We start from the raw sequence: 72,089 nt of genomic DNA, 5'->3' as shown, positions 1-72,089 counted from the left end.
GCAAAAATATTTTTTTCATAAGACATACAGTACCTTTTGGAGTTAGCATCGATACTGATAAGCCAAATTTAAAATATCATGTAGGAACCTTCAAAGCTCACAAATTTTATATTTAAACGTAACAATTAATAAATCTTTACAAAAAAAAAAACAACAGATTAATTGATAACCTCTGTGAAGAGAACATGGTTTTTAAAACAAAAAGCAACAAGCTACAATTAAATAAAAAAGTGACATTCAGAACGTCACGTAACTACGTGGTGTTAAAATACAAGTATAATAGATATTTTAATATGTATATCACTTACTTATGTTATATAATATTATACAGTATCTACCTAGCTTTTCTATTCTAAATACATTTGGTCTTTGGCTGAGCATGTCACATTATGGCGTGTGTCATTGTCTGTAACTTTAAAAAATATAAGTGCACTTTCGAATTTAGTACTTGATTATTTCCACACTAGACTAGATCTGCAACAGAAGTTCCTCACGCGATCTAGCCTCAGAAACTCCGATAGACGATTGAAAAAAATCACAGAACTCTTTATAAACAAATCCATCACAAACGAACAAGAAAAACAATTTGAGAAACACTGTTCCGAAAGTAATAGCTAGTGACAATGGTGAAAACTTATAATTGGTTAAAAAATAACTTAACTTACTATGTTCTTATTTTTTTTTCTTTCATGACACTCATGAAGTTTTTTTTTGAATTTCAGGTACCTAAAGGGACAAGATTACTTTGTATAACTACTAATCAATGAAAAGTTAAAATTAGAATGTTCATTTAGGATTTAGTACCTAATTAATATGTGATTTCTCCATAGATAAGATATAAGTTCATGAAGGGGGAGTTAAATTAATGATAGGTAAGAGAAACATAATTATTACCTAACTTCTAGTAAAAGTTTTATCACAAGTGGTTGTGAGTCTGACTCACAAAACATTTTGGCCGGCTTTTAAGGCCTTCAGGATAACTAGCGAACAACTAAATTACTGAGCCTGATAGGCTAGGACTATATGACGTTGGATAAAAACTGATTCTTCGTTAATAGGTCACAGTAGACTACTAGTTGAATCCTTTTTATTACTTTGTATGCAATGCAGTAACGTCATATAGTAATCCAATTACTATATAACAAATTTTCGATTAAATAACAAAAACCAATGAATAGATAGTCCAATTTCCACGTAATAAATCGTCTGTATAAAAATAAATTTATATTGAAAAGTAGCATAAAACCTGCTTACTAAAATGAAACACCTTAAAAAATGAAATGCAGTTCATCCACGTGTTTTTAAAGTTTCTTTCATCTAAATTAATGCGTTTAAAATAAACTATTATTAAATGAAAAAATATGAGGTTGTACATACTTAGATAATGACTTATGTTTGGCATTCATAACTTACAGTAAATTGTGATGAATGGATCTTGCTTGACACGCCCCCTTTCAAACTAGTATGTGATGTAGCTGAACGTGTCATTCATTTAAATATATTCTATCATCATCATGGGGATTACTTTTGTATTCCTTAACATGTAAAAGATTATGCCTTGCTTTTTATTTTGTGTGATATCAATAATTACCTATCTATCACCCTTATTTCTCCTAATAAAGCAGAACGTAGCAGCCTATACGCCGTACCGAACTAAGGTATACATATATAGTTTTTCCATATAAATAAAATCTATGATCTACTTTATAAAAACTACAATTAAAAGTGTACAATTATATTAATCTTTATGCGTACTGTAAAAGTAGATCTATATATAAATATTATCTGATTATAAAGTAAATAATTTTTGGAATATCTTTTTTAAGGCTAGTGGTGTTGGTATGTTATACCTTGGAAGCGTGCTCGCCGGCGGCGGCCATGATGTTTTCCACGATGGACGTGTCTTCTATTTTGGACGTGTTGGCCGCCACTTCGGCTAACGTCGCCAGTGCCAGCAAGTCTACGCTGCCGTGAGATTGTTGTTTACAAATTGCCATATTCTGTACGACGCTGCAAGGTGCTTCCGTGGCAATCTTAAATTCCGGGCTTATATTATGTGATTCTTTCAGTTCTACGCTTGAAATCAAGCTGTTGATTTCGAGCCTCGTGATGCTGATTTTTCTTGGTTTCCTCTTTTGACTGCCAATCACTGTTTCCCGCCAGTTCTCGGCCATTCCCCGGCGTTCGCTCAGGTACGTGGGCGTGGGAACCGGGTTCACTATGTGAGAGCTCTCGAACGATTTTGGTTTCAGATTTATCGTTTTCTTCTTGCGTTTATTCTCCCGTTTCTTTTGTTGGAATTTTTCTAGGCTAAGAGAGGGCAATGCCTTTATTTTCGCATCTAAGTCAAAGTCGGCAGCCTTGAAAGTTTTGTTTGAGTTATTGTCTGGTTTGGGACCATCGATTGCATCAGATTTAAATTCGTTTTCAGTTGGTTCGTTTGGTATGAATATTTGTTTCGACTCATCATAAGCGACGGCATCGTCGTTGCGCGCGTTGCCAGAGTCCCAGCTACACGAAGCGTTATAATCTTCGTCTGACATCTTGTCTGAGTAATCTCTTTTCTGCCTTTTATTAACTATCAGTCCTCCTACAGCCATGAACTCTTGGTATCTCTTTCCTTTACACGACCGCCCAGATTTCATATTCTTTTCATCATCCGACCACTGTCGCTGATAGCTGAACTCGTCATCTCTCGAGTATCGTTTGTCAACTATCTGATCTATCACATCTTGATTAGTAAATTGGTCAGTGGAGCCACCGTATTGATAAATACGGTCTTTCTGTTCGTCAAAATCTTCTTCAAAAATTTTTGTAGTTTCTGATAGAGCATTCTGGAGTTCTCGTATGCTCTCTTCACGCGTGTAACCTTTCATGTTCACTCTGTCTAATATATTATGAGATCTATCACCGCTTGAGATCGCGTTTACTTTATAAGAAGGAGGGGAGTAGTACGGGTTCGGCGTTTTGATTTCAGTCTTTGTAGATAGGAGGCTACTGAGTCCCCCCATTTGGGCTTCGTCTGCTAGTTTTCCGGGAGTAAACATGGACAAAGCCTTTTGTTCTCCGTCAAAGACATTGTCGTTAGGCTTCTTGTTGAAGTCAACTTTAGTCGAGTTGTTGTTTGTTTTTTCTAATTCCGCTTCATGGTACTCTATTTCGGGGGACTGATTCGCCTTTTCATTCGATTCTCTGGGTCGGGACGTATGTGTTCGGAGCGGAGGGGCGGGCAACTTGTACCATTTGAAATCAGGATTGGCGCTGAAGAATGCGTCTTTATACTGTAACAAATCATTAATATATAATTATTTAGTGTAAATGAGAAAGTGTAAAATCACATACATACGTTAATGCAATTTTTAAGTTCAGAAAATTACCTGTTTAGCAAGACCTGTGTAGCAGGCTTTCTCCTCCTTGTCCAAATTTGCCCACCACTCTCCGAGAATCTTCGTTATGGATCTGCAATTAGAAATTTCAATGTTATTATTATTAATAATGTTTCCATTAATTTTAGAATCCGTTGCGATTGTGACCAACAAACAAAAAATATTATTCAAGCCTTATCGCCAAATCTCAATGTCATGTTAACGAAGTACTAAAGGTCTGTGGTTTAGTTTCTAATGACTGCGGTTAGGCATGTAATGTACATTTTCGTGCTTAACTATTCAAAGTGCATTCAAACCACTTGAATTCTGACCCAAAATGGAACCTTTGAGATTAAATGTAGCAGTAAAAATATGTCTATTGCCAGGCATGTTACAAGAAAAATGATGAATTCGTATGACTGTATATCTCCGGAGTGAACTACTTGGACAACGCGCTTAGAAGACAATTCCAATGGCATTGAAAGTATTCAGATTTATAATCGGACAAGGTTTCAAGATAAAAGCTTACCTATTCTCAAGATTAGGATATTTATCTCGCACGACACTCCGGTGACGCTTGCAGAAAATGAGGAAAGCGTTCATCGGCCGACGCGCGTGGTGCGCCGGCTCGTTGTCTCCGTCCTGCTCGATCATGGTATCACTATCTGCGACAAAACATAAATACTTAGTTGAACATCTAAACATCATTTTCCATCGACATTACGAAACTTCCAGTAATAAAATAATACCAAGTTCCAATAAAAATTAATTGTTTGCAAAAATAGTTATGTATGAAAACTGGTAACCATTGTACAAACCGATACATTTCATATTGATTAAGCCATGGATTTCTGATAATACCCAGCTACATGCGGCTACTGACTTAAGATACGTATATTTACATGTGCTATCACCTCTATCTATAAACATGATAACGTATATTCCTTTGCCAAGTGCAGTATATTTCGTCACGTGATAAGCAACACTATCAAGGGTCGATGACATACGATGTTTTGCATTGTCCCCGTTACTTTGTGCGTTTGCTGGTTAAAAGCCGCGAAATTGTGCAATATTATACATTTGGTATAACAGTTCAACGGGGAAATAGCACCCGTTGGTAAACTATAAGATATTGTGTAGGCATATGTTGTATTGGAGCATACAAGCTGGCTCTAGATGGCCTCTGATTACACAGAGGCGTTTTCAGAGACCCAAAATAAGTGTAAGACATTAAATGAAGCACAAACAATTCGTAAACTTCTTTTTAAGAAGTACGTCTACCACACCACGTACGGAAATTCATCTAATTTATTTAAACCCTACTTAAGCTACGTACCGCATTTCCTGAGAAAACAGAGAATAATGATTTTGGCGCACACGTATTTTTTGACAACAAATACAAGTGGTCACGAGTTTAATGAACTAACAATCAACAATGTTTATCAGTTAAACATCAGCCTATCTATCTACGGATTCATTCAAAACAAAATGATAAACAAATTTTTTGGCAAAAGGTCGGCAACTAGGTTAACACACTAATGGCGGGCGTCGCCACGATAACAAGTCAAGAATGTGTGTTATAATTTTAATTATGCCTAAACTAGACTACAAAGTGCAATATGTCGAAAACTATACCAATCCAATGTCTACCTTGACACCAAGTAATTGAGTTTACGGTAAAATTTGATAATATTCTGATTTAATTCAGTTTCAATTTTTTTTAACTAATTTGAATTCTATAAGGAACAGCGCCACAATAAGGAAATGGTATTTTTAAATTGAACTAGGCTAAAGAGATGAAGGATCATAAGTGTATATCCACATGTTTACCTAATTTGGAAACTCTTAACCGTATGTACTAAATATATGTATACTTTTTGTTACTTGCTTTACCCCAGGTTGCTTTACAGTTTTGTGAAAACATCAGTTATTTTATTTTTTGTAACTTTTGAACGTGTGCAAATTGGTTTCATTTTAAAGGACAGAAAAAAGAATTAACTTTGAACGTGCTCTGATAACGCTAACTTTCCTTTAAAATGAAAATAAGTTCTGACAGCATGTCACTTCCAGGTTTAACCAGAGATATTGAAAGGTAAACTTACTTTACATGGATAGTTTGCAGAACATGATGGAAATAAGTGTAAGTATAAAATTTCTCACATCGTACTCAAATTAGATAATGAGCTTTTAGATAAGATCCGCAAATATAATTAGGAATTCAACTTGTCGTCGATGACTTGCGATGTTAGCTGAATAGACAACTGTTGTTGATACGCAGTAGTGTTGATACGAGATAATCTCTGGCGAAAGACGAAGAGAGTAACCTAAACACAAGAACAACTATTAATTACTTTTATTATTACTAATTTATAAATGCCGTCAGGTCACGTATATGTATAAGTATACGGAATAGGCTTGCTGTAACATTATGCTGAGTGTGACCCACTTTATACTATTCGATGTTATTTTTTTTAACTGACTTCAAAAAAAAGAGGTTATCGATTCGGTTGTATTTTTTTTGTTTGTTACCTCAGAACTCCGTCATTTGTGAACCGATTTGTTTTTTTTTCGTTCGTATAGGAATACCTTCGGGATGATTGGATCCTAAGGAAATTGAGGGAACTTAAATTATTGTAGGGACACCTATGGTAATTTGGATATAATTAGTAGTAACTCGTACATTTGCTTTTAAAAGTCATCATTTGGTGAAGTGGAACTGATGATGAAGCTAGACCACATAGTTGACCATCGGAGTTACTAAGAGTAGTCAATAACAAGTATTTCACGGGTTGAATTTCAATTACTTTAACACAGTTGCTAAGCAATTTATGCTCATCATAATGCATATGGTGAAATGGAACGGGTGGTGAAGCACCAGGACTCCTCAATAAAGAACGTCTCTGCATCGGGAAAAACAATCTTTCGTAAAAGGTGACCAGCAGTTGACATTAAACTATTGTATCTTAGATTATTTACACTGAAAAGCGTGAAAAAAAATTATATCAAAAAATTTAACCGACTACAAAAAACCATGAATATAATTTTCTACCAGTCTGAAGTCAGTGCCTCAGCACGAGCCAGCAGGAGTGATTGAAACCTAACCTAGGTATATATTGACCTAGTTATAGTATGTAGGTGAGGTAGACGACTATAAGTCCACTCCTGCTGGCTTGTGCTGAGGCACCGAATTCACTGGTAGAAATTTATTTTCATGATTTTTTGTAGACGGTTAAATTTTTTGTTATATAAGTTTTATATTCTTTCCATCTAATGTATTTTTATGTGTATCGAATATTTGTAAATAAACGTTTCTCTCTCTCTCTCTCTCTCTCTCTCTCTATACCTAACTATTATGTCATTTTTTATTATTATGACCACCGGATAGCCAAGTGGCTAACCACGATCCTGACTATGAAGTTTCATAATGTTCAATCGTCTGTCGGGGCAGATATTTTTTAGTCTGAAAACTTGCTTGATTACCGCGGGATAGCGACGCAGGATTTCTTCGCAGATGGAATCGCGGACAAAAGCTACCAAGATTATTAATCACCATGGTTCAAAAGTAAATTCTACTATAACCGCCATAAAATGCCGTTACAACTGTTACAAGACTTAATAAAGAAATCACCGGCATCTATTATGAATCTACAAACGTTTTTCAGACATCTCGGAATCACGTTTCGTGCTACATAACTTACTACAACCACATTCTTGCGGGTTGACCTTAAAATAGTGCTGCGCTCTTCCAGTTGATCATTTTACCGGTTTTTCGGAATCTGACACTTTAATGTTATTCTAATACCTTTAAACGAGCAATATATATATATATATATTTCGGGGATCTCGGAAACGTCTCCAACGATTTCGATCAAATTTGGTATGTGGGGGTTTTCGGGGATGACAAATCGATCTAGCTTAGTCTTATCTCTGGAAAAACGCTTATTATATAGTTTTAGCCCGAGCTCGCCCTGGTAGTTCAATTTTAAAATAGCAAAACCAGCAAGGACTTTCGATAAACATCGACTGTCGGTATGATAACATACGGTAAATCATCAAAAATTATGATGAAATAGTACTATATGTTACAATTAGACGTCTAGGCGAAAAATGACGAAAACAACATGCAAATTATCGGTCGGGGCAGATATTTGTGTGAAAAATACGAATGTTTGTTCTTGAGTCTTGGGTGTTTTGAATTAAATGAAGTAAGTATGTATCTATCTATTTAAGTATGTTTATCTGTTGTCTAGTTCTGCTTACTTTGGGACTAGGTCAATTTGTGTCAAGTGTCCCGTGATATTTATTATTTATTTATTTAAATTGACCTAAATTTTGGGGTTAAGCATTTTTATGCAAATCTAAAAAATCACAATGACAATAAGAGATGTAGTTTTTTATGAGTATCGCAGTTACACCTGTCATTTCACCAAAAGTTTCCCATAAACACCCATGGCCGGACCTTGACCCAGAGCCGAAGAGCGTCGAAGTGTGCCGAGGCTGTCCCAGGGGCGTCGGCCTATGAAAGTGAAAACGGCGCGCGCGCCGAGCTTTCGACGTCCGCCCCGTCCCGTTGGTAATTGGGTTATGTAAATATTATGCGCATCCTTTTTAACAGGTGTGCGACGTTTTTTAACGGGACAAGTGTACGAAGTCTTGCGAATATTTTTTTCGTTTGAATCTTCTTATTTAGAGCTTTAGGAAGATTTTGAATTGCATAACGATTTCTGAGCTTCATCAATGTAGTGATATGTTAATTCATCAGTGCTGGAGTTCATTTTACTCGTTTCAAAAGTAAACGAAGATCAAAAGTTACCATTTAAAGAGATTTGTCTTAAAATTTTCAACATTAAACAAATGTATTAAATATTTATCAAGTGTCACAGGAATAAAATAATGTTAAGGTATACTGTCCGGCTGACTAGACCTTCACAGTTCACTCTACCTACACCTTCTACGTCTTCACAATATACAGATAGATACATTGTGAAGACCTAAAGAAACTTCTCTGCACAGTTGTAATCATAAATCAAATCACAAATTTCAGTCATCTCTTTTTGCAATAACATGTAATGATTAAAGGCGTTTATATAACGTCTTGTTGCGCTTTGTGGTTCAAATTAGTAGAAGCCGCCAACACTTATCCCGTACAAAAAACCCCTTAACCATTATGTTTAGCTACCGTTGGTGCTTGGTAAAGCCCGTATGAAATCATCTATACCTATAGTGACATTGACGACAACGCAGTCGTAGCGTAGCACAAGGATGGAGATAGAAAACATATTTCTCTAACAATACACAATAAAACCAACGCAATCACTTTTCGTTGGGTAGAAAGACTTCAGAGATAATTTTTCTTCAAATTAAAATGAGATAAAATTTAAAGTTATCTAGTCATCAGTTTGAGGACCTCCTCATTTTGCTTTCATCGGTTTATCGTCTAATGCTGTAATTGCTGGTTTTTCAATATTTGATCTAAAACACCTTTTCGCCTACTTCTACCACCAACTGCCTTTAATTCGGCGTGTTTGTTGGTAGAAATATAAACTCGTCTTTTTAAATATTTTATTTTTCAATTTCAAGTATTCATTACTATGATTTAGCTGTCTTTGAACTTAACATTCATAACACAACGGTACTAGGCTTGTTAGCTTTCAGCTGGCCGTGACGACATAGAATCGATAAATACTCGTAGGTATCATGGTTCTAACGAACATATTATAAGTAGGTAGACTTTTTATTCACAGGACAGAAAGTGGAACGATCTAGCTGCTATCCCTATAGCAGCACGGAAAAAATACACAGATCATTATTACTTCCCTAAGTAATAATAGAAAAAAAAAAACTATAATGCGAAGGCAAAGAAAAAGTAAGCTAGGTAAAATAAGACCTTAAAAGTTTCCAAAAATAAAAGCTCTGTGTATTTTCCCGTTTCGATAACACAAAACTTGTGCCAAATTCTTCATTGCGTCAAGGCATTTAGTTACTTTGCTGAAATAAAACAGCGTATATCCAGCAAAATTTCGAAGACATGTCTCTTTTCAGTATTGCAATGTGACCACGTTTTATACATTTAATTAAAACGTGTTATTGCTCCGAAACATGCAAAATAATAATGGATTACAAAATAAACGTAATATTTTGTATACATGCCGCGCTAGATAGATCCATTCCATCCAACGTCAAGTCAGGATCAATAACAGGCATCCCAAAAATATAGCTGCTGCCTGATACGATGCTCCGTCTGTCAAATCTGTCAAAATTAGTAATCCTCACAAGGTCAAGGACAAGGTCAACCCTGGAGGCCGTATGTACGTTTGCTGTTAGCGTGCGAAATCGAGACGAGAAGGTCATATTTCAGTAAGTAAATCATAAGAGCGTACCTGTTGCGGTTTAGATTCATAATAGATAATTAAGGGTACTAACGGTTTTGTAATGATAAATTAAAAGCAATAAGAGTAAGGAGTTGCGTGTACACTGTTTTTTGGGCATATTTCAAGAGTTATTGAGTATGACATGAACTGTATTAATTGACTAACGACGCTTGCAATTTCTTCTTTCTTTAACGGATGTCGTAACTTTCTCATGTCTCCTACGATTCTTAGCTTTTAAAATATATATTTATTTGTACTTTTTTTCTCTTATGTATTTTATTATCTAATTCCACAGACTCATAAATAACTTGCTAAGCTTATTATTATGATATGACTCACTTTGTTTGTACCTTAGTAGTCGTAAACACGTGTAGACATGTTAGTCTTGATTACAAGTTAAAGCAAAAACTTATAATCATGACACATCACTATTTACGGGCCAGACTACGACTATGCGCGACCGCTCGCGCGACGAGATTTCTGTTCGCTGCGTGCACTGCCAGGTAACCATTGTGCAGGGCAGCCGCGCAATGGACAAAGAAATCGTTCGCTGCGGCGCGGCCACCCCGTTGCCAGCTGGCGTCCAATTCGCGGCCTGACTGTCCATTGTGTGTGCTGCCAGATAACTACTGTGCTGCGCGCATACCGGCTGCGCAATCAACAGAGTATATGCTTGTTGTGCCACCGGTCCCGCGAAGTCGTAAGCGTTCAATATCTTAGTGAATAAATGCAATGTGATTTATAATCAGGTAGACATCTACAATGACAAGACAAATATTTAGAATGATAATTGGGAAATAGGTAACAGATGTAGATGTGGTATTTTTTATGACAAAGGACATATAAATGAGTTAGAAGTAGTTAAAAAAATGTAGTTTATAAATGCCTGACTGCTATATCATCAATCCCGGACATTTAAGTTTCAGTGCCTAGCTCACAGCTCCATCGTCAGATCAACTCGATGGTGCCATTATACTGTATTGTCATCAGAACAACGCAAATTGCCAATTTCGTTGTTAATACGGTAATAATAAGTGATGGAGAAAATGAAGCTGAAAAGATTCCGTCGCATAGATTCAATTATAATAAGTGAAGCTAAATATATTAAGCGTGTCAAAAAGTCCAACATCACTTCTAAAATAGAAGTTTGTTTCGAACAATTGTTTACAAACTTTTAGCAGGCGTTACTTTCGCACAACAAACATTGAGCTGACGTCACAACCCGTCATTATACCCATCAATCACTAACACATTGCCAGTTTCTACCTAAGTGTCAAAAGAAAAAATATGAAACGTGCGAATATAAACTATAATACCATTCAAAAAGGTTCAATTACTTCAGGAGAAAATCTTGGACGTATGTATTTTTTTTTCCAGGAACTTCATTTTTGTAATTTTGTTTTAAAATGTGCCTGGTCACCTTGGGTTGATGTTTGTCAATTTGCACACACATATTAAACAAAGAGTATATTTTATACACTAGGCAAGGTTAAAAAAAAGATCACATTTCGTAAAAACCTGTCTTTATAAATAGATATTGTGGGGGTTTGTAGGGTCAGATATGTTCAAGCACATTTAAATTAATATTATTTTTTGAATTTTAAACAGGAATTTCTGAGTAATAATGACATCAAAATCAATTACTGCTTTTCATGTTAGTAATCAATTAGCCTGTCCTCGATACAAAGACCAATATAACTAATTAACGACGTTTGAAATAAACACGTCAGATTATAACAGCAGCACTGCAGCAATGCCAATATTAGTTGACGATTGAAACAAATGTTAACACTTGCTATCCTTCTTCCGGTTTGTGGTTATCTGCTACAGGAAACCTGTTCGTAATCGAAAACAGTGAGCAGCACTGTAATATTTACCTAGAATTTAAATTTCTATGAAGTTACAGTTTTAATACAAAGTTCATGTATGTATACATGGAAATCCTCCACTAAAAACGAAATTTAAATGAAAAGGTTATTTTCAGAGCGTCTTGGAATCAAGATTTCAGAAAACCTTTAAGCGGCAATAAAAGAGCGTAAAGGGGCTCCTAGACGGGCCATATTTTCACTGCAATATGTGGCCGGCACCTATTGGTGTCCCTGTCTAACATTTGAGTAAGAGAGGGACACCAATAGTTGCCGGCCACAAATTGCAATGAAAATATGGCCCGTCTAGAAGCCGCTTAATACAATAACTGTAGTATGTAGTTAAGAATGCATGCAACCCTCATTGCGGTTCTTGACCTAACTGAATTTTCGACAATATTGAGACCAAATTCACAGTCAGTTGACATCAAAAGCCTGGCACATATTCGGTTTGCATTGGGTACATACAACTATACAACGTCTCTATGCTGTCCAGATTTACCTTTGGGAATGGTACGGTTAATTCCGTGAAATACAGCTCTAGGAGCAACTATTCACAAGTCAGTCGGAATAGTGAATTATTTCATAAGCCATCAGATTTATAAATTCTTCAGTAAGTACTTGTTTTTATATTAATATGACTACACTTTTTTAGATGGCCTTCTGCGTTTCAACATTTCCAAAGACTTTGATTTCAAGCTAAGTATATGTACTTACTTTGATTTGGCTTGGTCGCCTTTAGCTCGGAAGATAAAATCAGAACAAACGTGAGATAAATGGACGCAATAAAAATATTATCACCGTCTTGATACGAGTCCTCAAATAGCAAAAAATATCTGAGCCTCTTGCTTGTTAGCATTATTGACGTATTTGTGTACAAGACGGCCAATCTGCACTAGAGCTAACATAGAATGCACCCGAAAAAAGTAATTTTAATCTTCATTTTTAAAGTAATTAGGTAGTAGTTCGTAATAGGTATTCCCATTAACAGAACATCGACATTAAAAGTTTTGTATTATAGAAAGTTTATTCCACTTTAAAGGAAAAGGAAGGACTATATTGCCGAATGACAAAATGGAAGATGTTATGATGGATGAAAATATATTTAAGGTACCTAAATAGAGTATGAAGGTGATATGTATGCATAATACTTATTACGAGAGAGGAAGTTAGGTCACTCATGGTATGCGAAATGTGAAAAATATACCAAGCCGAGCCGATGAATCACATACGATACTTATCTATCATAAGAATAATAGTTTAAAAATGTACTTAATAAATTCAAAACACAATCACGAATACAGAAATTTATTGGCTACCGATACCAACATAGAAATGTTGATAACAGTTGCTCATTAGTGAGGTGTGATTATTTTATTTCAAAACTAAATTCTCCAAATCTCGACATTATTTATGGATTGGTACCTAGTGGTATGATGAACTAAACTAAAACGATTTTTAACCCTTGCATCGCATATGGTCAAAAAATATATTCTACTTATATTGCTGTTGTTGCGAACTTTTACGATTTGACAAGTAAATCCTTTAACAAACGCGTTCGAAAGCGTAAACAAATTAATTAGCACAGTTACAGACATATCCGGCTATTTATAAGCAAGTTGTTTGTAAGTTTTGTTGTTTCACTCAAGCTAAACTAAATTAATCCGATGTTATCTAAACAAGACTTACATTTTTTCAAACTTTCTAGTGTCGTGGAAACAAGCTTGGAACCTTCTTCAATCCAGACTTCAATACCGGACTGAAGCATTCTTTGGAGTGCAATCTCATTTTGTTGAGGATCTTTTCAATGGTCATTTTATTCTAGCTAAAGTTCAACTCAGTAAGAAGTTTAAATCGGTACTCTTGAGCTATTTTTATAAGTTTGGGAGAACCAGGGACAATGATCCTGGCGGTCCAGGCCTTTGCTAACATGCCATCAACTGACTATCACGAACTTCAGATTTGTTTTGTTTACGTCAAGACAAGAAATGCCGAACATAATGATAAATGTTGAAGGATTTTTCCTATGTTGTTTTGTAACGACTGTTCTGATCATGATTAAGAGTAGGATGATGGCTTTTATGACCTAAATTCTGATTTCTTATCTTTGTATTCTCAGCTTGATCTAATACTTATTTGTTATTGTAGTACTTTATCTGCGAAGAATTCATTAATCACGCGGCCTGGGAACAATTTTTAATTAAAGGTATCCTATTTTTTATTATGGTCTAATAATAATATGATGGATGCAAAAATTCTTGGCAATCGGTTCAACAGTTAAGGCATGAAAGTGGATCAAATAAACAAACAAGCAAACTCATTTTCGCATATATATTATTAGTAAGGATATTCAGGCAGTCATAATTGTCATGCATACAGACTTTCGTGAAGTTGAAATGAGGCTTGTCATTGCTTGTTTGCATCTTGTTAAATATTTATGTACCACGAAAGACTTGTGTTCGAAGTGCTCTTTCAACCACGCAATCTTTTCACGTTCATAAACATATTTTTATGCATACATAATGATGTAGAGTTATTAAAAAATGTACTTAAGATACAACACATGGCTACAATTAAAGAGTTCAAAACAAATTCTTTTATTTAATTTAACTATAGTCCAAAACCATTGTTAACTACTATTATATTATCCAATGTTTGTTCACATGTTTGAGCTACAGCTATAGTTATTATTATTAACGGCTATTAACGACAGTTTGGGAAACCTGGCAACGTTGTACGCCGACTCATTATTGCATATTGATATTGATGATTCAGAGAATGAAAATTTACTTACTGGATAATTGTATATACACGTAACCCACACACCCACACGTAAATAAATTACAACCCCTGCAAAGGTCATAGAAACAGGTTTGTTTTTAGTTATAAGTATATTATTTCACATTTTACTGATGTAGTTATGGCATTCATGACTTAAGTATGACATAATATTTAAAGAGGCAGATAGAGCACCTAATCGATAATGATTAAAGTTCCACAGCATATGGGGTCAATATCTAGGTCAGCCATGCATTACTGGAGGTGGGGGAGGCCTGCACTTCTGTCATTTCGTATTTACACCAGCTGTTGCCTCATCTGTCAATGAATCTACTGTTGCAAAATTGCAATGCAACGGACTACATACACCAGGTGTTTTTTTTTATGACAGTGAAAATGAACGCAATTTTTTTATGATGTGATAGACGTCACCTTACTTATCCTAGCAGACAGATAATAACATTAGTAGTTGGTACTAGGCTGGCTGAAAGGTCTGTATTTTATTTAGTAAGAAAATACAGATCCATTTATGCTTTGTTTTAATTTTAAAGATGAGTAAACAAATAATAACAGCGCCGTACGTATCCCATTTTTTTTGTTAAATCCTGTAACTTTAAATCATAATATGTACCTACATATCTACTTACTTAATGTGCAGTGGGCACACAATATGATTGGTTTAGTTGGCCTAATTAACTACTAATTGTAATACTATATTTAATATACTAGATCTAAATGTAACACAATTATCAACTATAAGTACGCCATTTTACGTTTCCATTGAAATGAAACATTACGTGACTCAAGTATCGTGTCAAATTCAATAAAAACGATGCCATGTTGATGCGTAAGGCAAAGGTACAACAACTATTTAATTTTTGGAGTGAAACAATTCAAACAGTATCGTTATAATTATAATTGATGCCGTAAAAATCTGAATTGAACGAGGTAAACTATTAAAAACTATTGATTGAAGAAGCAGGTTCACAACATAACAAAAACTTCGGCATTGAATCAACCGAGCTCATTTCTTGTGCGTCTGAGCATTATTTACGCAGTAGACTTTAATTATTAAAATCAAATAGATGGGGCTAAAGAGACAACGAATAGACGAAGTGAAAAATCGCCATCGAAAAACCGGTAATTTTGCGCATTGCACATCACTATTTCCAAAGTCAACTTGAATTTAGTAGTCACGTACCTACTTTGCCTACCAAAATAAATTACTTACTGAAGTACAGAAACCAGTGTTCTCAAGTGTGTTTTGATTCAATTTGGTGGGTAGGTAGTTAGCTATCTGTAAATAACGAGTTTCCTCACGTAAAATTATTATTGGTCCCTAATTATGTAGCAGGCAGTTAAACTAACTAGTAATTAAATAAGTACACCCATTAAATAAAGATGCCAATGTTATAAAAGTATTATAGGTCGCTCCAAAGTATATACATGAGCGATATGTATATATGTCGCTAGATTGGTAAATATACTTATGTGGGGAAGTACCCACACATAAGTGAACAATTGACGAGTCGATTACGCACGCCCACTAATGCAAATCATTAGCATACTGCTATTTAGCGATCATGTATTGTCATAAGATCATAAAAACGTCGAAAATATCACAGATACTTCGCTGGTTACAAAAAAATTGGAAAGTTTAATGTAGGTAGGTAGGTAGTTAAATTACCAATAACTCTTTTTGTGACAAAAGAACTTTCGTAATAAGGTATAATACCTAATAGCACACAATATCGAGGTTGATATGGAGTGTATTTTTAGCATAGTGCTGTACCTATATAGAGTTATTTAATGTTTCATACAAAACAATACTTTCTATATCGCCGTTCCATTTTTAGTGAAGAGCGAACATTTCTGTTGCCAACCGTTTGTATGAAGCTATAAGTAATTGCGGCTATGTACTCTATTACACGTAGCTACATGAATGGAACAGAAAGTGAGATCCTCTGCCCGCGATCGCCTCAAGAACGTGATTTTAGCTGCATTATTTTTCAAGGGCACTGCAAATTGCCAACAGCCCAAAACGTCGCGTATGGAAAACTCTCGGGGCACACAATAACTCTCGTTTCCCACTCGAATCATGAATGAAACTAGCAACCGCGAACACTTTCCAATAACTACTAATGAAAAATAATCTAATAATATCAACAAGGAAATAAAAGAAAATACTTACAAACTCGACAGCCACGATACGTGTTTAATAATCACATACATGACGTCATTTGACGCAACACAAAACCCGAAATATTGAGCAAAATGTATAATAACCGCGTCGAAAACAACACCAACTTGAACTAAACACAATACTTCACTAAATACGAAGGTAATGTTATGTCATTACGAGCGATTTAGGACATTTTATAATATTTATTTGTCTCCGACTCCAGTTTTGACAAGATGGTCGCGCACCGACTCGACTGTGTTTTGCTTTGCTTGTCAGCTGATACGCTGTACTTCATAGGCTGAGACACATTTTTTTACTCACTCCAACGCACAAACTCATCGGGCTTGTGCGAGTGAGACAAGTAGCATTACACGGCAAAAGACTTGAAACAGAACCGTAATGTCACTTTTCTTGGTGCATTTTAATTGCAAAATGTAAGGCGAATGAAAAGTTGTAAATAAATTGTTTGAGACTTTTGTGATGAATAAGAATGATTGATGAAACAGGCGAACTGTCTTTTCTATTTCACAATAACATGTAATCGTTTATCAGTTCACTAATATTTGGGCGTGACATAAAGCGATGTTTTTGTACCTACTCGCGCCATCTGTGGAGGAGTAGCTGAACTACTTGGGATACTGCGAGGCAAGTTGTTTTCTGCTTTGGTGAGGCACGATTTTAGTGAGTAATTATTTATGCTAATTAAAATTAGTTTCACCTTTACCAATTATAATTAATTTGCATTCTTTTATTTCACGATAATTAATTAATGCAAGTTAATAACAAATAAATAAGTTTCTAGGTTGATCTCTAGATGGCTCTAATAGTAATCAAATACTTTTAAATTTTGAAGCGTTGCAAAAAAAATAGAATTTAGGATTGAGAAAGATTATGTCTTTATAATTTTGTTATAATAACCATTTGTTTCAAGTATACTATATACGATTACAACGTTAATAAAAGTATACTATTATAACGTGCTATGGAAATGGCTATGCTCGGAGTTTCTCTGAAAGTTCGAATTCGTAACGAAGTGATCCGACAGAGAACCAAAGTTATCGACATAGCCCACTGCATTAGCACGCTGAAGTGGCAATGGGCCGGCCATATAACCCGAAGAACGTTGGGGTATAGACGAGTTCATGTGTGGAGACCACGGATCGGCAAACGTAGCGTAGGACGTCAGACTCGGTGGAGCGATGATCTTCGCAGGGCGGCTGGCAAGAGCTGGATGAGTGGCCGAGGATCGTGCTCAGTGGCGTGCCATGGGAGAGGCCTATGTCCAGCAGTGGACGAACTCATACTATATTCTATGGCTCATAGCATAGTTCATTATACCTATAACATAACTGAACCGAAAATAGACCTACTTAGGTACTTTGAGGACCAATTTTCGAAATCGCATCACTTGATAATACTCGTACTTTATCAATCAAAAGCGCTAAAAAATTTGCTAAATTTTATGAATTACGACTACCTAGAGTAATGTACTACACTACACCTAGTACTACAGTACCTACCTACCAGCAGGGCTACTACGAAACTCGAAACTCGAAGTTCGTATCGTACCGTCCCTCTCGCTCTCGTATTAATAGTATAAGTGTCAGAGGGACCGCACGGCATGAACTTCGAGTTTCGAGTTTCGTAGTAGCCCTGCTGTTTTAATAAAAATCAAACAGACCATGATTACCTATTACCCACACCCCACTACACTAAAGGAGGTGTTCGGATGATATTTTAACTCCACCGTGGACACGCAACCTTAATCATTAAGGTGGCTTGTCTATCAGAAATGTAGCGACTCCTAGCGCCATCTAGTGATCAACAATAGAAACTCCGACCATGTTCTACATCGCGCTATCGAAGTTTCTCAACGCGGTCGCATATATACAAGTTCCGACGCTCTTCCTTCGGACTTCGGTCCCCAGGCATAACACCTGCCTGGAGAGAGTTCTCTCTATTGGAGCTCCCCCCACAAGTAACAGGCGTGACATAGTCACGTTGAAATAACAGTGTCTTAGTAGTCTGTCGAACTCTTGCAACTGATAATGATGGGCAAAGTGGCAGGCAAAAGAGCAGTGGGTCGTAGGAAGAAATCGTGGCTACGCAATATCCGGGAATGGACGGGAGTTAAGAGCGCCGCGGAGCTTTTTAGACTGGCAAAAGACCGAATTAGATATGCGGAGCTGACTGCCAACCTTCACTAGTTGGAGAGGCACTTGAAGAGAGAGAGAGTAGTCTGTGAACAGTGTGGGTCGTGACGTGTTACAAATATCATGCAGCGACACGAGTAACGGCGTGACAAAGTCATGATGACTTTTCGCTGTATTTTTTTGGAACTGGATCGTCAGTCACTGATATCAAAATGTAACGCTTTTCCCCATGTCTAGTTTCATTTATCTACCCACGCACAGCACCATCTCCAGTGAAAACAGCTGAGCGAAGCGAGGCTAGGCTAGGTAAATGAAGCGTTTCTATTGGTTCATGATAAACACATTCCTTAGGGTTATGGCCGGGACATCCGGTATTATCCCGGAATTACGTGTCTTGTCCCGTGTCCAGGAATTATACTTTAATTTTGAACATGAAATTACCGTGAGACTCACTCATATTAAATATAATGACCCGGATAACTCACGTCTTAAATCGAGTTTAGCTCGACATGTTTCGGGCTAATCCGTAGCCTTTCGTCTTCGTCTTTGAGCCGCTGAGTCGCGTTGCTCCGAAGACGAAGGGCTACGGATTAGCCCGAATCATGTCGAGCTAAACGCGATTTAAGACGTGAGTTATCCGGGTCATTATATTTAATATTATACTTTAATGTCCCGGATTTCGACTACTAACTGTAATACTAGTTTTTTTTTAATAAGTTACGAGAGCAGTATTTCCATCCATATTAAAAATTTAAGCTGCGGTTAATGACGGCCTGTTTTCAGAACTCACGTGCCTAAGAACTGTTTTTGAGGTCCTTACAAAAGACTTGCCAAAAGACAAAATCTGGGTCACTATTTTAAAACGAGGAATTCTAATGATTTTGTCAGTTTGAAGAAAATACTTGGTCTTGTGCTTTTACTTGTATTTAGGTACCTACCGACCCAATTCGTAACCCTCGAATTGTCCCGGAAATGAAATGCCTGTATCTGGCAACCCTAGTTGCAACGCAGCCTTATGAATCGACGTCATCGAGAGAAGAATCATTATTTTGTAAAATGAGACGAGCAATTGACAGTAATCTTAATTGTAACTACTTAATTAAATAAGTTACACTAAAAAGCGGGGAAAAATATGCGTGTGTCTGTCTGTGGCATCATAGCTCCCAAATGGATGGATTGATGCGGCTTAATCTTGTTTAATCACTTTACAGCTCTTAGCTAAGTTATATTAAATTGACAAAAATTTTTTTTTTAACACCTGTAAATTACTACAGGAATCGAAAGAGTTTTGCCTCCTGAACATGGGAAAATATTTATTATAATTGATTTCTCCATATTATCTGTAAAAAAAATGTAATAAATTAATTAATAGTTGTAGTGAAAGTTTAAAAATATCAGCGTGTTTCTCTTTCCAAACAGAATACAGAGAACGAATCAAATTATAGTCTTAGAAATATGAAATCTTGTCAATTGGTTCAGCCGTTTATAAGATATGAACTTTCGAATGACAGTGGTCGCGGTTGTTCAACGTTTCGAAATTATTCTGTATTATTTTTGAAGGTAAAACATTTCTTTGTATTATGTATGTCGGCGGCCGATCGTAAAATCCGCCAGATCACGAAATTCCTAGGCATATTACATCGCGTTCGTCGATATTCCTAGGCATTTCATGATCTGCCTAAACTGGCCAAATCATGAAACGGCGGCGCTTCATGATATGCCTAGGAATTTCATGATCTGCCTAAACGTCACTAGGCAAATCGTTAAACGGTGAGTTTTGAACGGTATGGCGGATGTCCCTTAGCCAATTCATGAAATGGCGCCATTTCACGATATGACTAGGAATTTCGTGATCTCGCGGATTTTACGATCGGCCTCCAACATATAAGTATAATAAGTTTACCCTAAAGGGTAATATTGGTAAACGTCAATACTAACAAAAATGTACCTACTATGTCCATGGAATAGCCTCACAGCTATATTATACGTAAGAAAGAGAGGGAGATATACCTATCAGCTTGAGGTGCACGAATTTGGGATTAACTTTAAATTCCAATTTACCAACTGAACCAATTTCGAGTTCGAATTAGGACAGGTAAAGCGTAAAAAAACCTGCATTTCGGACTGGGCCAATTGGTCCAATCAGGGACGGCGCTCGTTTGGCGCGTAACAATCAAAATTAAAACAGGGCATCCTGAGTTGCCTTTGCAGGAGTTCTAAATTCGAAATTGTTTCCGCGTTTGAGAAGAGCTGTAGCTCTACTTTTACGCGTTAGCAATTTTCCATTTTACTTTGCTTTATTTAATCGGCGTTGTTACGTAAAAAGGATCTAACCCGGCGAAACATTTTAAAAATAATAAGAATTTAATGCAGAAGATTTAATGCAATCTATACATTTACAGACCTACGAGTATTTGGTTGCTCTAGAATGCAAAACCGGAATTGACTTGTTTTTAGTTTGGGTCTATTATGCACAAATTTATAGTAAAAGGAAAAAAGCCTGACGTCATTGCTATTATATTCTGGCAGTAGGTACCGTCAAGGACTTTATCTACACCCATATAGTAAATCCTCAATTATGCGTTCAAAAACCATGGGATGACCAGCATTACGACATTGGAATCTATTATGAACATGGCTGTATCGTAATGGTCATTACGAAACAGAAATCTGTATCGTAATGAGATTTCATACATCATTACATCAATTGACAGTAATCTTAATTGTAACTAACTTAAATAAGTTACACTAAAAAGCGGGGGAAAATATACTTGTGTCTGTCTGTAGCATGATAGCTCCCAAAAGGATGGATTGACGCGGTTTAATCTTGTTAAGAATCACTTTACAGCTCTTAGCTAAGTTTTATTAAATCGGTTCAGCCGTTTATGAGTAAACCCACACTCGTGTTTTAAGGACCCCTATTACGATACAGTTTCATAAAATACTATTAATTCATGAGCCACCGTGAAACCTTTTCAAAGGAAAATCCATTTCATTTCGATTTTCCTTGTTAATTAATGCGATGTCACTATGACGTTTACTGTGAAATGGTTTCATGGTGGCCAATGAATTAAAGTCCTTAACCGTATGAGGGAGATCTATTATTGTCGTAGTTCAAAAGGAAGATGTATAGACCAGTAGATAAACGTTAAATACATAAAGAAAACAAAAAAGGGACCAGTTTTATTTCCATTTATTTCAACATCAATTTTACAACGTTCTCTAATATCTTTACAGGAATTTTTACACATCCAAGGTAGACTTATTAAATATGTTATTTACTTCTAAACATTAACAGCTAGTTCGATTTATGTACACCATAATGAATTATTTACCTACTTATTAAATATAATCTTTGGCATTGAATTTACAGCACAGTTCCAGTTGAGAAATGACTGATACATAATTAAATAATTAACATATTAATTGGCCATTTGCTGAAAAAAAAAATTAGTCTTAAGCTCAGTTTATTACTCTCAAAATGTATGGAACTATCACTCCTAAACCAGGTTTATGAACTAAATAAATAACTAATAAGCTGAATTTGTTTTTCCCGCAAGGGACCGTAAAATCTCTACCTATAACTTACCAATTTATTTACATTAAACTGACCAATATTTCCATAGCGGTAAATAAAATGACTAGAGCATTAACTTGAAACGGTTACAAAAAATATAAATAATAATAATAAAATTATATAATAAATATATTTTTTAAATAAAATTTCACGGTATCACCGTAAAACAAAACCTTAACATCTCAAAATTACGTACAAAACCTCCTCAACTTCTAATTATAATTAGTCTACGCCTTCATAATCCGCAACCCAAACGCGACGCGTAAACTTTGCGTTGCCGATTAACGCGTTAACTTTCTCATAAACAACGCGTTCTACATATTTACAAACCTTAAGTGCGAGGGCAAGGTTTCGCTTTGAAGAGTTTTCGCAAATTAAATATTGTTTAGAATGGACGCGCGTAATTGCAATGAAAGCTCTATTTAATTACCGCCCTGAGAGGAATATAAATTGCGTTTACGGAGTACTGAATAGGTAGCTTTTGCCCGCGACTCCATCTGCGTAAAATAGGTTTATCGATATCCCGCGGGAACCATGCATTTTCCGGGATAAAAACTACCCTGACCTTTTCAGGGTCCCAATCTCACTCGAAATTTCATTTCAATTCGTTCAGCTGGCAGTCAGATGCTTTTGCATTTAAAATACTTTGTAATGATTAAATAATTTTATATCTTTCATCTTTTTTTGGCCCACTGCTGGGCAATAGATAGTCTTTTACTCTACATCAGTTTCTAGCTGCTTATATATAATCCTTCTTATATCCCACTTCCTACTTTTATATTATAAATGCGACAGTATGTGTGTATATTCGTAACTCCTTCACGTCAAGACGGTTGGACGGATCTCGATGAAATTTGGTATATAGATAGCTGGACATCTGGAATAACACATAATATGCTACTTTTTATCCCGATATTCCCATGGGATAAGTATAATATCTTGAAATAACAACCGCTGGGCCTAGAGTCATGAAATTTGACATGGTTGTTTTTAATCAATCACACACCGTCGATCAAAATAATGATGTAGTTTTCGGAAATTGCCTCGAGATAAAGAACGTAGTAGGTATCTAATGATTAACACGTGCGAAGCCGCGGGTAAAGCACTTGTTATTAATATAATTTAACACTTACCCTTACTAATATCATAAATGCATAAGTAACTTTGTCTATCCGACTGACCCTTTTTAGTTTCGCCATGTCAGTCCGTCTGTCTGTCCGCGGGTAAGCTCAGAGACCGTTAGTACTAGAAAGCTGTAATTTGGCATGAATATACATATCAGTCACGCCGACAAAGTGGTACAATCAAAAATGTAAAAAAAAATTTTTTAGGGTACCTCCCATAGGCGTAGAGTGGGGGTGATTTTTTTTTCTCGACTAACCCTATATTGTGGGGTATCGTTGGATAGGTCTTTTAAAACCAGAACAAAAACAAAAACACTTTGGGAGGTTGCTAAGACAATTTTTCTATTCAGTGATCTGTTTGCGAAATATTCAACTTTAACCCCCCCTCCCCCTCTAAAATCTAAACTGTTGGGAGGAAAATTTAAAAAATCAGAATGTAGTAAATATATCAAATATACAATAAAAATTATAGCGGCTTATTAGTAGTTTAAGAGTAAATAGCAGCCTAAGGTATAAAATATACCTAAACTTGGAATATTCCGTACAAAATACGAAATCCTTAGAAAAATATTATTTGTTTTTTTCGTAATGTCTACGGAACCCTATCCTAGGCGTGTACGACAAGCTCTTGGCCGGTTTTTCACGCTTAAACCGCTGAAACTATTAAGATGAAATTTGATATGAAGATAGTTCGAGACCTTGAGACGAATTAAACATAGTTTATATCCGGAAAATTGCATAGTTCCCGAAGGATAGCTAAAATAGAATTCATCGCAGATAAAGTCACGGGTAAAAGCTAAAATTTGACCTATCGGTGGGGTATTGTTATTTAGGAACTTGTTGAGAAGATAAACACTGTTTTTTTATAAAGGAATGAAAGTCCACCAAAGCCAGCTTTTTTACGTACCTAGTAGTCGATGTGCGTCAATGCGCTTCATATAGGTACTTTTTTAGAATCTACGGCGCCGTCAACGCGTGCTTCGCGAACCGTGCGTCATCAGCGCGTAAAAGATACGCTGTGCATATGCTTTATAGTGTTTATCTACACCCATATAGTAAATCCTCAATTATGCGTTCAAAAACCATAGGTAATGACCAGCATTACGACATTGGATTCTATTATGAACATGGCTGTATCGTAATGAGCTTTCATACATCATTACAGCACGTGCAGCAGCAGGTCGTCGCGCGCGCAGCTTGTGGGGCAGACATACCTACCTAGTTCTCGTTAATGCAGGTAATTCTCAATGGTTCTTGAACACATGATAGAGGATTTAATATATGGATATAGGTAAAATACTGTATGCAACTGTACGTAATTAGGCCTTAAAACACTCATGTGACCCTATTATGAAACTCGGCTACGCCTCGTTTCATTCAAACCCACACTCGAGTTTTAAGGACCCCTATTACGATACAGTTGCATAAAATACTATTAGTTCACACTGACCATCCCTTGACATTTGTGTTTTAGTATTTAGTTCTAATTACGTATGTACAGAGTAGATACATTAATATTGCTTTACATTAATTCATAATTACATTTAAGGAGATTCACAACCACAGGGGAATGTAGAAGGTTAGTCTCAGTTCTACGAAAGTGTGTGTGACTAAAGTGGGCACACAGTTCAAGTACTTCAAATATTTTCAACGGCTGCGTGGCTGCGTTCTGTAATTTTCTACTTGGCTAGTATTTCAAATTCAACACTTTGTACAGTATTTCAAAAACCCCTGTCTGATAAATAGTCAACAATTATTGTTTTCGACCTCCGTCATTTCTTTTTACACTTTAAATTTGTAATAATGTAGGTATAAATAATTAGTTATTTTTACAAGCTTAGAATAAAGTGTTTTTATGGGTACTGAGGCCGTTTGAAACAATTACAAGCATGACAAATACACAGGTTTCAGTTTCGTGTTTTGTGTTTGTTCTTTCTTAGTACACCGGACAGATTTCATTAAATATAACTAAAACTAAAATTTAGATTTCTTTACAATGGACATTCTAATCTAATTTTCTCCATGCTAGTGTCATTGCTTGGATAGTGCTGGATAGAGACGCAGGGATCTGGCCCTAGACCACGAAGTGCAAAACTCGCCGTATGTTGCCGCCCCGCTGACGCTTATGTCATTTAATACGCGAGTGAAAGGGACGGTGCGATGCGAACTTCGAGTAGCCCATCTGATTCACGCTGCCGTCGAGATCCACCAATATCGTAAGATCGCAAGGTAAATCAAACATAGCTCCATATACAATCTTGTGAGATATCAGTAGCACATTATGTATTACTCCTTAATGCTTTATGGCAATCTTCTATTTACTTAATATCAAACGACCCGTCATTTATCTAAAATGACTAGTAAAGCTCAAGAATCTTACACAATTAGGGATTTGACCGATAAACGCCATCTAACGTTATACAAAAATTTCCACCGTAAAATTGTGCATTCTTCTATTCTGAAATTCGAAATACGAAGTTCGTGTTATACTTTCCTTATTACTTCCCTTATAAATTTCATTGTAACTAATAAGTGCTAAAAGTATGCGTAAGCAAAAAAACTATGAATATAATTTTCTAACCGTTCGAAGTCGGTGCCTTAGCACGATACGAGCCAGCAGGAGGGGACCTTACCTTACCTCCATACTCTCTATGAGGCTTCTATCACTCCTGCTGGCTCACACCTCGCCCAGATTTCTTTAGGAAACTGAACATCGTTACTTAGTTGGCATTTTTTTTTTTTTTTTTTATTCGACTGGATGGCAAACGAGCAAGTGGGTCTCCTGATGGTAAGAGATTACCACCGCCCATAGACAACTGCAACACCAGGGTATTGCAGATGCGTTGCCAACCTAGAGGCCTAAGTTGCAGTTATTTCACCGGCTGTCTTACTCTCCACGCCGAAACACAACAGTGCAAGCACTGCTGCTTCACGGCAGGATTAGCGAGCAAGATGGTGGTAGCAATCCGGGCGGACCTTGCACAAGGTCCTACCAACTGCATATTTTGTTTCTTAAAAAAAAAATTAGGTTACTCGTGTCCGTTACAGTATGCAGACATAATAACGAAATATCAGCCAAGTAAACTTTAGTGAGGGGTGGTAAAACCCTATAAGTTCAAAAAACCATCTCTGGCTGCCTCACACCTTGACCAGTTTTTTTAGGCAGCTGATCAAGTTGAAGTTGAAGTTGAGGCAGGAAGTTGATAAGTTTGGACGCAGATCGAAATGGATCCGTGGCACGTGACAGATCAGCAATGTCAGTTTTTGATAGGCGTGGATGGCGTTCAAAAAGTAAAAGGATCCTTAAAATAAGGCCGTATTAAGCGAGATGGTAGTGGTGTGCAGCTACTGGTACCCGCATCAGCAACAGACGTAGGCAGCTCTAGCGCTGCCACGAGAGTAGACAATAGACTGGGCTATGTTACCTTCATGACAGCGCAAGTATGCTTAGGTACACCTGTTCTGTCGCTGGCAGGGCCTTATTTCACGAACGCTGGCAGGTGCGACTACTACTTTCATATGGAGGCCCCTTATGACAATACGCGTATGTTAGTCACGAAAGACTACAATGTAACGCAAACCTGATACAGCTTTAATCTGATGTCAATATTTACCGTCAAATCTACAACTAAATGTCGACTAGAAAAAAAAAAATATGTTTCACATGATCATCATCATCATCATCACACAGACCTCCCCCATAGACCTCCAATCGCTTCGGTTAGCTGCGGCCTGCATCGACCGTGAACCCGCGGCTTTAACCAGGTCATCCGTCCATCTCGTTGGTGGACCTACGCTGCGCTTGCCAATCCGCGGTCTCTACTCGAGAACTTTTCGGCCGCAACGGCCATCTCTTCTCCGTGCTATATGGCCTCCATGTTTCACGGCATAATTTAGATACAAAGATACAAATTACTCGACATATGTCACTGACAATTGTCACGTTGGTGAAATAGGGCCCAGGATAAGGGTAACAAATTGTAGGCCTATAGTTCTGCTGTGTACAATATTCAGGGCAAAGAATTGATTCTATGAGCGGCGCCATGTATTTTAGTTGGTCAAGCATTTTCTAGTGAGCGATGATCTTCCACTGTTCACTAATATTTTTCTCATTTACTTAAAAGCAGGAATACAACGTCGATTATTGGTCGAATTTAATTTGTGAAATTTCACAACTTGGAGTCTTTATCCTCGAATAAACTTGAATATTATTATGATTGTTAGACAAAGCATTAATACAGGTAGATACCTACAAAAGAGCTGGCACGAATCGATTGAACGAAAGTAATGTCATTTAAAAAAATTGTACGTAAATGACTGGATGCATGTCATTTTCATATTTGTATGGAGTGTATCAAATAGGTAACACGTGACACAGATAATGTCATTTCGTGCCAGCTTTTGTGCTTCGACCTGTTTAGTCGTTATTTTGACATTTAAAACTTAACGGTAAAATTTGCACACGTTTTTAAATGCAACAACGAAACTATGTAAAATTGTGTGAACTTGTATTAAATAAAAACTGCTATTAAATGTACATGTAGGTATTTTTAATCCATTTGTGGTCAAAATACCGAGAAACGTGTTTACAATTTCACCGATAATTCAAACCTAAAGCCCAGTTTAGACAAGCAAGAAAAATCGTGAAAATTGAATTATACTTTGCGGCGCTCGATTGACCACTTCAAATTCGTTCGCTTTACGTCCTCGCAATGTATTGCAACTTGCACGATTTTTTTTGCTAGTCTAAACCCGGCTTTAAATTAAACGGAGTATAGGTGTATATTTACTTATTCTGGTTGTGCCAGTACAAACTATTCCATCCAAATATTGACGGAAACTTCACAAACTCCATGGATTCCATCGTCCAGCAATGGAGTCTTATTTAACCATTCATTCACTCGCCAACCACACAAGCGTTCTCGGTGCACTCTGGGATCCTACTTGTGGGAACCGGGTCTAATCATACACGACCAAGTAGTCTATGGGCTAGGTGCCGCAGTGGAGGATCTTGCGGAAGGCCTTTCTGAACTCAGGATTGAAGATGGTGTAGATGACGGGATTGAGGAAGGAGTTGATGTAGCCGAGCCACGTGGTCAGGATGAACACAGTGACTCCCGGGCCGTAGGGAAGCCCGAGCTTTGTGCAGAGTGCGTCCAGCACGGAACAGGTGAAGAATGGTGCCCAGCAGAAAAGGAAGACGCCTGGAATTAGAGATGTTAATGTTCAAACATGAAACTACCGTGAGACTCACTCATATTAAATATATTGACCCGGATAACTCACGTCCGCTGCTCCGAAGACGAAGGGCTACGGATTAGCCCGAAACATGTCGAGCTAAACTCGATTTAAGACGTGAGTTATCCGGGTCAGTATATGTATTTAATGTTGATCAGTTTGTTTGTCAGAAGCACCAAATCTGTTAAAAAACCTTCCGACTTAGGAGGCTATGAGTATCTCTCAACAAACCCTCACCAAGAACTATGGCCAATGTCTGCGTGGCCTTCTTCTCTTTTTTGGCGAAGCTCTTGGCCCGCAGCTTGCCAGCGCGGTTGGCGCGAAAGATGGTGAACCGGGCCGCTGATGCCGCAGACCTGAAGCGCCGTCGAGGAGTGGAGATCACGGAGCTGTTGCTTAGCCGGCTCAGCTTCTTCCTGGGAACGAATAAGGTACTTGACTATTTTTAGGCTTTCACTATCACTAGGTATATTTATATTTTGTGTCAATATGTATTTTTTTAACTGATTTGCGGTGTGCAATAAAGAATATTTTTAGCCCACCCCTTGTCACATGTATTGCTATGAAATTTGCAATTATTTTGTTCTTGTGTCACAAACCGCCGGACCCCTCCCCCCCTGATCTGTGACATACTTTATGGATGGCCCTTGGACGGCCTCTTAACAATTTTGCCTTATTTAAAGGCTATTTAGAATAAATCTATAATACTGGCCATTTTTCTGCCAGTTTTGTTTTTTCAAAAACGCTTCAAAAAAGTTCAATTGAAAAATACAAATTACAGGTAAAGTACCTAAATAAGTTTTTGATAAAAAAAATATTTTTAATACAAGCATTATTTGCTGACTGTACTTTTGTTGACTGTACGTGCATTGCCATTTAAACTACATTTCCGTACGAAATTTCAACTCGATGCCATTAATTGTTGAGGAGTTCCTTCCTGCGAAGACAATCCTGGCTAAACCACCAGGATATCACTACCAGATTATAGTGTTGCCATCAGACTTACATAAGTATGCCAAATTTTAACGCCAATTCAAAGGATTTTTTCACGATCGTACATACGTATACAACATACATACAAGGTACTGTGGGGACTGTAACTTGGTAAGAGATTAGATAATGGGGATCTACGCGCGTGACTTTAAACTCAGTTCAAAATAAAAACGGTTATTCTTCAATTACTTATTTAGATTATTGGTAGAACTTATCACTAATTTACATTATTTCATTATTTTACATTTGTCGGGAGCAATCTGTGCTCCGGCATTTATACCGCTGTCAATCGTTTTAAAGTCAAATTCTAGAAACATACAATATAAAAATACTACCATTATATGATATAATATAGTAAAATATATATTTTAAATAATAAAGTCAGTCTAGCCTGCCAGGTGGTCAGTTTTACCACCTGCCAGCGGTATACAGCCTAGTCCCTACAGTACATCATCCCAGCCTATATACGTCCCACTGCAGGGCACAGGCCTCCCCTCAGAATGAGAGGGCTTGGGCAGTAGTTCCCACGCGGGCCCGGTGCGGATTGGGAACTTCACACACGCCATTGAATTGCTTCGCAGGTTTGTGTAGGTTTCCTCACGATGTTTTCCTTCACCGTAAAGCTCGTGGTAAATTTCAAATGTAATTCCGCACATGAATTTCGAAAAACTCAGAGCTGCGAGCCGGGGTTTGAGCCCACGATCCTCTGCTTGAGAGGCCATAGGTCAAACCACTCGGCCACCACGGCTTCAGTACTTCCCTACAGTACACTGCAAGTTAAATAAAAGCTTGTAAAAATGACAGTTGGGGTGTCTGAGGTTTTAACTTAACGCCTTTAATTAATACTAGAGTTTACCCGCAGCATCCCACGCGTTAACTATTCGCTCTGGTAGTTACAATTGAAATTCAGGGATTTTACAACATGGGAAATCCTGGGAATCCTTAAATTTTATATCGTAGTCTTCATTGAGGTTGTGTTGAGAACAACTGTCCAAAATTTCAAGACTTTAAGCCCAGCGGTAGAAATTTCAAGATTTTATCCCCATCCCGTGGGAATATCGGGATAAAAAGTAGCCTATGTGTTATTCCAAACAGCTATCAACGTACCAAATGTCACCTAAATCCGTCCAGCCGTTTTAGCGTGAAGGAGTAACAAACACACACACACACACACACACACACACAAACTTTCGCAATTATAATATTAGTAGGATTATGTATTGACCAAAGTGGTTGATCTTGATGATGATAACAAACGTTCAATAATTATTGTTTGATTAAATTAACTCCGCGGCTACCTGGGCATTTTCGCGAGAAGAGATTCACTCAAATTTGGCCTGTCCCACACATTCAAAAAAAAAAATTTAAAAAAGAGGGCAAAATTTTGGAGTTATGTATGTGCAGTTTTGTTCCATTTTTCATATAATTTTATAAAAGAATAGATTAAAAGTAGAGCTTCTTAGGATTTTTTGTATAAATTTATATTTTTTGGTGCGGCTACCCCTAGTTTTCGACATGTCCTACCCTGATCAACGATATTTCGAACACCGTTTTAAGGTTGTTTCAACAACTTTATCCTCTTTATATTGTAATATAGAGGTGTGTTCCTTAATGAAGTATAAATTAAAATTGTATTGCATTAAATAATACTTTTCATATATATTAAAATAATACATTTTATCGCGTCCCATGATTTAAGGTGAAGTGGAAAATCCATTTTGTAACCATTATTTTTCAAAAAGTAAAACAAAAATCTCCCAAACTAGTTTAAAGCATTACATTCTGGCAACACTAGCATTAGACGCCATTAAAACTTCACAGGTCAGCCATTTTAAAATTTCTCTCAGTCGAGGTTCAAACGTGAAGAGAGTAACCACGCAAAAAACAAGTGTCTACTTTGTAACTGGTGATTTAAGAAGGCAAGTTTGTTTAGCTGTTAGATTTAATTTTTTTTTCAATATTTAATAGGTTGTTTATCGATTGCATTGTTCAGCGCAGAGAAAAAATTTTCACTGACAAACAATATTAAAAGTTTTAGATCGTGAACCATGGATGCGTTACTTCCACTTTGTTCGGTTACATATATATGGAACACTATAGTTACGAAGTGGAAGTATAAAGGCGGCTGCACCAGGTGATTTTGAGGCCGAATAAAAGTAATTTAATTTAGCATGATTTTAATAATATTGGTGTGATGTTGTGCCGAAATGTAAATTACAGCTATATAAATTAACAATTTAATGTTGTTCAAACAATTAATGATTATTACAGGTTAAAAGTTGACTTGGATTTTTTTTTCGTATTTGTGAATTTGCCTTTATGCTTTCCATTTTGTAATTGCAGCGTTCAGTTTTGTAACTGTCCTATTTTGATTTGATGCGAAATGTATTTTTTCTTAATTTTATATGTAGAATAATGATGCATAATAAAACTGATTTATATTTAATGACCTTTAACTTAAATAAATAAATTAAAATAACCATACAAATAACTACCCTAGATGAAAGACGCTAAAATTTTCTAACGAAAAGGACTAAAAAGTAACAAAGTGGAGATTTTTCCTTTGGAATAAATATAAAGGACATTATATTGGGATATTCTTCAGTTGTATGTATACCATAAAACTGTTCTTAAACGGAATACATAAACACAAATAACATACAAACACTGTATAATAAATAATTTTACTTTTAAAAAGTTACAAAGTGGAGTCCTGATCTGCAGAGTGGTCACCAATAAATATTTTTTTCTCATTTATATGTTGTTTTGTAGTATTTATTTTATGATATTATGCAAATATAGAGTCTAAGTAATTAATGTTTTGTTTGTTTTTATACGACTGAAAGGCAAACGAGCAAGTGGGTCTCCTGATGGTAAGAGGTCACCACCGCCATAAACATCTGCAACACCAGGGGTATTGCAAACACGTTGCCAACCTAGAGGCCTAATAAAATTAATATTTAAATAACTGATGAATAAAATCCTTTTGACTCCACTTGGTAACTGTGACTCTTCTCGCGAAAATGCCCACCTATCAGCGCGTTTCTGTCACCTCGACGATTTGTTGCCGCTATCTTTTAATTGAACGTCGAGTGTTTAATCACTTTCCGGTACCGTTCCGGTCTCGGAGGGTATCATATAGCAACAAGTTACACAGTTACAATCAGTGACGTACGTACAGTCGAACAAATTGATTGACTTCGGTTACACGCTTACCTACTTCAAATAGCGAATGTACTGTGTTAAAAACCTTTTTAAATGTTTAATGTTTATTTGGGCAAAAAACGGTACAATATACATAGAAAAAAACTTAAGAAAATAAGACTTAAACGAAACATAGACCAGCAATGCCACTATTAAATTATACAGTAGAGTACCTAACACGTACAAAGAATATAAATGACCTATTAATTAAACAGTAATTTAGTTATTAAACATATTTATTTGGTTATTTTTTAAAAACAAGCTTTTATTAGAAAAAAGAAATGAACTAAAAAGGAAAAATAAATTTAAGTTCAGGATAATCTCTTACGTGGATACCTACTCGTCATTATAAGGAAGTGTGTGTAGATAGTTAAGTTATAGAGACTGATAATTATGGATGTACTTTCAAAATGTAAAATATATATAATTTTAAAAGCTTGGAGCACCTATGTACACTATATGTGATTCAGTTTCGCAAACTCTAAAATAATATAATATTTCGGGATTTATTTCAGGGCCATCGTGTAGAACCCTTTAGGTTAGGTTAGGTTAGTTTTATAAAAATCCTGAAATATTTACAGTTTCAGAAATATTAAACAGTTGGGAAATGAAAAGTTGCGAAATGAAACAGGTTGCCAAACGTTATTCGCCGAAACATTAGTAAACCATATATACACTACATTTGTAACAACGTATATACACATAAAATCCACACACACACACACACACACAAAACCCTAGCAAGGTTGGTAGGTAGGCCTTCAGGACGTGGTAGCTTAATGATTTGACTTATGGTTACTCAAGCAGACGGCCAGTGGGTTTGAATCCAAAATTGCACCTTAGAGTTTTTAGGGTTAGTTTAGCCAAGTCTGTCCGTCTGCGGCTTAGCTTAGATGCTGCTAGTGTTAGAAAGATGAAATTTTTGCTTAAGTAATAAATACGAATATTATATGTATGTTAAGCACATTGAAAAAAAACCCGACTGCCTTAAAAAGTTTTTACTTTTTTTTTTTACTTCCTTTTGGAAGAAAATAAGTCTAGTGGTCTAGAACTCTGTTAAGTAGCTGATTTGAAGTTCAAAAGTCGGGACCCATTACTAAGAATTTTTGAGCTGGTCATGTTATGATTTAAGTAATTGGGTCCCGACTGTTAACTTTAAATTAGCTATTTAACAGAGTTCTAGACCACTCTAAAAGTCTATAAGACTTATTTTCTTCGTTTTTAAGGCAGTCGGGTATTTTGATTTTTTATTATTGTTTTTATTCCTTCCAATAGGCTAGTTCGGGTTGACTTGAGATTTGTCATACTTATGTAAATTGCGCGACAATACAATAATCTGATAGTGACATCCTGGTACTCCGGCCAGGATCGTCTCCGCAGGACGGAACTCTTCAACGGTTAATTTCATCGACTCGAAATTTGGTATACAAAAGTAGTATGGGTGACAATGCTAGTAAAATCGTCAAAAAAACACAGTCAGCAAAAAAGAAAATGAAATTATTTACCAAAAACTTCTTTTAGAAATAAGAACATTGAGTAATTGTCAAAGTTTATAACATTTCTAATTTCTTACTTGAGCTCAGGTTTCTTAGGCGCCCCGTTCTCCTCTTTCTTCTTGTCCTTAGGAGAGGCAGGGGGGCTGTGATCCTTGGTGTCTCCATCTATATTGGACGGCGCGTACCCAGAGTCGTTGTTGGTGTTTGGGTCCATCATGGGGATAGGGGACGCTAGGTTTGCCATGATCCTTTAAAAAAAATGTAACATTTTCCCCCTGTGATGCCGTCTTTGTTTGTTTTATTCGAATAGACGGAGACGGCATCACATTTATCCATCAAATAAAATTAATCAATGGGTGGTGAAACAGCCACTAAAGCCTACAGTCTATTCGCCGGTAGTTGGCAGGTAAAGCGGGGTTCTCACGAGGCGATTTTAGTTGATCAATTTAAATCGGTTCACGAATTGAATGACAATATATAATTTGTCATACTAATTGCTGTTTATTTGTATACTTATGCTATATATTTCTTTCTTCGCACTGTGCATATATTACTGTTCGCCTATCTTTGAGTTTTCCTTTCTAGTTTAGGTTAGCTTGAAAAGATCCCTTTTAGGGATAAGTTCACCTTTGTACGTAGTCTTTTGGTTTTGAGAGAGAGAAAGAGAGAGAGACATTTATTTACACATATTCGATACACAAAAAAACAAGTTAGGAAGAAATAATAATAAAAAAAACATCGGGTAGTATAAATTGGGGCCTACTCAGCATAATGATGCGGCAAGCCACAACGCTGTTTTCAGTGGGACCCTTAGGTTTCGTTGTTTTCTTTTTGTATTATTTTGTGTTTTATGGACAATAAAGTATTTACATACATACATACATACAATCGCTAATGAGAACATGTTTTCAACAAAAAGTTGATTCCCTCTCACCGAGCAAGCAACAACTTGGCGAACGTGAGAACGATCCATTCAATGTTAAAAACGATTTTTATCTGTGGTAGCAGTATTGTTTGCTACGGTATCCAGCAATGTCTTCGTTTGCTAGTTGTCTTAGAAGCGTTTGTGAGGCTCCTAATTGATTCCTTCTTGAGATCCAAGCCCTCACCTAAAATCTGCGTTTTTTGTTTTATATTTTGTTGGAAAAATAAGTCTCAGTTCGTCAATTATAATAATAAATGCGAGTTTTCTTGCGATGGTTCTTAGAGCTATATTTGATAAAAAATGGAGGTTTTAAATTTTTCTATGTTGGTTAGGTTATTTGAAAATTGTATCCGTGCGGAGCCGGGGCGGGGTGCTAGTAAAGATATAAGTATATATAATAATGAGAGCCAAGATATACCTACAGGCCAGTTTCCTCGACGACTGCAGCCAGCATGAATCGGGCGGATCTCGTGGTTGCCAGTTCGTCTGCGTACACGCCCATCTCCGTTCTGTCGAAGCTGCTTGAAAGGGACAAAAATATATTCGAACCGCGTCACACAGCGTGTATTTTTACATGCTTTTCTTTAGCTTGCCCTGTTTATTTATTTGTTTGTGTCAAATTTTGGAAGCTAAATTTGACCTACTTCCAGTGATCCGATTGACTTGAAATTTGGCATACTTATGTAAATCTGGTGACAATACAATAATTTGGTGGTGAAATCCTGGTAGACCAGCCAGGATTGTCTCCGCAGAACGGAACTCCTCAACGGTTAATGGCATCGACTTGAAATTTGCTACGGAGATATAGCTTGGACGACAATGCAAGTACAGTCAACAAAAAAGCTTGCATTAATAAATGCAATTTTTAACAAAAAAATTATGGTAACAACCACATTTAAAAGTAGTTAGTAAGGCTCCTAATAAATACATTTCGTATACTTACTCTTATGTTTTATTGAAAAAAAAACCGACTATATTTACTTCCTTATAAAATTATTTACTAATTGTATATGCAGTTAACACGACTCCATAAAATTCCTATGAGAATTTCGAGTTTTGGAGTGTAAAGTGGTTTTTTAACCCTTAATAAGGCCCCATTATTGGAGGATACTACCGCAGAATCAAAAGCAGCTATTGAATACATACCTGGCAAAGGATTTTTTTAAAAGTAGTAGTATTTCCAAAAATTACAATGAATATTCTAACTTATTACTAAAACAATAGGTTGAATGAGGGCTATCGCGTATGAATTCGCCGCTAGAGGCGCTAGTGTAGCGTAAGGTCTCCGAAATGTCAAATCTCATAGTTTTTGGGTGAGCTATGCGGGTTTATTTATAATTAGAATAATTTTGTGAATATTTTGCAATATCTGAAATTAATTATGGCAAATATGTATTCCGGGGCAATGAATGTCTGTGTTTTGATACAGTTTTGTCTTTCGGAAACTTTTGTCCTCCCTTTTTTTCCGAACAAAACCTCACGCAACAGTGCGCCATCTAGTGAGACAAAAAACGATAGCCCTCATTTCCAAATCAATGCATGTGGTCGCCAAATCGCCTCTACCTTATTAAGGGTTAAACTATTTCTATTTATTTGTTACGATTTTAGAGTACAAATAAAGGCTTTTTATCTAACTTATGCTTTTAATAATTTCCGAGCGAGTGAGCGCGACTCAGCGGGCTCTAGAGCGTTATCAAAGCGCAGAAAAGTTCTATGACAGAATATTGTTGGAACTTTCTCTGCAGGTTAAATAAAATGATAAATTAATGTCGCTTCACTGCTCGGTGTTGAGAATGTTTTATTGCTTCGTCTAGAGCAGCGTTACCCAAACTTTATGGTCTGACTTAAAAAATTAGGCAATAGGCTGGGGCAGGGGTCACCAAATGGTGGATCGCGGTCCGGATCCGGACCGCCGATTTATTTTATGCCGTACACGGTAACTTGTATTGTATTACTGAGACGTAGTTTAATAAAATATATCCTTAATAATTTTGACTTTGACTTTGACTTTGAACGGACGAGCGGACCGCGATGTCAATTTTATTTTTAACCCCCGACGCAAAAAGAGGGGTGTTATAAGTTTCACCGCTACGAGTGTCTGTCTGTCTGTCTGTGGGACCGTAGCTCTTAAACAGGTGGACCGATTTGAATGCGGTTTTTTTAAGCAAAGCTTTCTAGCGATGGCTCTTAGACACGTTTCATCAAAATCGGTTCAGCTCTTTTTGAGATATTGAACTTTGAAGTGACAAAGTCGGGGGTTTTCCAACTTTATAGTCAAAATACCATAAACGAGTAATATTTACCTCGACGTTTCGGCAACGTTACAGTTGCCGTGGTCACGAGTAGACTCAAAGAAAATAGCGTAAAAATAGCGTGATAAGTCCCGTTTACGGTATTTTGACTATGAGTGAGAATCACGAAAGTTTAAAACGTTTCCAACTTTATGTTGGTTAGGTTATAAAAACTGGATCCGTGAAGAAACTAATATGACCTCTTGGCTAGGGAAGAGTGGCGGAGGAAAAGGGAGACCTTTGCCCAGAAGTAGGACACATTGTCCAATTAGTGGACGGATCCGTGTAAAATCTCGATTGTATGGGAATTCCCCTGAATATTTTATCATTTCCCGGAAACTCAATTCAACTACTGGATCTTATAATATACATGTGCGAAGCTGCGGGTTAGCACTAGTGGATTGTTTTACCCAACTCCCTAATTAGATGGGAAATGAGTTGCTATGGCGCCAAAAACACACAAACTGAATGGGTTAACTCAGCGGTCAAAACGCTCAAACATTCACCCTGTTGTTGTTCTGTCATAATGACACGTAAAGAAAGAAAGAAAGAAGACGTTTATTCACGTCCACCTTTGTGTCTTTACATACGAATACAACAAAATAAAAAAAAACAATAACACTAAACAGCAAACCCAAAAAAAAAACAAAAATGAAAATACACGATCTTGTGTGGAGGGGGGGCCCCCCCCCCCCACACAAGTGAAACGATTGCTGACTCAGTATTATGCTATATATATATATATATATATATATGCGACATATGTAACTTATTCATATGTGAATAAAATTGAGGAATAAAAATAGATTTTATACTTACTTGTCGTCCTCCTCGTCCTCGTTGCTGCCAGAGGCGGAGGCAGTATTCGTCGGCTTCTCATCCTGCAGCCGCTGCGTCTGCGCAACGTTCTCGATCACCACCGCAGCGGTGCCGCTCGACGCTGCCGACGCTATGCCCGACGTCGTCGTCTTCGCGGATCGCTGTTTCTTAGCGCGCTGGCGGATCGCCTGCGTCAATAAAAGCTCAAAGTCAAAGTATCCTTCAGGCGCTTACAGCCACCAAATGTCTGAAACGGACTGTTGCATAGTGAAATAGATAGTGCCCGGCAGGAAGTAGGTATGCTTCCTGACGGTGACAGATTGAACATTGTTTTCTCGTAACTATGTGTAGTACATTTTTTGTTTAGTACATTGTTCGTACATTTTTTTGATGTGATTTTGAAATACACACCATGTCACCGCTTAGGGCTTAAGTAGCAGTAAGTAAGTAGTAGGTATAGGTACTTGTATCGGTGGTATCGGTATGTTACAAAACCTTTAAGCTACCATTTTCAAGGGATTGTAACGAAGGTGAGATCAGGAAAAGCTCAGTAACCCGTAGGCACCCTTTGGGTACGGAATCCTGAAAATGGGAAGGCATACGTCAAATAGTGGATGTCTTACTATACGACTGATATGATGATGATAGGAAGAGTTTTAAATAAAAAATAAGTAAAATAAGTTTTTGGTAAAAAAATATTTTTAATACAACCTTTTTTGCTGACTGTACTTTTTGTTGACTGTACTTGTATTGTCATCCAAACTACATTCGCATAGCTTCAAGTCGATGCCATTAACCGTTGAAGAGTTCCGTCCCGTGGAGACGATCCTGACCGGACTACCAGGATGTCACTACCAGATTATTACAATGTCACGCAATTTACATAAGTATACCAAATTTCAAATCAATCTAAATACTGGAAGTGAAGACAAAGTGTTGTGGCGCGCCATGGAAGAGGCCCTAAGTATGTCCAGCAGTGGACTGCTATAGTGAAGGCTGATGATGATGATGATGACTGGAAGTTGGTCGAATTTAACTTGCAAGATTTGATTACAGACAGACAGACAACGGGACAGGTGAAACTAAATAAAAGCTCGTACAAAAGTCATAACATAAACCCTGAAGGCGTGGTCGTCCTCTGCTGGACATACGCCTCCACATAAACCTCCAGTTGCTTCGGCTGGACGCGGCCTGCATCCACCGTGAACGTGGCTTCAACCAGTACCACGACCATTTTTTTTTATTCGACTGGGTGGAAAACGAGCAAGTGAGTCTCCTGATGGTAAGAGATCACCACCGCCCATAAACATCTGCGACACCAGGGGTATTGCAGATGCGTTGCCAACCTAGAGGCCTAAGATGGGATACCTCAAGTGCCAGTGAACAGTGTGAGTTAACAGTGACCGTACTCGATAGTTTTCGGTTACAAAATACGTCTCGATCGCGTTCGCGTTAAAATCTCAATTTGTATGGAAACACGAACAGCGCCTCTAGCGGAACGTTTGCGATGTTCGTGTTTCCATACAAATTGAGATTTTAACGCGAACGCGATCGAGACGTATTTTTGTAACCGAAAACTTACACTAAGGGTACTGTACAATTCTCCATACAAATAATTTACGCCGCCGCTATCGAGAACGGTCACTGTAAACCCATGGTATTGGTACAGATCATCTATCCATCTCATTCTCATTGGAGTCTATAACGACTGGGGGTGTCAAACTTTAGATATTACGTGTACCTAACGATATATTTAAACAAATAATGATTGGTTTTTTGGAGTCCTTTTGTTCAACTCCAAATTTGTTACTTTTACGGGTATCCCGTGAAACCATATCGAAAATACAAACTGAGACATGGATGCACAGAAAAACCAGCTGTGGTGTAGGGGTTATAGCACGCGGCACGGATTGCTGAGGACCTGGGTTCGATTCCCAGCGCTGGTCTCTTTTATTGGTTTTTCTGTGCATCCATGTCTCAGTTTGTATTGTCGTTAAACAAATAAAAAAAATCTTACATATTACCCAATATTTATAATTATTATCAACGCAAGTTTGTATGGATGGATGTTTGGACGTTTGTTACTCTTTCACGCAAAAACTACTGTACGGATTTGCATGAAATTTGGCATAAAGGTAAACCCTGAATATAGGTATAGGTATGCTACTTTTTACCGCGAAATAATTTATGGTTCCAGTGGGATCAAACAAGTTTTAAACGAGGTACATACTAATACTGCGCGAGCGGCAAAAGCTAGTTTTAAATATTGATAGCTACCATTCAATTTTATACTACGTTAGTTAAGTCTAAAGTGAAACGTTCGAGTATTAAATGTTAAAGGACGCTAAAGATTTAACAAGTCTTTTGTCATTTGATCTTCGGTTTTAAAGTTTGCGATGAGTTTACCTGGAAGTAGATACGTTTGATGTTGTTAGTTGTTAACCTCTTAATAGAGACTTCAGTTTATCTTTCACGGGAAAAATATAGCCCGTGCTCTGTCACTTCGTTTCCTATAGTAGGGTGTATATTGCTCGGTATGATAATTTAAAATATATTTTTGTTAGATATATAAAAACATTTTACATAATTTCCCAACTATCATCATCATCATCATCATCTTGCTCGCTAATCCTGCCGTGAAGCAGCAGTGCTTGCACTGTTGTGTTTCAAGGTGGAGAGTAAGACAGCCGGTGAAATTACTGGCACTTGAGGTATCCCATCTTAGGCCTTTAGGTTGGCAACGCATTTGCAATCCCCCTGGTATTGCAGGTGTCTATGGGCGGTGGTAATCTCTCACCATCAGGAGACCCACTTGCTCGTTTGCCATCCAGTCCAATAAAAAAAAATCATCATCCAAGTCTGTATACGTCCCACTGCTGGGCACAGGCCCTCCTATCAGAATGAGAGGGCTTGGGCCGTAGTTCCCACGCGGGCCCAGTGCGGATTGAGAACTTCATACACACTACAGAACTGCTTCGCAGATGTGTGCAGGTTTGCTCGCGATGTTTTCCTTCAACGTAAAGCTGGTGGAAAATTTCGAAAAACTCAGAGGTGCGAGCCGGGGTTTGAACACGATCCTCTGCTTGAGAGGCGGTAGATCAAACCACGATACTCAACGCCGTATTTAGATACCAAAAAAGTAACCAAAGATGGCCGAACGTCACTGTCACTAGTGTCATTGTGATTGTGACGTTCCAGATGTAACCAACCCAGGCACATTAATAAAAAAATAGTCTTATAATATTTTGCTTTTACTTAGACCTTAAATGGGTACGCCAGAAGCAACAGGGAACAAAAACTCAAGGACGAAATTTACCACGAGTATTGAAAGCATTCGATCAATCCAAACGTCAGGCCGTACTAATCTATGAAGTGCAAAATTCGAACTTCGTAATTTGCCATCCCGCTGAAGCTTATTTAATTATTTTAATATTTGAAACTTAGCGGTAAAATTTGTACACTTTTTTAAATGAAACAACGGAACTATTTTAAATTATGAGATTTTCTGTAATAAAAACATAATAAATAACGGTAATAAATGTACATGTAGGTATTTTTAGTCCATTTGTGTTCGAAATATCGAGAAAAGGTGTTACAATTTGACCGTTAATTCAAACCTTAAATTAAACGGAGAATAAGTTATTTAATACGAGAATCAGGGGGACAATACAATACAAACTTTGTGGTAGCCCCCCAGATGCCGAATGAAGTGACAATGAGGGCTATCGTTTTTTGTCTCACTAGATGGCGCACTGTTGCGTGAGGTTTTTCAGTATGGCTTTCAAAGTCTGTTATTACGGGCGTGAAACAAAATTTAGATTAAAATCATATTTAATACACCTTAAAACCGTACCATAAAATATCGAGCAACCACAGTGTTGCATAGTCCCCGTTTTGTTCGGAAAAAAAAGGAGGACAAAAGTTTCCGAAACACAAAACTATCTCAAAACACAGACATTTATTGCCCCGTAACGCATAATTGCCATAATTAATTTCAGATATTGCAAAATATTTACAAAATTATTGTAATTAGAAATAAACCCGCGTAGCTCACCCAAAAACTATGAGATTTGAATTTGACATTTCGGAGACCTCATGCTACACTAGCGCCTCTAGCGGCGAATTCATACGCGATAGCCCTCATTGGAGATGTCATGGTGGCCCTGGGGCCGCCATGTTTACCATAGTTTTCCATATTTTTATGTGCATATCAAAAATATTTTTAATAGTACCTACGAGTATATACGCAAATTATGAGATTAATAGTATCCAAATGTTGTTTTAAACTAAAGACAAGTATTACCACTGTAATATAAACTTTTCTTCTACAAAACAGTTTCATATTATTCAGTTTAATATTTACATTAAATAAATAAATAAATAATAAATATCATGGGACAATTCACACCAATTGACCTAGTCCCAAAGTAAGCTTAGCAAAGCTTGTGTTATGGGTACTAAGCAATGGATAAATATAATTATATAGATAGATACATACTTAAAAATAAATATTAAACACCCAAGACCCGAGAGCAAATATTCGTATTTTTCATACAAATATCTGCCCCGACACGAGAATCGAACCGGGACCTCAAGCTTTGTAGTCAGGTTCTCTAACCACTAGGCCAAACTGGTCGTCATACATTAAAGCATTAAAGTATTTATTTATGCATAGTTGCAATTAATTTTAGCTTTAGAATTATATATAAATAAATTACTTATGGACATTATTTAGAAAAGTTAAAACTTACCGATGCAAAACTTTCTCATTTTATTGGCAACACATGAGTAGTTTTTTTGGAATCCATCTATATACGGCGTTGAGTATAGGCTACCACGGCTTTTTTTCAACAACAAAATATATCATAATATCAAAAAAATATCAAAAATTATGTCATTTTAAATTATTCCATCTTATTTATTTATAAGTAAGTATACAAATTTATTTTCTATGTTGTACATATGTATGTATATAAAATAAACATATACTCGTTTATTGTACGTCCGCAATGGGCAGATTGTTGGTAATTAATTATAATGTACCATCAGCCAAATAAGTGATCTATCAATTTTTAAACAAGTTCCTATCAAATGAAAATGTCACTAAAGACGAAATATATCCAGTTGACACACAAGTCTATTGGCATTATTGTTTTATGACATGCAAACGTTTGTCAACTTTAGGGTGGAAGATAAATATAAATAATAAATAAATATTATTATGTTTATAAGCATACTAATAATAATAGGCTAATAATAACAATAGCCTAAGAGAGCGTTACGCTCGCTCCCTCTTCTAACCCAAGTGAAGCTGCGGGCGAAACCAAGAATAGCAATGAAGACGAATCACCTTCTCTATTTAGTATAGTTGAAGTTAACGTGGGAATAATGGCTGATGACGGTTTTCATCTCACGTAACCACAAATGCATGTCTTGCTGACGCGCCAATTCTGTTTGATAAGCGATTATGCCAGCGCAATTTAGGTCTTCTACCTATGGTGATAAGGTGGCCTAGCCTTCATAAGCCAAAAGGGGTATGGAAGTGTCGGTTAATACGTGCCTAGAAACACAACAGTGGCGCAGTTGTGATAATAAGCAGTAGCGCAATGAGAGTTTCTTTATAGGCGAAATGGCGGCTAGATGGCGTTGGTATCGAGAGCTCCGTTTGACTTTACAGTCTTGCTTGCGATTGGCTCATTTAGTTAGTCAACCAATCACAAACGTGACGCAAATTTCAAAGTTGTTATACAGACCTCGCGAGTGTCACGGAAACCCTCGTTGCACGGATGGCGAGTCTTTTGTTTGAAGACATTGTCGTAGAAACAAATGTAAAGTTTAGAAGTTAGCGGAGAGTTGATAAGTGTTATCAAATAGTGTTTTTTTTTTGGGGACGAGTCGCCTTAAGGGCCAGGTATAGTAGTTCCTTAGTTTTGTTTACTTGTTTATAGCTTAATTAAATTGTATCTAAAGTGCTTTATAGGTGACTAGCGAACGGGTGTAATTTTCTAGATAACCCTCCTTTAGACAGTAGGGTAAAAAGGTCTCTATGCCGGTAGCCCGTAGTTTGCACGGGCAACATTTTCAAAAAAGCCGGACAAGTGCCAGTTGGTTTCGCGCACGAAGGGTTCCGTACCATTATCTATACAACATTAGACATTAGGTCTGATTTTAGTCGGCATTTCTATCAACTTTTGAAATGTAAAAAAGTAGTTTATAGTGACATAACTACAATAGTTGCACTTATGGTACCGCGAAGTTTTTTGTAGATATTGATACATGTATTCTTTAATATCGTAGAATATTTTTTTTGTTTATAGTTTCCGCAGCGCATGCGATGAAAGACATTTTATGGCTATTTTTTACACCTTGGGTTACATTATTGAAGTTTTCATACTGATCCCTAACTTTTTCTGGTAATAAATATAGCCTATGGCACTTTGGAATAATGTAGCATTCTAATGCTTAAAAAAATGTTGAAATCGATCCAGTAGTTTTTGAGTTTATTCGTAACAAACATCCAAAAATTCAAATCTTTCCTCTTTATAATATTAGTATAGATATAGAAGTATAGATATAGATGGGGGCGTGAAGTCGGGGAACACCAATTATGGACGAATGGGAAGGGAAGACCCAGATAGTGACTCTCAATAGCTAAGAACCCGGCCGCACATCCCCAACTCCCTGGAGCTTATCGGGGAGATGATTGGAGGAGTTTCGTATCTACCCAGAGTCTTACTATAGCCATTTGCTGGAAAGTTTGGAGAGGAACATACTTTCTTCCGTTAACGGGCTATCCGAGGTTTTTATCGATTTTTGACAAATTTTGAATCGTATCTCCTACTTTTGCACTACAGATAGAATTATAAGTTATATCTATCTATCGCTATCGGTTCTCCAATCTTTTATCTCCATTTTTGTCTACCGGATTTTGAAAAAAAAAACATTTATTTATTTCGTATCTCTATTGACGTGAAAGATCTAACATATACGAAATCTACATATTTGGGTTCGTCTTCGACGTGTCTAAAAACTGGTCGAGGGTTTTTATTTGACACTAATTAACACAAAAGTTATGGCCAGAAAACCAGTTTTTTGGCCTAAACTTGCTCAACTTTGATTCCAATATTCATTGCTGTTTTTACGTATTTATTAAATAAAAAAACAATTTATTTACAAAGAACGACACACGCCGTGTTTGAGTGTCGAAGCAAGAGGGCATGCGAGAGTAGTGTTGCTACTTAATTAAGACAGCTCTAACATTGGGTCAGTCTTTGTTTTTGTTGACCCTTTGCTTTCCTTCTTGACCGACTCTGGCCGTTTTAATTACAATCCTTTATATTAAGCTCATGTGTGTAAATAAAGTAGCGCTACTACAACCAGCTATCCTGCGATGCTCACATGACGAGGGAGCCCGTCCGGTTCAGGTGCGAGAGGCAGGTTAATGTTTGAGGTATTAAATTGGAGCTCGGAAGTCGAGCGGAAAAATACTTAACGTATTACAGTATATTGAGATGGAATATTCATATCTAAAGTGTTCGAGCGAAGAACGACGGAAACAAGAGGTTCTAAAATTAACTCAAACAAAGAAGAAAGAAAGAAAGAAAATGTAATTTATTTGGTCACATTAAGACATACCAAAAACAAACAAAGCAAAAGCGGAAAGAGCAAAATGGACACAAAAAGTGAATCTGGCTCAGCACGATGTCACAAATTGCTTCGCAACGCTGATATTCTGCCAGAACCTTAACCTTAAGGGTTACTAAATCTAAACTTAACCTAAAAAACTTATCAACAATGCGGGACAGAAAGGGATCTGAATATAGAATTTAAACATATTTAAAATAAGTTTAAAACCGGTGACGATCAATTGACAGAAACACAACTAAGGATTATTAACTTAGGATTCATTTTGGTTCCATCAGTACCACTGCCTTCTAATCTCATCATCATGTCAGCCGAAAGACGCCCACTGCTGGACATAGGCCTCCCCCAAGGCTCTCCACTCAGGCCGATCTTGTGCTTTCCTCATCCACCGTGATCCTGCGATCTTAACTAGGTAGCCGCTCCATCTTGTTGGAGGTCTACCGACAGCTCGTCTCCGCGGACGCCATTCGAGAACCTTCCGACCCCATCGGCCATCAGTCCTGCGAGTAATGTGCCCCGCCCATTGCCACTTCATTTTCACAATTCTTCGGGCTATGTCGGTAACCTTAGTTCTACTGCGGATATCATCATTTCTAATTCTATTCCGCAGAGAAACCCCGAGCATAGCCCTCTCTGAGTGGCTTAATAATAAGACTGAAAGTAACAATATAAATACGGAATAAAAGGAATTTATTTCACGTTTATAAGCGACTCTATCTCCGTAACTTTAATTATCAGACACTTCCAATTTTAGTATTTCCCCAATTTTAGTGTCGACGCCATTTAGAAGTACCCAAAGTGTACCCTAGATGTACCCTGTCACTCCCGAGAGTTCGGACGATTCATATTGTTGAAAACCGTCCAGCCACTTAGGCTACCGAGAAGATCAACGAAATACACAAACATACATAAGTATGAAGGTTAGATACCTACATACCTACTAACAAATATTCATACATGCGAAAAACACAACCCACCTTCGTTCTGGTAGTAAGAGTGGTCCTAACATCAATAGAAAAAAATCTGTAGTTACTCGTAGTTTGAGATTTAAGCATTTTCTAGTGTTCTGGCCTATACGACAGATCAACAAGTAAACTTATGCTTAACATAATTTAAAGTCCCGTGGAACACCCTCCCCCCACCCCTTCGGGCTAAAGCATAATCAACATCACCAAATGTCAACCCCAACCTTATAAAATCTAGATGTTTAGTAGATATTCAGTCGATAAAGCTCTTTGTGTAAACATTATTTAAATAGGATACAACCTCGAACCTATTGAACCGGACTATAATTTAGGTGAGATTTAGTGCGTAGATAGTTCATTCTCAGGATTAACATAAAGGTGACTTTCAGACGGTAAATAATTTCCATTCTCCATGGAACTGAAACAAATGAGTTCTATACTTACTCTTTATTTAACTTTATTATAACTGCGGCAGTTGGTGTTTTGTTTCTCTTTCTCGCTAAAACAACTTAACCAGGATTAAATTTGCGTGAGCGTATGGCACGATACGAAAATTGGATTTGATCCTCCTAAAACAAGCGCCGCATCGGAAAAGCATTACTTTTGAAGATATTTTCTATTTTACAAGCTTTTATCCAGTTTCACCTGTCCCTGTCCCGTTGTCTGTCTGTCTGTAATCAAATCTTGCAAGTTGAATTCGACCAACTTCCAGTAGTTGGATGGATTGACTTTAAATTTAGTATACTTATGTAAATTAGTAGTCCGGCCAGGATCGTCTCCACAGGACTAAACTCTTAAACGGTTAATGGCATCGACTTGAAATTTGGTTTGCAAATATAGTTCGGATGACAATACAAGTACAGTTAACAAAAAGTACAGTCAGCAAAAAAACCTTGTACTAAAAATGATTTTTTAACAAAAACTTATTTTAATTGAACTTATATAACAATACGTGATAAAATGTTTCGCTTCTCCCATTTCAGACTGTGTAAAATATTGTGACAGCTTGCCCTGTTTTCAAATACTCGTTGCAAATATTTTTCCCGATCGAAGGAAATTTCATTCATGGATACACTTTATCAAACAGCAGAAACATTTTTCCGGAACTGATTGTACAGCATATAATTTGGAGTGTAGTAAAATATTCTGCGGTGTAAATTGTATCTCAAATTGTTACTTTTTATACTGAATAATACTTACGTATCTATGAATTTGATATTTCAAGTTAATCCAGCAATTAGAAGTGGGTTTTGTCTTCCAAGGTTTGATCCATACTAACACGGGTACATAGTAATTAATATTACGTAAGAACAACACGGTGTCTTACGCGTGGATTAGGCGCGTTTAAATATCGCAAGGTTCTATAATAGTGAGCTATAAGAAAAGAAATAAAGAAAATACATTTATTAACAACACAAGACACAACAATATTATTAAGTGAAGAAACCGGCCAAGTCCGAGCCGGCCTCGCGCACGAAGGACATTAGCAAAAAACTGCAAAAAATACACGTTTGTTGTATGGGAGCCCCCCTTAAATATTTATTTTATCCTGTTTTTAGTATTTGTTGTCATAGCGGCCACAGTTATACATAATCGATGAAAATTTCAACTGTCTAACTATCACGGTTCATGAGATACAGCCTGGTAACAGATGGACGGAGGGACGTACGGACAGCGAAGTCTTAGTACCTAATAGGGTTTCCGTTTGGGTACGCAACCCTAAAAAAAAAACAACACGAAGGGTAAAGAAGGAAACTTAAGAAGAAGGCTTACTTTGAATATGTTGTAATACAGGAACATCATGATGACACAGGGCAGGTAGAAAGAACCCAATGACGAGTAGATGACGTAGTCAGTGTTGTTGAAGAGACACTGGTCGGGGCGGCGGTCGGGGGAGTAGTTGAGGCCCAGGACCACGGGGCAGCCGATGCCGCTTGAGACGAGCCAGGCCAGGCAGATCATGCTCCACACGCGGGCATTGCTTTTGTGCTTCGCGTACTTGATTGGCTGTGTAACTGCTATGTATCTGCGGAAAAAGAAATTGAAGCTTTACATCATATCGATCGTACTCTTCGTCATTTTTTTTTATTTAAGAGCCTAAACTTCACTTCCTTTAAATCGATGGTGCATTTACACATTTTCTTTATCATTTTACAAACGTTTATTTAACGTTGACCTCGTAAATGTTATATATATTTTGTTTGTTTGCTTCAAATCTAGCAAATTTTAATCCACTTCCAGTGGTCAGATTGAGTTGAAATTTGGTATTGATATGGAACACATGGCAACTGCAGTCAACAAAACCGGTGAGCATGTTCGGTCATGCTCAGTGTAGGGCTCCGTAGTTCCCGACCTTGCCTTAACTTAACTTTGCCTTGGAAATATGTTTTTACAAAAACTTAAAAACAGCTCGACTGATAAAATTGAAAATAATTATCCTAGAAAGTGTTTATTAAGCTTAACTTCCGTGAGTTTTTTCATATTTTGCGGTAAACCCTTATTCATTTTCGAATGCTTATCCAACGATACCCCACAATAAAGGGTGGAAGTGAAAAAAAAAATCATCCCCAGTTTACGAGTATGGGAGGTACCTACCCTAAATTTTTTATTTTATTTTACCACTGTCGGCGTGACTGATATGTCTATTCATGCCAAATTACAGCTTTCTAATACTAACGGTCTCTGAGCTGCGGCGCGGACAGACAGAGACAGACAGACATGGCGAAACACTAAGGATTCCTAGTTGACTACGGAACCCTAAAATGTACAGCCAGCAAAAAACTCGTGCTAAAAGTTAAGTTTTTAATAAAAACTTATTTATTAGTAGAATGTTTGCTCAACGAAATATAAGCTTTTTAATTAAAACAGTTTTCGGGTGCACCGTACATGATTTAAACCCGCGTGTCTTGGCTATACGCGCCGAGTATGCTACCAATTACACTACGCCCCTAACCTAACCCAACCGAAAACATTAATCGTTTGCGGAAGAATAAAACTACGTTGAAATAGGAGCTCCGCCGAGCGGTGTTCCGCCAATTCGCGCACAGATTGATAAAGTCTCTTACAAAATCGAAAAATTTTGTTCAGTAAAAATTCGTATCTTTAATAGTAATACATGTAGGTATTAGGAAAATAAATAAAATAATGAAAGTATTTTCAATGCCGCTTAAAAATAGCGACTCTTCCTGGAAAATACCCTGCCACGGTAAAAATTGCTCAATAAAAACCATATAAACATTCCGAGCGTAGAAATCTCGGGTCAGCAAGAAAATAAAAATCCTTCGGAAATGGTCCGTTTTCCAAGTGAATGTTTATCGCTAGTGCTATGCATTTCAGCATTTTAGAGTTTAGTAATATTTTCTATTAGGTAAGTACTTTGCATATGCATGAGAATGAGAATCAGTGGAGCCAAAGAGCAGTGTTGAATTTTTTTCCCTAAAAATATATTGATTTTCCAACCCCCGACGCTAAAAGAGGGGTTTCATAAGTTTGATGCTAATATTTGTCTGCCTATCCGTCTATCTATGGCAACGTAGCTCTCAAACGGATGGACCGATTTCGATGCATTTTTTAGAGTGAAAGCGAGTTTCTTTGCAGTGTTGCTTAGCTATGTATTACATAATTTCCGTATTAAAATCGGTTTAGCCATTACAATACAAAACAATGATTCTTTATTATACACCACAAATAGTAAGCAATACAAAAAACAGGTAGGTACATATAGAGAAAATTACAAGGTAAGCAATAGTCGGCTTAGCGGCTTAGAACGATCTCTTCCAGGCAGGCCATTTTTGAGATAGCTATACCTACTGAATTTTGAAATGATTGTCGTGGGGAAGGGGATTGAACTTTTCTAAGTTGGTCAGATTTTACAATAATATACCTCCAATGCAGTGGCCGATGTGCCCCCATAACTAAGCGGGGAGACTGTTCCGACAGCTTGAATTTAAGGTTCAATTTTTACGCAGATCCAATAATTTACAGACTTTTAACAATAATAATAATAATAATAATAATAATATGTTTATTTCTTAGAATATGGCAACTTAACTTAACTTAACTTCGACTTGATACTAGTGGTTAAACATATGGCTTCTCAAGCAGTGTCGTGCATTCGAGTACATTTGAAACTAACCATGAGCTTTACGGCGAGGGAAAGCATTGTGGAGCAACCTGCACGCATATGCGAGGTACCGCTCAAGCTCTCTCATTCACTCACTCTCTCCCCAGCAGTGGGACGTATATAGGCCGAAATAATAATGATGATGATGATTCGTTCCTAAGAAAATGGGACTTGACTGTGTCCCCCCCCTCCCCACTTCTCTTAACAGTCAGTCTATTGTATAAAAGAAAATCATAAGCAAAGACAAATGTTTGCAGAAAATAATACTCATAAATAGTTTAAACATTATTTTGTTTAACATTCAAAACACTTGAACTCTACATAAAGTGCCCCCAGACGATACTAATCACCCTTTGCATACAAATGTGTATCGTCTGAAGCATCCTTATCGAATCAATACGCGAGGTCAACGTCCAAGTGCTTGACACTATGGCCCAATAGATGGCACCCTGCTGTCACTTCTATTGCTAATGACATAGAGTTAAATACAGTGACGAACACTCGTGACGAACGTTTGGAATCCTTTCATTTCGCCATTTTTTTTTACAAATGGTTCGTTTCGCAAATGTTTCATTTGGCCAAATGCATTTTACTCTGAAACAGTAAATTTCTCAGGATTTTTATAAAACTAACCTAACCATAGGTAAAATTCTACGCAATGTCTTGAAGTAAATTAGCGTTCCAGAGTACATTTACTTTTAATAATAGGATTTCACCTGTTCCATAGCGAAATAAGAATATAGTTAGCGTACTCTTTTGTATCGGTCCTAACGTTAGATTGTGCAAACCTAAGAAAGCTTGAAAAGAATAAAGGACGAAACACAAAATCGCCATATGATATTATAAGTCATAACATATTTTTCGGTGAAACCATTGTCGCAACGAACTTTTAAGATCCTGTAATGTACAGATTGATTTAGGTTAGGTTAGGCCTATTTTTAGACAATCCTGTAAAGTTATCAATTTCTGAGTTTTTTTTTTAAATCGAATGACTTTATTTCGTCTATTATTCTTTTTAAAACTCTATGCAATTTAACAGGTAACCCAGCGAGCACTAAGCGCCTGTTTAACCATAGATTGATAAATTATATTATGTGAAAGTTAACTATAATGCCATCTCTGTTTGCCGCGTCCAAAAAAATAGAGACGGCATCACATTTACCTGTTGCATAAAATGTATCAGTGAGTGATGAAAGAGGCTCTTGGGCTGTGCTTAGAGTCATGCTGGTGAGCATCAGCCCCTATGCTACGAAGTGCAAAATTAGAACTACGTATCTTGCTGTCCCGCTGACACTAATGTTATTTAATGCGAGAGGGAGAGGGACGGTACGATACGAAGTAGCCCCCTAGCTACGCGTTATTCTAAAATGCTTACATGTAGGGCAATCATACGTATAGTACGTCAGAGTTACTCTAAAAAATCCCAAAGGTTGGACTGTTTGGGAAATTAACGTTGTGGTACACAGCCCTGCCCTACACTGGGTACCTAGTGTCCCTTAGACGGCGGAGTTTCCTCACTGGTTATTATTACGCTTGCTGTGTCTGTTACGACTCCTGAAGACTATTTCAATTTGTTCTCTTTCGTTGTTTGCATGGCTATCAAAATAAATAATGCATGTGGATTCTAACTTCAGTGTACCTAAGTAGATTTAACAGTATTAGCGAATTACTTTTTATGGTGCCGTAGTTGAAATAGAAAAAATTAAAGCCTTTACATACATTATGTCCTTCTGTCTACCTGCCTGTCGGTTTAGCCCAGAGACTTTTAGTACTAGGAAGCAGGGCTCGGATACCGGTTAAATTTCCAAACCGTTATTATGTACTTGGCGCAAAACCTTTTCATTTTGGTTTCGTTCGCGAAACCGTTTTATTTTAAACCGGTTTTTAAGGGAACATTTCCATAAAGTTCTTGTCAGATTAACCGGTTTAGAACAATAAAAACCGGTTTATTCCGTCGCAGGATAAACGTCGCCGTCCGCCGCCGGCCGGCCGGCTGTCACTCGTCGAATAAACCGGTTTATTTAGGTTATAGTTAAGTTCTTAAAAACCATCGCATTTTTATGAAAGTTCGGAGTTAAACCGAAATAAACCGATATTTACCGCTATTTTATAAACCGGTTCCGAGCCTTGCGGCCGGCCAGCTTTCACTCGTCGAATAAACCGGTTTATTTAGGTTATAGTTAAGTTCTCATGTTCTCGTGTTTTCATGTATTTTTCTGTAATTTTTTATTTTATTTGTGTTAATTTTGCTGGATATGTGTGTCTTCTGTGTAAGTGAATAAATGTCTTCTTTCTTTCTTTCTTCTTAAACCGAAAATAAACCGGTATTTACCGTTATTTTATAAACCTGTTCCGAACCTTGCTAGGAAGCTATAATTTGGCATAGGGAAACGCTCATTTTAGTATTTAGATTAAACTGGCTTAAAGTTTGAAATGCGTTAGCTTTTTGTGATGTTTCTCTATCGTTTGGCCAAATTTTGTATGACTTAATTCGTTTTCCACAATTTTAATTTGTAATAATGTAATTTATTTCTGAAAAAGTATTTTCTTTCGAAGTGATACTAAACTAACCAAACCTACTGCATTCTTTAGGATGTCATTTAAAAAAATCCTAAAAACAGCACGGTTCTATATATTTTATGGTAAACGTTGGTATGGCAAGTAAAATTATGACAAATGGAGATTATGGGAAATGAAGTGGTTCGACACTGCTTTCGGCACAAAGGGGCTTACTTATGGCATATCCTCGTGTTTTCTATGAATTATTGAATCAGCCTCACCTGTCAACAGATATGGCGACTAGATTGAATATGCTAGAGGTGGAGCAGGTGACGTCCATGGCGATGTAGCAGTCGCAGACCAGCGCCGGCAAGCCCCAAGCTCCGTTGAACTGGAAGAGACACAAGCCATTAGTCCCCCGCTTGCTGGACCATCATCTTCATCATCACCATCATCACCGTCATCATCATTATCATAATCAACATCATCACCATCATTATTAGCACCAGCACCACGTTATCATCATCATCACCACCATCATCATCATTTTCTGCGGGGCACCAAAACCATAAAACAAAGACGAATCTAAATCTAGAACGCTCTACAAAACAATAAAATTTGAAAATGTTCATCAGGTACGTGTACCTAGTACCTTTTGAACTTTTCCGTATACTGAAGGGGTCGTAAAAGATTTGGGGCTTTCGCAAAGTCTTTGGTTTATTAGCATAGGATTTCCAAGTTTAGTACCAAAAAGCTATTTTGTTACAATTTAGTTACAATATCCATAGTAAAGAACTGAATCGGGAAGCAGTAAGAAAGTAGCTACATATTTATGCACTGTCTAGATCTAGGTAGGTACATTTTAACACTAAAATAACCTAACCGACAAAAGTTGGAAAACCCCCGACATTGTCGCTTCAAAGTTCAATATCTCAAAAACGGCTGAACCGATTTTGTTAAGACATGTCTAAGAACCATCGCTAGAAACCCGCTTTCAAATAAAGAAAACGCATTCAAATCGGTTCACCCCTTTAAGACGGTGCCACAGACAGACACACAGATACACATAGCGGTCAAACTTATAACACTGATATACATCTTGTAGTTTTCGAGTAAAATGCCTGTGACATACGGACGGACGGAAAGACAGACAGACAGACTTGACGAAACCATAAGGGTTCCGTTTTGCCATTTTGGCTCCGGAACCTTAAAAATCTCCTGTTCCAACGCTTTGTGCAAGTCTAAGACAAAACATCGCATTTTCCGCCCCAAAAAATCCAAACACCGCCGTTTCTTTTAATATCGCCATCACACTCCATTTCCCTATCGATATTTATGTTTCGTACCTTCTCTGCCATAACTAAGGTAGCAATCCAATCGAAGTATTCGGTAGCCATAACTCCGTGCAGAGACCCCACTGCGGAAATAACTCATTGGGAATGAATGCGCTTTCACTGGGCTGTTTTGAGATAGCTGTTCTTGATGTCTGTGGGGAGACTGCGCGGGAGTAAGCGTCCCAGTATAAGCGGGGAGAATGAACGTGCGCTATTTTTGCTGCAGGGAATACATGAGTGAGAGAGAAAAGGGTGAGTATTTCAAAAGTTGGAATCCCACTATTATAATAAATGCGAAAGTTTGTTAGTATGTTCGTTTGTTTGTTACCTCAACAGGTCTAAACCACTGGACCGATTTAGATGAAATTCGGTATATAGATAGTTGGAGTCCTGAGGAAGGCCATAGAATAGTTTTTATCCCAATAAGTACATATTTCCCACGAAATATATATTTTGCGCGTGGGCAATAGCTATTAATAATAATATTACTGTAGTGTTACGAACACATCTCATACTACGAAAAAACTTTAAAAAAATTGAAAATAAATTTCACTGTTTTTTATTAGTGATCACTGCTACGAAACATTATCCTATATTAGTTTGAACCTGAGAGTTTATTATCTAACACATTCAAAAAACACTTTTCACCCTTTCTTTCCGCCACACAGTATATTATTATGATGAGGGTAGGAAGAGATGGTGAATGTGATCGTGAGCGCCCACACGTTAGTATACGACCTCTTGGTGTGCTAGGTTGATTCCAGGGTAGGCAGTTGGCAGTTTGCGCCGCGACAGTACGCCAGCAGCACTAGCGCTCCCTACAGAATGCATGCAGGGCCTACTCCGAAATTTGAAAATCGAAATTCGTATCGTATCATCCCTTTCACTCTCGTATTAGTAGTATAAGTGTCAAAGGGACCGAACGACACGAACTTCGATTTTCGTGTTTCGGAGTAGCTTCGCTGGTTATGTCTTTAAGAGTCAATACTACTTTGTTAAGTTTCTGGCCAGATTCTTCTCAACTGAGGCTTTTCCGAACCGGTAGTAGACTTTTTTGATATTCATAAGTGCTTGATAAGGCCTTTTGACTTTGACTCACATTCGCACTTTATTTGTTTCTCCGGCTGCCACTGGCGCCCACTCAGCGGCGTCTTTAGCCCATGTAGCGCCTGTGTGCAATTATTACTTTAGCGCCATCTAGGAAAAGCGCGGTCAAAATGGAATAGGTACAAAGTGCCGCGGCCGGCGCCCCTAAGACCACTGCGCCCGTGTGCAACGCACACCCTGCACTATAGGTAAAGACGCCCCTGCGCCCACTCCATATAATGGCGCCTGTTTCGCTCGTCAATACCCCACATTGTCGCCTGAACACCTGCACCGGAACGAATGTGACACGGCTTTTGCAGAATTCTGTACATTTTTACGCTTGCCAAGCTACGACAACCTTTCACAAGCGCAAGCGTGTAAACGTTTAAAGTTTCAAGAAAAAGCCCGACTACTTTCAGCCAGGATCATCTCCGCGTGGTGGGACTTTTCAACGGTTACATTGAGTTGAAAGTTAAAGTACGATTAAGCCGTATTCACATTTATTTGTCGTGTTGTGTCGTGACGCATCAGAACGGAATCGGTTTCATAGTGACGGCTTGTGTTGTGTAGTGTCGCATCACAAGCGTAGAGAGAGAGAGAGAGAGAGAGAGAATGCGGCTTTATGTACCTACCTACTTTAGACGACAATGCAAATAAAATCTTTCTTCTTTCAAATAAAATCAGCAAAGAACTTTGAATAAAAATGAAAGGTATTATCAATAATTAATGTTGCTTCAACGCTAATTCGGACCAAGTTTCTTAAGTTCCAGTCTCAGTTAATTAATAGTCCAGCTTAATGAGAGACTCGAACAAAATGGGGCTTCAAGCTCCGAGAACAAAGCGCGGTCTCGGCGTTCTCCGAAAAAGTTTGATATATCACCACAGAAAACATACCTAGTAAAAATAATAAACTTCATCGAAAATACAAACTGAAATATAGATGCACAGAAAAACCAGAAAAATAAGACCATCACTGGGATTCGAACCCAGGTCCTCGGTATTCCGTATCGCGTGCTATACCGCTACACCACTGATGGTCAACGGTACCGACACGAATTTCCCTTATGCACCTCATATCTCAGCTTGTTTGTTTCTTATTGAGCCACTTAAGCAATGACGCTAGCGACATCTATGCCGTAGCCCTCATCGAGAAACTTTTTCGGCACTCTATTGGAACTAACCGCTCACCCAAAAAGTTTCTCGATGAGGGCTACGGCATAGATGTCGCTAGCGTCATTGCTTAAGTGGCTCAATAAGAAACAAACAAGCTGAGATATGAGGTGCATAAGGGAAATTCGTGTCGGTACCGTTGACCATCAGTGGTGTAGCGGTATAGCACGCGATACGGAATACCGAGGACCTGGGTTCGATTCCCAGTGATGGTCTTATTTTTCTGGTTTTTCTGTTCATAAATATTTCAGTTTGTATTTTCAAATGCTTGAAGGAAAAATGGTAGGCAAGTTTTTGTCATTACTCTGAAAAACTACGGCGGCGTTGTATTGTGCCCATGTATATCTTTTATTTAAGTCTAATTTATGAAATATACCTACTTAGAAAATTTCTTATAAAATAAAATAAAAATGAACAACCATGACAATGTATAAAATAAAGTATGCAAGGATTTTTTTCGTAACGGCTACAGAACCCTGTCCAGGGTGTGTTCGATACGCTCTTGGCCGGTTTTTGTTATAAAATAAAAATGACTTACATCACAAGCACATTTTTAACGCAGTAGATTCGCTATTTTGATGTAAGAGATCGCCAATACGAATCGGAATTATTTCTAAACATGATATTAAAACATAAAATATGTGTAAACTTCATTTATTTGCATCTTACAAACAAATAATTCCTACTTATTTTTATACACTTTATCACAAATTAAAACTGAATCACGAAAGTAACAATATATCATCCCAGTAGAAACGTCACAAAAAAGCGCTTGGAATTTCAAAATTAATTCACTAACAAACTAGAATCTCAGCTTTCAAAATGGAACTCATTCTTCGAAGTAATAACTAGCAATTAGTTTACAAATTAATTTCTGCTTCGTTTATTTAATAGAATCGCCGGCATCGCCGCTGGAAGAAATGTTGGACTGTGAGATTATAATTTTTCTGAATATGGATGAGTGGTTGTGATAGGTCATTAAAGAAATTTTACTGTTTTATTTTATACATGAGTTATTAACGCGAATATGTGTTTAAGACGTTGGTTTTGGCAAAGATAATATTCGATTTGATTTTATTATGTTGGTCAGCTTATATAATATCAAACTAATCAATCATCAATCACAATAACATGACTAAACTAACAAATCATTAGTCTTCAATCATGATTGACGTATCTAATCATTAGTCATCAATGCCCAACACTGCTACGGAACCCTATTTTGCGCGTATCCGACACGCGCTTGGCCGGTTTTTTTTATAAGTAATCGCATTGAACGCAGACTGTGCCAAATCATTCAAACAAATCGAAAAAACCGGCCAAGAGCGTGTCGGATACGCCCAAAATAAGGTTTTTACGAAAAAAATAGTAATATTTTTCTAAGGATTTCGTATTTTATACGCAATCTGCCAAGTTTAGGTAAATTTTATACAGGCTGTTATTTACTTTTAAACTACTAATAATTTTCAAGCAAACTTAACCGTTATAGTTTTCCATGTAAGTTTGATAGGTATATGTACTTACTATCATCCTGAATTTTTTCAAATTTTTCCACCCACCTGTTTAGATTTAAGAGGGGAGGGGGGACGCTCGATTTTAATGAAAATTTGCACTTTAAAGTTGAATATTTTGGAAACCAATCACTGAATCAAAAAATCGTCTACGATACTAACGATACCCCACACTATAGGGTTGGATGAGAAAAGAAAAATCACCCCCACTTTACGTCTATGGGAGGTACCTTAAATTTTTTTTTTAATTTTTTTATTGTACTATTTTGACGGCATAGTTTACATATATATCCGTGCAAAATTACAGCTTTCTAGCATTTATAGTCCCTGAGCAAAGCCGCGGACGGACAGACAGACACACATGGCGAAACTACAAGGGTTCCGTTTTTGCCATTTTGGCTCCGGAACCCTAAAAAGGGCGTAACGGACACAATGTTTTTTGTACCTATATAATTTTTTAACATTTTTTTATTGACGATATTTTTTATGAATAATAACCAATTTTAAGAAATCTGTAATATTCCAATTGAATACGACGTGTAAAAGATGATCATATTAAAAAGAAGTAGTAAATTGTACAAGCTGTTATTTATTAATACACTGAAAACTCAGACTCCCCAATAGTAATTTTTATTTTAAGTTAGTTCATATTAACGTAAGTATTATAACAATAATTAAAGTGTCCAATCCATCTCGTCCAACCGCCCTCTGAATCTCAAACTACAGGCATGAGCCCAAAATGGCCGAAGATTGTGTTACGGGCACTTGCCAGTCTTCCGTTAACCACATAATGCGAAATTCACTACTGAATTGGTTCTTGGAAGATACTCGGTATGGCTTAAAGAGATTAACTTGATAATAATTACGATGGAATACGTATGATTTCATTTGCCATACTTAGTTGCGTTTCCATGAGAGATGTGCGAGGTAACTGAGCGGTGTGAGGATATGTAGCGAGGTTGTGGAACGTTGCGACTATTTCCACTAAAGGTGTGCGAGGTAGCTGAGCGGTGCGAGGATTTGGAACGTTGCGACTGTTTCCACTATATAAAGGTGTGCGAGGTAGCTGAGCGGTGCGAGGATGTGGAATGTTGTGACTGTTTCCACTAAAGATGTGCGAGGTAGCTGAGCGGTGCGAGGATTTGGACCGTTGTGACTGTTTCCACTAAAGGTGTGCGAGGTAGCTAAGCGGTGCGAGGATTTGGAACGTTGTGACTGTTTCCACTAAAGGTTTGAGAGATAGCTGAGCGGTGCGAGGATGTGGAACGTTGTGACTGTTTCCACTAAAGGTGTGCGAGGTAGCTGAGCGGCGCGAGGATGTCGAACGTGGTTGACTGTTTTCACTAAAGATGTGCGAGGTAGCTGAGCGGCGCGAGGATGTCGAACGTGGTTGACTGTTTCCACTAAAGATGTGCGAGGTAGCTGAGCGGTGCGAGGATGTGGAACGTTGTGACTGTTTCCACTAAAGGAGTGCGAGGTAGCTAAGCGGCGCGAAGATGCGTAGCGAGGATGTGTGTAGCGGGCTCTATTTAAATACCTAAGCGAGCTGGAACGGAGTCACGTGCCGCTAGTAGTAACTGAATACTTTGTAACACATCCCTCGCAAACAAATTTCTCGCATACATCCTTTCCTTGTTTTATATATACAAAGACCTCGCTCCGCTGAGCTGCTTCCACTGGAGTTGCGCTACGAGGCTATTAGTACGAGTTAATGAAGCGTTCCCATGAACCAGTAAATAGGTTCATGAAAAACACATTCCTCTGGTGGAAACGCAGCCTTATGTTTTAAAATATTTAAGCACATATTAAAAAATATTATTATACTGCTTTGCTACTAATATTTATTTTCAGCCAAATTTTATGTGGAGCATTCTTCTTCGCAAACGTTGTGTTTCCGACAGCACTGCTAATACAAAAAAGGTGCAATGTAAAAGGGCTTTTGTCTATTGTAAATTTGTTTAAAAATATAACATACCTCGTTGAGTTCCTTGCCGGATTCTTCTCAACAGAGGTTTTTCCGAACCGGTGGTAGTTTTTTTTTTGACATTCACAAGTGCTTGTTATAGCCTCAATTGAATAAAGATATTTTGACTTCTTTTGCGGCCTAACAACTATTACCTATGTATGTACAGTGGAAACGTTTTGATTATTTTCTGATTGACATTGAGCCTAATTGTTGTCCACAAATAGCCGCAGGGACTTGGCCATCTCCTGTAAAAAGTCCTCGATGTTCTTGGTATTAATTAGAACGTAGCATCATTAGCAACCGTTGCCGTGACTAAATTACACGGACAAATTACCAGGTGTCAACGATAGCTGTAATCGTAATACCGGGTAGTGATGGGTCTTGGAAACACGTACTTGTACCTTACTTGTATCTACTCGTATTCCAATGATCCGCTTAATCTTTCAGTGGGACCATTTCACTTTTTGCCCTGCCGGGACCACTTTGCGTGTGTCCAGGGACCACCAGTTTTGAGATTCTATTCTGTAACCCGACGTCGGATTGTCTCTAAGCGGGCGCCCGCGTCGCGTGCATGTCATCTAGTAGAGCCCTTTTAGACGTACATTGACCAATACGCATAATGGACCATGAAAATAAGACCATGAATAGGTACGTGAAATGACCAATATGTGAAAGGACCAATTAATACCAAGGATAACGGCCGAATGTACATTATAAAGTACAAATTGTTCATTGAATAAAGAATTATGTATTTTCAAAATAATGACGAAAATAAAAAAGCTGGTAAACCACGACTAGGTCTTACTACGTCTCTTAAAAAAAGTCAGAGCCTAGGAGGTAAACAATAGTATATTTTTATCGAGGGACTAAAATAAGCCAATACATACCAGAGGCGGTTAGCCACCCGAGCTTTAGCGAGGGTGTCTATTTGTCCGAAAGTTTATATTGACTTAGTGTCGAGGGGAAAACTCTATTTTTCACTTCGATTGTGAGAAAAAACTAGTCACTTTAGTACAAAAAGATTTAATCAAAAAGTGAAAATAAATCTTTCTAGATTTCGACGGCAAAAGATTAGGTATAAATTTTGTCTTTTGGTCTTTGCTCGACATCATAGTTTTCACTATCACTTGACGATATTGTGAGAATAATCAATTTATTTTAATCGTTTACGATTTACGCTCTACAACAATTTCAAAGTTTTCGCGTTAAGTATTTTTTTCCAACCAGACACAGATATACAAAATCGCATCGGGGAAATGGTTCATACACAAACTGGAAAAAATAGAATGACGCCACCTTCTATGCGGTAAAAGCATAGAACTAAGACCACGTAGACTAAGAACGTAACATTTTCGTCGTTGAAATGGTCCACATACAATCTTATTTTGTGTGAGTACTGGCTGTTTGAGTTTATCTAAGTCACTCGAAGTAAATTAATAAATTAATTACTTTTACTCCCTAAAGACTAAAGTACTCACTTTGCTCCCGCCTCGTAAGGCTATATTGACCTACTTTTAGAGCATGAGAAGTGAAAAAGTGCAAAATTTAATGACTATATAGATAGAGCCATGAAATAGGCCATGGGCCCATGGGCCAAGTGGATGGGATTTCGAGATTATATCCCGACCCCGTGGGAATATTGGGAATTTTGACGACCGGATGGCCAAGTGGTTAGAGAACCTGACTACAAAGCTTAAGGTCGTAGGAGGTTCGAATCCCGAACGGTGCAGATATTTGTATGAATAATACGAATGTTTGTTCTCGGGTCTTGGATGGTTAATATGTATTTAAGTATGTATTTATCTTATCTATTTAAGTATGTTTATCCGTTGCCTAGTATCCATAGTACAAGCTTTGCTTAGTTTGGAACTAGGTCAATTGGTGTCAAGTGTCCCATGATATTTATTTATTATTAATTTAGGCTGTGTATTGTCTATCAGTCAATCAATCAGTCAGTCTACTTAATCTTGTATAGGTATAGATAATGTACAGTCGACTTCTTATACTTTTGAGCAAAATTTTGTTCTAAAATAAGTGATTACGACTCTATTGTTAACGGCATAGCGTGTTCAGATATTTTTAATTGAATTTTTGATCAGAAGTATATGAACTCAACTATACTCGTAATTGTGGCACATCTCTAATGACTCCAGGCGGGAACTGCGTGACGCGTATTATCACTTTACGTCGGTTGTTATTACATTAATGAAAATAACAGTTCAAATAACAGCCTTAAGCTAGATTACTAATTAACTATTATTACTTATTAATTATTATCGTCATGTATCAAGCGATAAGGTTTGCTTAGAGCTGCCAAGGTGCTGTTAGCAACTTTGGGATATCATTCCGATCCGATCGGTATATGTATCCTCGTGCCTACATCCTTTCTTTGGGAAGGACATAAGAAATAATTATAATTGGACACTGATGGCCTTTGTAAAGTACATAAGTGAAAAACTAGTAGGAAAAGCCGGAGATTTTTTCCTATATTTTCCCTGAACATCTTAAGCTCTAAGCAATATAATTTGAAAGTTTCAAAAAGATATTCCAAAAAAGTAGTTTGGTAGGCAGGAGGGTATTGAAAGAAAATAATTTATTTATAACAGCAATGACACCATGCAGATAATGTACAGTCGCGTTCTTATACGTTAGATTGATGAAATGGCACACTTGTTTTTCGTGCAACATTAGTGAAATAAACTATGTAATTTTTGCAAATAAAATTCCGGAATGTCAATTCAACTGCCAGATCTTATGTGACGCATGCGAAACCGCAGGTAAACTATGGTCCTACTAATATTATAAATGTGAAAGTTTGTGAGTGAGTGAGTATGTTTGTTACTTCTTCACGCTGAAACGGCTGGACGGATTTGGATGAAATTTGGCGAAAAGTTAGTTTATGACCTGGATTAAAACACAGAATACTTTTTATCCTAATGTTCCCACAGGATAGGGATAAAATCTTGAAATAACAACCGCTGGGTTTAGAGTCATGAAATTTGAAATGTAGGTAGCTGGACATCTGGAATAACACATAAAATACTTTTTATCTTGATGTTTCCACGGGACAGGGATAAAATCTCGAAATAACAACCGCTGGCTTTAGAGTCATGAAATTTAGCATGGGTGTTTTAATTTAACGTCAATGAAAACCACGATGTAATTTTAGGGAATTCCCACGAGAATTTAATAATATCCCGTAATTTCAATTCAACTGTTGTACCTATCTAATGATTTACGCGCGCGAAGCCGCGGGTAAACGCTAGTATTATAAATGTGAAAGTTTGTGAGTGAGTGAGTGAGTATGTTTGTTACTTCTTCACGCTGAAACGGCTGGACGGATTAGGATGAAATTTGGCGAAAAGTTAGTTTATGACCTGGATTAAAACATAGAATACTTTTATCTCGATATTCCCACGGGATAGGGATAAAATCTCTAAACAACAACCGCTTGGGTGTTTTAATTGAACATCGGTGAAAACCTCGATGTAATTTTAGGGGATTCCCACGAGAATTTAATAAAATCCGGAATATCAATTCAACTGGTGTATAATAATATAATGATTTACGCGTGCAAAACCGCGAGTAAACGCTAGTGGGCTATAAATTCAGACCCTGTAGGGTTTAAACTGTCCTAAAACAAGATACAGCCGTTAAACCCTCTCATATCGCTGACCGCAAACCCTACTCATCATAGTTTAGGGGTATATAATTTGTATACTAAAACTTGTTCTTGATACCTGAAGCCTCGCTGTGGGTTTTAACCGCACCTTTTGAGGATTATCGGGGAAAAATTCAAGTTAAGTCTAGCTTAAGTGGAGTTTTCACAAGTATAATTATTCGCACGGGTTACAATAACAACTCTCCATTTCTTCCGTGGATGTCGTAAGAGTCGTCAAAGGATATCAGGTTAGGGTACACCGTAGGTGACAGGCTAGCAACCTATCATTTTTATGGTTCCGTAGCCAAAATGGAAAAAACGGAACCCTTATAGTTTCGCCATGTTTGTCTGTCTGTCTGTCCGTCCGCGGCTTTGCTCAGGGGCTATCAATTCTAGAAAACTGTAATTTTGCACGAATATATATATAAGCTATGCCGATAAAATGGTACAATAAAAAAATATTTTTTTTTTTAAGTTCCTCCCATGGACGTAAAGTGGGGGTTTTTTTTTTCTCATCCAACCTTGTAGTGTGGGGTATCGTTAGATAGGTATTTTAAAACCATTAGGAGATTGCTAAAACGATTTTTCAATTCAGTGTTTTGTTTGCAAAATATTCAACTTTAAAGTGCAAATTTTCATTAAAATCGAGCGTCCCCCCCCTCTAAAATCTACACCGGTGGGTGGAAAAATTTGAAAAAATTCAAGATGGTAGTAATTATATCAAACTTACAAGGCGGCTAAGTTTTCTTGAGAATTATTAGTAGTTTAAGAGTAAATAGCAGCCTAAGGTATAAAATTACCTAAACTTGGAAGATTCCGTATAAAATACGAAATCCTTAGAAAATTATTACTTAATTTTTTCGTTATAGCTTTGAAACCCTATTTCGGGCGTGTCCGCCACTCTCTTGGCATCGTGATATGGCGAAAAAAATAAAAAAATTAGGTATAAAGAGCGAAGCGAGGAGTGGTTAGTATGAATTGTGACCACAACGCACGAGCCGAGCGAGCGAAGCGAGCGTGTCGCGGGAGCGGCCGGCGAAGTGCCAGAACCGATATGGCTGCGTTTCATGATATGCCTAGGAATTTCATGATCTGCCTAAACGTCACTAGGCAAATAAATCGTTAAATGGTGAGTTTTGAACGATATGGCGGATGTCTCTTACACAATTCATGAAATGGCGCCATTTCATGATATGCCTAGCAATTCGGTGATCTGGCGGATTTTACGATCGGCCACCGACATGTTATGTCATTAAATAATATTGTTAATCTGTTTAAAAAATATACCTCGTTGAGTTTCTTGCCGGATTCTTCTCAACAGAGGTTTTTCCGAACCTAAGGTAGTTTTTTTTGACATTCATAAGTGCTTGTTATAGCCTAAATTGAATAAAGATATTTTGACCTTAACTTTGACACTGTGCAGGTTTCCTCACAATGTTTTCCTTCATCCGCAGATTTTTGCAATTTCCTCGCGATGTTTTCCTTCTTTGTAAAGCTTGTGGTAAATTTCAAATGTAATTTCAAAGTGCATGTGCAAAAAAAATGTCCGGGTTTGAATCCACAATCCTCTGCTTGAGATGTCATAGCTACACAGCTGGAAACGATTAGCCGGGTTTTTAGCCGGCGAGAGTCCAGCACTGTCGGGGCTTTCCCTTCCCAGTTGTCCATAATGGATTTTTTCCAACTGTACAGTCACCAGCATTAATATCTGCCACAGCGGAGCATGCAAAAATATCTGACACGTCCTTCCGGCCTCCGGCCCTAGAAATAGAGTCGTATCATATTTATGCACGCTTGTTGTGTCAGATTTAGGTGCTGGTGACTGTTACATACGCCCCCCTTAAAGCAACTCATAAAATTTACAAGTACTTAAACAAAAGCATGGATCAAGTGGCTAGGCATTCATCAAAAAAAAAACTACCAGGTCACAACAGCTTTTTAGGGTTCCGTACCTAAAGGGTAAAAACGGGATTACTAAGACTCCGCTCTCCGTCCGTCTGTCACCAGGCTGTATCTTAAAAACCGGGATAGCTAGACAGTTGAAATTTTCACAGACTATGTATTTCTGTTGCTACAACAACAAATACAAAAAGTAGAATAAAATAAATATTTAAGGGGGGCTCCCATACAACAAACGTGTTTTTTTTGGCATTTTTTGCTCGATATTAATAACGGCAACAGGTGACGCTTGAAATATTCATAGAATATTTATTTAGTCGTATAATCACTTTATAAGTAATTAAATTAAAATAAAATAAATAAGGGGGGCTCCCATGCAACAAACGTGTTTATTGCTAATGTCTAATGTTGTACCTATATAATATAGATAGTGGTACGGAACCCTTCGTGCGCGAGTCTGACGCGCACTTGGCCGGTATCCATTCTTTATATATTTTTTTCTTTCCTTCCTTTCTTTCTTTATATTATATATAGTATTGTACTTATGTTGTCGGCTAATAACAAAAACCACGCCGCAACCGGGTCATCACCGCCGGAATGAAATCCGGTTTTACTATCAATCAGGGCGACAATAGCAACACTCAATTTTAATTGCCTGCCCGCGTCACTCGCACAGTCATAAAAATACTCGGTGGTAACGGGGAAAAATACTAGTTACAAGTTTTGAGTCCTAGTAGAGTTAAAAAAAATATTCCCTCCCAAAAAAAAAATTCCGAATCAGTTCGTAAATGACGGAACTCTGAGATAAGCAACCGCTAAAAATACTTAATTGAATTGAGATTTTTCTACTTTTTGAAGTCAGACGAAACAAGAAGTCCTACGTTAAATTTGCTCACAATCATTTTTATCTAAAACACTCACATGGAATATCAGAAAAGTAAGTTAAGTTAGATTGGGACTGCAAACCTATCGTTAAAAAAAAGGTATTTATTATATTCATAGCTCTATTACATTACATTCTATGAAAACGGGTACAAGTTATAATGTATAAAAAAAAATACATATCAGTTGAAATACATACAGTTGAAATACCGAAAGTTATGAAATAACATGTATCAATATATATAAAATTATTTGACATATTAAGTTCTTAACGCATAAGCATAAGCTTGAAATGCATAGTAGTCAAAATACATTATAAAAAATAAATACTTTTAAATGAAATATCAATCAACATTCTGTACAGTATTTTTTCTACAATGGTTGAAATACATACAATTAAAATGACTAAGTTCACGATATATATGTTCAGAATGTATACAATCAGAATATATAATACCTAGATGAAAAAAATAAAAATAAATAATCCCACAGTACGTTTTTTACATAATAAAATTTAGGTAATGTTTCGTTTATTGAACAGTGAATATTTTAATAAGCTTTATGATTATGAGCGTTATGACTATCATTTACTTACTTCTTTAAAATACCCGTATTTTTAGTGAATTCACGAGTATTTGCACAAGTATTTGCTACCCCCAAGTACCCGCCAGGACACGCGGCCGCCGTGGTACTGTAAAATGAATCGCATCAACATGACAACCTCATTTCGTTAAAAGCGGTTGTTTTCCCGCACACTTAGCGGGTCACGTAGCTTTAGTTTATACCTCATGTTGTTTATTTCTGGAAATTCTTGTTTACTTTTACAAACAAGCCAGTTTTCGTATTCCACACGCCTAAATAAATTACTATACGGAGCAATTTGAACCTCATGATGAGGCAGCGTTTTCACCGTAAGGTCGCGGGTGAGCAAAGTAATTGATTCTAGTTCATTCACAGATATAGATTATACTAGATTACGCAAATGCATCTACTTCGCGTGTCTGAACCCCGACCAAACGTCGGGGTTGGCCCCATACAAAGACTGACCGCTAATTGACTAATCATGACTAGTGACTGACTCGAGCCCCACGGCGCGGGCGGGCGGCGCATTTGAATTTGCGCGGATATCGGGGAATTCACATCGCCTATTTGCTCTTGAGACGTCACAGTATATACGATCGTATATTTTGCGTTATCTAGTGATCTATATCTGTGAGTTCATTTATATGGAGCTCCGCAAAGTAACAGGCTTGTGCATTTGCGTTCGATTGAGAGTGTATCACGAATGCGTGCTCTAATCGAGTTTATTCTCATGGAAATCTGATATGCTCATTTAGGCATATCATGAAAGTTCATGATTACCATGAAAGCGTTAATCGGGACAAAATGACACGGAGCTTTTCATACAACTGATTATCCTGATATTCCGCACGCCTGATTAAAAAGATTGAATGATTGTTGCGAGGAATGGTTTTTCATGAACCAGTAGAAAGATACGTTTCGTTTATCTATCCTCGCACAGCGCAGCTCTGGTGGAAACAGTTGAGCGGAGCGATAGGTAAATGAAGCGTTTCTATTGGATAATTTATTGAATCAGGCTTTACTTTGCGGAGGTCCATATCAATGAACTAAAAGAATTTCTTTGCTCAGCCACGACCTTGGCAGCTTGGTGTGTTGCTCTGAAGATGAGCTCTGGTTGAGTTCGAAACGCGTCAGTGTGGTGTGGTGGTGGTGATAGATAGATTTGTGTGATTTGTGTGTGTTCTTACAGTGTGGAGGTGGAGGAACTGCATGAACACGCATATCTTGCATAAGCTTCGCTATCAATAGGTTGCGGGTGAGCAAAGATATTCTTTTTCATCTCTCCTGTTCGGAAAGTTTAATTTTCAAGGGTAGATAGCCGGGTGGAAAATTGCGTTTTCATCTCTAGGGTGGAAAGTATTTATTTTTATTTTTCGATTAGCAACGGAGTCGAAGATAATTGAGTTACGTCAATGACACTTTTTTTTCACGTTTCGGCATGGCCATCTAGTCTAGATGCACGTCGTGACCAATGAGCTTATAATATACAACACTTGAGGTTGAACGCCGAGCATCCGTTTGAAACAAGAAACTTGATCTTAATTACGTCTCGAACATATTCCATCTCTTTCTTTAGTTAGGTTAAGAAAAAGATGGAAGTCATTCGTGAAATGTGAACGAAAGAGATGGAATATATAAATAAGTAATAAAGGTCAAACTTCTTCGCTCGGCGTTCAACCTCCAGTTTCGTATATAAGCTCCTTGGTCGTAACCAACTCGATTTTTTTTTACAGTCAGCCGTGGCAAGTGGCCAGTCGAAAAGGTACCGTTGGAGGTTCGATATAAGTAAATTAAATTTATTATTATTCTCTTTTTTTTTGTAGTATTTTACTTTCCTCACAGTCGAAATGAAAAGTAGTGTCTAACTCCGGTGAAATTACCCATTTCCACTCGTACTATTGGCGCTCTCACTTAAATATCTCGGGTGAAATGGGTCACTTTCCACCCTTGGTTATCAATCTACTATTGGTTCGTTTCTATTGGTTTATGATAAACACATTCCTCGCACATCTCTGGTTGAAACGCGGTTCTAATCTATTGAATCATGATTCATAATTCAGTAACGCCTGCAGGCGTTACTTTGTGCGCAGGTCCATTTTTTTTATTCGACTGGATGGCAAACGAGCAAGTGGTTCTCCTGATGGCAAGAGATCACCACCGCCCATAAACATCTGCAACACCAGGGGTATTGCAGATGCGTTGCCAACCTAGAGGCCTAAGATGGGATTCCTAAATAAATAAATTAAATAGAAACAATTACTTTGCTCCTACGCGATCTTACGATAGCTATGTCTACGTAACATATGTGTGTTAATGAAGCTTCTCCGCCTCTATACTGTAAGAACACACACGCTTCAAAAATTAAGAACTACGTTGCTGTTGTTATTGTTGTGTTTGTACTGTTGTTTTAAGAATTACTGTTCGCCTATCTTTAAGAATTCCTTTCCAGTTTACCTTAGCTTGAAAAGATCCCTTTTAGGGATAAGTTGCCCTTTGTAATCTTTTTGTTTGTTGTTTTCTTTTTGTATTACTTTTGTGTTTTATGCACAATAAAGTATTTACATACATACATACTACACACAAACCCAACTGTCACCACCATTACACTACGCTGACGCGTTTCGAGCTCAACCAGAGTTCATTGTTTGTATTGCTCTGAAAATGAACACTGATTAAGTTCGATTCTGAACAAACTGCATAATGTTTTCAGTTATTTAATTAACACCTTGTACATTAAAAGACGTTAAAAGTGTAGTATCAAAGGGTGACTATATTTGAGTCAGTTGATAACAAACAACCTTTATTTATTAACAAATAGTCGCAGACGAAGATGCGGGCAATAGCCAGTATTTTTTTTACTATAACAATTGTGAACTAAATTAACATTTCATCCGCAAACCAAAACAATCTGAGTCAAAAGCTATAATATCCATTTGTTTCCGATTCATTAACTTCGCGACTATCTGCTGTTCCATTATTCAAATAAACACAATGATATCATTAACATACAAATTATAAATTATGTAATAAAATCATGAATCACAAAATTACCATTGTTAGAAGTAGCAAACTTCATAAATTAACAGATAACAGGAACTGTGACATTTTCATGTGAGCTTATAATATGTTGCGTTGATTTAGAATATTATCGCTTTGTATAATAATTGGGGTTTTTATATTTTTTTGCAGCATCAGTCGTCGGTTGCCACCGTTGCATTGTATGTAGAATCAAATACTGATCAAAACGAATCCAACACAACATATGTGCTATTATTTTTTATAGAGTGTACTAGTGTGCTGGATATCCTGGCTGCAACATCAGCTCATCCTGTTGCCACCATTGTATTGTATGTATAACCAAATACTGGTTAAACGAATCCAAACAAGATATATACACGAGAATTCCATAATCTTGCATAGTTATATTTATATAGCATATGTACATAGGTGTTTAAAATTTTGGGTCCCAAATGTTTGAAAGTAAAGTAAATGCCCATTATGTGTCTAAGATTCCTAACGCAGCGAATAAAAGAGCTGATGATCTTGAAACGGCTGAACTGATTTTGATAAAACATGTCTAAGAACCATCGCTAGAAAACCTGCTTTCAAATTAAAAAACCGCATTCAAATCGGTCCACCCTTTAAGAGCTACGGTGCCACAGACAGACACACAGACACACATAGCGGTCAAACTTATAACACCCCTCTTTTTGGGTCGGGAGTTTTATAAAATCCCGGAATCGAATAGTTTACGCGTGCGAAGCAGCGGGTAAACTCTAGTTTTAAATAACTTCACGTCTTGTGCTTCTTTCGATATAGTATAAGTTAGTTAAACTAATAATCCGGGTAGGAACTACTGTAAGACTGTCCGTCCGCTCGCCCACAGAAACCCAATCAATCTACTCAGCCCACACTCGCCCACAGCTGGGACGACCTCCTCATTTCACGCCATTTGGTCCGGTCTTGCCAATCTCATCTATAACGTTTAGGAAGCTTCTTCATATAAGCCCACATATTCGACCTACGTATGTTACTCAAAGGTTGATTGGTAGAGATCTCTTAAAGGGATAAGTCCGCCTTTGTACAAGTATCTCAAAGTTTGTCAATTGTGTTTTGTTTCTTTTCTTTTGTACAGTAAAAAGTTTACATACATACATACATTTAATTATTATTATGTATTTGTCGCAAGGAAATGGCCAAAACACACATTTGAACAAAAATATAACCTTATGACCTTTCGCAGGATGTTAAACGGTGAATCCATTTTATTATATGTCTAGAAAAAAAAACAGTCATTTGATCAAATCCCTGATTCTGTTTAGTAAAAAGGCAACTCGTTTTTTAATTTCACCAGATTTGTTCAGTGACTGATAAATCCCCTGAAAC

At 37.3% G+C, this 72,089-nt stretch overlaps 2 protein-coding genes across 4 annotated transcripts in view; both read right to left on the bottom strand.

Moving 5' to 3' along the window:
• bbx (bobby sox) overlaps nucleotides 1–16,847 on the bottom strand; it is a 17,437-nt gene extending 590 nt beyond the window's left edge. Inside the window, exons 1-4 of one of the 2 annotated variants that reach the window (XM_074089796.1) lie at nucleotides 16,571–16,847; nucleotides 3,895–4,030; nucleotides 3,378–3,459; nucleotides 1–3,281 (exon numbers count right to left, since the gene is read on the bottom strand). The exon at nucleotides 1–3,281 is cut by the window's left edge and continues 590 nt beyond it. In XM_074089796.1, the coding sequence (XP_073945897.1) occupies nucleotides 1,845–3,281; nucleotides 3,378–3,459; nucleotides 3,895–4,019 (1,644 nt within the window). In that variant the 5' untranslated portion in view covers nucleotides 4,020–4,030; nucleotides 16,571–16,847 and the 3' untranslated portion in view covers nucleotides 1–1,844. Of the gene's footprint in view, nucleotides 3,282–3,377; nucleotides 3,460–3,894; nucleotides 4,031–12,318; nucleotides 12,497–16,570 lie in introns of those variants that run through there. The other variant, XM_074089795.1, reaches the window with a different exon arrangement.
• A 10,927-nt stretch (nucleotides 16,848–27,774) lies between these two features.
• On the bottom strand, nucleotides 27,775–54,006 carry LOC141429481 (dopamine D2-like receptor). Of its 2 annotated transcripts, none has more exons than XM_074089792.1 (7): nucleotides 53,894–54,006; nucleotides 48,764–49,016; nucleotides 38,382–38,569; nucleotides 35,694–35,792; nucleotides 34,424–34,594; nucleotides 28,891–29,069; nucleotides 27,775–28,619 (listed from the first exon to the last, which is right to left on the bottom strand). In XM_074089792.1, exons 1-7 carry the CDS (start codon nucleotides 53,950–53,952, stop codon nucleotides 28,405–28,407), a joined length of 1,164 nt encoding a protein of 387 aa, XP_073945893.1. In that variant the 5' UTR covers nucleotides 53,953–54,006; the 3' UTR covers nucleotides 27,775–28,404. The 2 variants fall into 2 exon arrangements, with proteins under 2 accessions (XP_073945893.1, XP_073945895.1); XM_074089794.1 differs by having other exon boundaries at nucleotides 35,694–35,789.
• Nucleotides 54,007–72,089: the final 18,083 nt, after the last annotated feature.

Source organism: Choristoneura fumiferana, chromosome 7, assembly GCF_025370935.1.
Source record: "Choristoneura fumiferana chromosome 7, NRCan_CFum_1, whole genome shotgun sequence".
Taxonomy (NCBI): domain Eukaryota; kingdom Metazoa; phylum Arthropoda; class Insecta; order Lepidoptera; family Tortricidae; genus Choristoneura; species Choristoneura fumiferana.
The sequence above is the reverse complement of the archived record's forward strand: the minus strand, read 5'-3'. Positions and strand labels throughout refer to the sequence as shown.

What these genes read in the sequence shown, in the direction of transcription:
- LOC141429481 (XM_074089792.1), bottom strand. Translation starts at nt 53,952, where the DNA reads ATGGACGTCACCTGCTCCACCTCTAGCATATTCAATCTAGTCGCCATA. An exon ending in GAGGACGAGGAGGACGACAA is followed by an intron (nt 35,793 to 38,381) that starts GTAAGTATAAAA and finishes GTCCCTTTCAAG; the next exon opens with CAGCTTCGACAGAACGGAGA. An exon ending in CCTAAGAAACCTGAGCTCAA is followed by an intron (nt 29,070 to 34,423) that starts GTAAGAAATTAG and finishes ATTCGTTCCCAG; the next exon opens with GAAGAAGCTGAGCCGGCTAA.